The 70,534-nt window shown below is 40.4% G+C and overlaps 5 protein-coding genes and 1 non-coding gene across 8 annotated transcripts in view; 2 read left to right on the top strand and 4 right to left on the bottom strand.

Moving 5' to 3' along the window:
• Positions 1–3,029, top strand: part of foxk2 (forkhead box K2) — a 14,750-nt gene extending 11,721 nt beyond the window's left edge. For 2 of the 3 annotated variants that reach the window (XM_034707796.1, XM_034707798.1), the window contains one exon: positions 1,494–3,029. In XM_034707796.1, the coding sequence (XP_034563687.1) occupies positions 1,494–1,723 (230 nt within the window). In that variant the 3' untranslated portion in view covers positions 1,724–3,029. The remainder of the gene's footprint in view (positions 1–1,493) is intronic. The other variant, XM_034707797.1, reaches the window with a different exon arrangement.
• Positions 3,030–14,783: 11,754 nt separating this feature from the next.
• wdr45b (WD repeat domain 45B) lies at positions 14,784–29,534 on the bottom strand. The gene is made up of 10 exons (XM_034708259.1): positions 29,308–29,534; positions 26,949–27,023; positions 25,357–25,458; positions 24,017–24,104; positions 23,616–23,710; positions 22,986–23,176; positions 22,807–22,892; positions 21,805–21,906; positions 21,574–21,695; positions 14,784–18,284 (listed from the first exon to the last, which is right to left on the bottom strand). Exons 1-10 carry the CDS (start codon positions 29,372–29,374, stop codon positions 18,178–18,180), a joined length of 1,035 nt encoding a protein of 344 aa, XP_034564150.1. The 5' UTR covers positions 29,375–29,534; the 3' UTR covers positions 14,784–18,177.
• An 800-nt stretch (positions 29,535–30,334) lies between these two features.
• On the top strand, positions 30,335–30,407 carry trnar-ccu. The gene has a single exon. It is a non-coding gene; the product is annotated as a tRNA-Arg (tRNA).
• Positions 30,408–31,966: 1,559 nt separating this feature from the next.
• Positions 31,967–40,522, bottom strand: LOC117829869 (zinc finger protein 91-like). The gene is made up of 7 exons (XM_034707592.1): positions 40,322–40,522; positions 37,293–37,498; positions 36,381–36,482; positions 36,063–36,158; positions 34,795–34,905; positions 34,534–34,657; positions 31,967–34,391 (listed from the first exon to the last, which is right to left on the bottom strand). The coding sequence occupies exons 1-7, from the start codon at positions 40,347–40,349 to the stop codon at positions 32,344–32,346; spliced, it is 2,715 nt and encodes a 904-aa protein (XP_034563483.1). The 5' UTR covers positions 40,350–40,522; the 3' UTR covers positions 31,967–32,343.
• A 1,539-nt stretch (positions 40,523–42,061) lies between these two features.
• LOC117830078 (zinc finger protein 287-like) lies at positions 42,062–51,007 on the bottom strand. Its single transcript, XM_034708013.1, has 7 exons — positions 49,869–51,007; positions 48,507–48,709; positions 48,089–48,184; positions 47,888–47,983; positions 45,872–45,982; positions 44,311–44,434; positions 42,062–44,223 (listed from the first exon to the last, which is right to left on the bottom strand). Exons 1-7 carry the CDS (start codon positions 49,894–49,896, stop codon positions 42,278–42,280), a joined length of 2,604 nt encoding a protein of 867 aa, XP_034563904.1. The 5' UTR covers positions 49,897–51,007; the 3' UTR covers positions 42,062–42,277.
• Positions 51,008–56,525: 5,518 nt separating this feature from the next.
• Positions 56,526–66,791, bottom strand: LOC117830483. Its single transcript, XM_034708622.1, has 14 exons — positions 66,678–66,791; positions 65,079–65,233; positions 64,736–64,873; positions 63,921–64,059; positions 62,727–63,690; positions 62,516–62,683; positions 61,689–61,830; positions 61,463–61,606; positions 61,265–61,323; positions 60,004–60,194; positions 59,510–59,910; positions 59,067–59,166; positions 57,659–57,854; positions 56,526–57,560 (listed from the first exon to the last, which is right to left on the bottom strand). The coding sequence occupies exons 1-14, from the start codon at positions 66,789–66,791 to the stop codon at positions 57,424–57,426; spliced, it is 3,048 nt and encodes a 1,015-aa protein (XP_034564513.1). The 3' UTR covers positions 56,526–57,423.
• Positions 66,792–70,534: the final 3,743 nt, after the last annotated feature.

Here is a 70,534-nt window from a genome sequence, read left to right as displayed (position 1 = left end):
GTCTTAATTAGGGATGTTATGATACACTAAACCCACGATTCGATTCGAATCCCGATTTTTGGTTCACGATACGATTCACTCACGATTCTCTAACGATTTTCAAGAAAACTGGATTGAACTCAAAATTTAAATAACTATTATTCTATTTCAATTCTCAGATATGGACAGTTGCATTTTTTTTTTTCTCTTATTCCTTTGTTAACAAAGTCATCCTTTTTCATTTTTAAGGTGTAACTAAAGTACAACCACTGCACACTATTTTTCAGTACCTTACAAAAAACTAAAAATGACCGTGCAAAAATACCTTGTTAAAAATTTCAGAACAATTATCAAGAAATGGAAAGTGAACAATTCCCAAATGAAAGTATTGAATATTAAAACAAATAAGGTAAATCTCTTTGAATTAGGGATGTAAATTTCAAGTAATCTCCTTGATCGATCTTTGGAAATGTTAACGATCAATTATTGTTTAGTCATTTAAAAAATATATATAATTTTTTTTAGAATCAGTCTGGTGGCGGAGAAAAAAGCGCTCGTGGAGACCTGTCACTCAGCTGCAGCCCCTAGCTGATATATCCTTACATCCCTAGTTTTAATTGTTCCCAAGGATTCTTACCAAGAGCTGAATATTTGTGCAGATCTGCTCCTCTCCATAAAATCAGACCTGAAGTTACACCGCCTACAAGCGTTTAGGCGGAGTATTGCAGAGCTACAAGGACATGACGAGACACAAGCATGCAGTGCTCAGGACCTTATGGGCCACCACAACGTAGAGTCATCACTGAAGTATAAACCAGGCTTCAGCCTCAATATGGAGAGTTAATCTGGACCCTAAAATATCCTCTTCGGCATTTTCACAGATACAGTAAAAGTAACAAACGTAAAACAGGGTTCTTAAGACCGCTTAGCTTCTCAGATAGAACCTAGACCAGACAGAAGCGGTATTCATGGAGTAAAGAGAAACAGAAACACTGATTGGCTGTTTGTTATGAGTGGTTTCTATACGGCCTGTGCACTGGTAGAATTAACAACGTCCATTTCCGAGCACTTCTCAGTAGTGCTGTCTTGGGGCACTTTGACTTCATTCAGTAGTGACCTTTAAGTCTGTTTTAAATTTAAGATCTGATTTTATTCTAGTACATTTTACAAACACTGTGTCAAATCAAGGAAAGAATCTTGTCGAAACAATTATTTTCCCCTCTTCTACTGTTATTAACAAAGTTAATGTTAGAAGTCCCGCCTTCTTGATTTTGATTGGTCTGAGTATAAAGAGACATTGGCGTGCAGAGCAGTGCTTCGAGAGCTGAACTTCTTCAGCTGAGAGAAGGAGCTAAAACAGCTCATAACTCTGAACTGCGTTGGTTTTGTATTGGAAACAGGAGCTGCAAGAACAAACAAATGCTGTTAGTGGAAACAGGCCCTCATTGTGGCATTCTTCATCCTACATGTAGTATTTCTAACCTCCTGATTAACTCCCCTCTTCTCTCCCCCAGCAGTTGCAAACCCTCTTCACCTCCTGGCAGCCCACGCCTCGGCCTCGGCGTCGCTCCCCACCAAGAGGCAGAACGGCGAACTGCAGGAGCAGCCCGAGTTGAAGAGGATGAAAACAAACGAAGGAGAGGAGGGTGGAGCAGCCGCTACCCACAACAACACCACCAAGAAGAACGGAACAATGGAAACAGCCGGAGAAGGAGGGGTCAGTGAACACATCGAAGACAAGTAGCCTGACCCCTGCTCTCCTGTACTCAATGAGCCTCACCCTTTCCTCACTTTGTCACCCATCCTCCTCCTCTTCTTCCTCCTTCATCATCTCACCTGGTCATCATCAACTCCAAGGTGCCAAACAGAGAAGAGACACAGAAACACCTGCAGGACTCCAGAATGTTCAAACCCCTGAAATCCTCTTCCATTTATTTAAGACCACGAAACTCGATGCAAAAACTAGAGACCAAACTGAAACCGGAGGCGATCAAAAGATGACTGTGAAGTTTGAGACCCAGACGGCAAGAAGAAGCACAGGAAGAAAAAAACTAAAACCCAGATAAAAAGAGACTTATCAGACGAGTGAGTGGTCCTGTAATTCCCCAAAGACGAGAAGGAGCCTCATCCTGGTAGCATTAAAGCGCTTAAACTGTGTCGGGTAGAAGAAGTAAATCAGCAGTAGTGTGTTCTGCAAAGGGAAGTGTGTGTCTGTGGACATTCCCATCTTCGGCAGCTAGCCTCCGTGTCGACCTACCTAACCCCGTCGTGAGTAGAAATGCAGTATTCCGTTGTACAAGTGATCTTTTTTCAGTGTTTCCCGACACAGAAACTATCTAGTAATAATTAAAAAGCTATAAGTGGGGTCTTTGAGAACATTTAAACATCACAACGCGATCTTTTGGGAATCCTTTTTCCGTTGTTTTTGTATGTGGACTAAAGTGAAATGAATGTAGTCTCCTCTTTGTTCCTTTGAAAGAAAACACTATCTATGGAGTGGACGTTCTGTTTTCTGCTCAGTCATGCAAAATGAAATTTCTTTATCACTGTATCAACATGGACAGATTTTTCATATTTTACAAATATCCTATGAGATAAAGTATATTCCCATGCGTATTTGACCATATGCTTCATCCAGCTTGCATGTTACGGATCTAGAGACAATGTACTTGAGCAGATTATCTGAATATGGAACTGAAGAAACTTTAGACTGAATCTACGCTATATGATTCTGACCAGTGCTGCACTTAACCCTCTTAGTTGTTCTTCTGTTCTCCGTTTTGTACTCTGATTTCCATCATGGGCCGTGTTTGTTACTTTGTGTTGGAGTTGGCAGAAGTCTCTTTGCTTGATTCTTTTAAATATTCTGTTCAGGCTACTAAAACAGTCCAATCAGACTGTATTCTATGTTACGCGAGGAAAAAACAAGTGATAGGTGTTTGTTCTGCTTCAGTGGGTAAATGCTTTTTTTTATAAATTTATTTAAAACACATACACACATTGTATTTCTTTGAGTAAAAGCCTTCTCTGCTGGGCAAACACAAACTCTACACCTGTGTGAAGGTTTATTTCTTTCTGTTAGCACTAAAGATAATCCCAATTTTACATCATCAATCAATCAATCTTTATTCATATAGTGCCAAATCACAACTAATGTTATCTGAAGACAAACCAAGCAGGTCTAGACTGTACTCTAAGTTAAATTATGAATAAAGACCCAACATCAAGACAGGATAAGATCCAGTCCCATCTTACAGACAGGACTCAGTCTGATCTCATCTTAATCCACCATGAGCAGAGCACTTTGCAGCATTTAGGAGGTTACAGTGGCAAGGACAAACTTCCTTTAACAGGTAGAAACCTCCAGCAGGACCAGACTCATTAGACAAATATCTGCCTCATCACATCACTTGGGCTCCAAATAACTTAAAACACCATACATTCTTCTACAATCACTCCACTTTATTCCTTTAGTTGTCTACCATGGCTGCAGCATAATTCTCCAAGCACTAAGTGTGTTCTTGTTTTTGTCCCTGACAGGCTCAGATTGTTATTCTAAGTGCCTGAAAACATTACAGAGAGGATCTCTCTAGAGAGAGAGCTTTCAGTTCAAGAGGAAGGTTATTATGAATCAGAAGCTAGGGCTGCACAGTTATGGTTAAAAAGATAATCTCATATATTTAGATCTTGTTGATCATAGTTGTTTTGTCAGAGACTGTTTAACACCATTTATTGTTCATTTTAAACTTGTAGTGATATTTTCACAGTTTGGTATTGAAGGTCAAAATCTGAATTGACATTTTATCACAGTGTAGTTGTTACAGAAGAGGATAAGGGCCACTGAAAAAAACATTTATTGGACAGGGGGTGAGCAAAGATTTGTTTTTATTTCTTAAGGTGTCCTTTTTTTAATTCTGAGAGAAAGGCAGAAGTAGGACTTTAATCTCATAATTTAATGAGATGTCTTATGTCTTGGATCATAAATATCAAACATAATCTAACTTCCATACCGACAAACTCAAAACAGTGCTTTAGTGATTCTCTTTGAACAAGACAACAGAAAACTACATTTATTTCTGTACAGGGAGCCAAGTTTCTGTTTCTACTCTGTGTTATCACAATATTCAAACATAAACTCCTCATCAAGCCATATCCCAAGGTATTAAAACTGTAACTCTTTAAAGTAAATAGAGTGCACATTTTCATCATCAATATTTATTATAAGTACCATAAAGTATTATGAATATGACTTAATATTATCAGACAATGTAGAGTAATACTTGAGGGGAAGGACCAATTTAACGAAAGTGACGTTTGCAGGTAAGTTTATTACTCATGCTATTTATTGTGAAATATAGTATAGAATAAAATAATGTTGACAAAAGAGGCCTACTTTTTTTTACCCTGGCTTTTAACTGATTTTGCTTAAAACAGAGTTTTTTGAGAGTCATATCTCCAAGAACATTTAACATATGTGCATCATTTTGGTCTCAAAATGTCCTTGAGGAGTGGGTCTTGTGAAAGAGAGAGTGAAGAAGGAGAAAGAAAGGCAAAATATGGAGATGAAGGAGAAAGAGAGACAAGAGAAGGCTGAAAAAGAAAGAGTGAAAAAAGAGAAGGAGAAAACAAGAGAGGAGAAGGAAAACCTTAAGAGGGAGAAAAAGGAGAAAGAGAAACAAGAGAAGGATGACAAAGAAAGAGTGAAAAAAGAGAAGGAGAAAAAGAGAGAGGAGAAGGAAAACCTTCAGAGGGAGAAGAAGGAAATAGAGGAAAAAGAAAGGATGAAAAGAGGTCAAATAAATGCCAAAGAGAGAAAAGGAGGATAAAGTGAAACTAGTGATGGAGAAGGAGGAGGGAAAAAGACTAGAGAGGAAGCAAAGAGAAACTAGAATAAAGAAGGACATAGAAAGAGCGCTGAGGGAGATCCAGTTCATGGAAGAAGAGGAGGAGAGACACAGTCCATCCTTAGAGGAGGAGAGTGTGACTCCTTACCTGAGTGTGTGCAGCAGACTGAAGCTGCATATCCTTAACTGTGTCAAATACTACTATGTTAGAAAGATGAACAACAACCATAAGAGAGAGCAGACCCTCCAGAGAAACAGTACGTCCAACGTTTATACACCTGTTACACACCTGTTACACACCTGTTCATTGTCACACACCTCTTACACACCTGTTCATTATCACACACCTGTTCCTTGTCACACACATGTTCATTATCACACACCTGTTCATTATCACACACCTGTTACACACCTGTTACACACCTGTTACACACCTGTTACACACCTGTTCATTATCACACACCTGTTCATTATCACACACCTGTTACACACCTGTTCATTGTCACACACCTGTTACACACCTGTTCATTGTCACACACCTGTTACACACCTCTGACACACCTGTTCACTATCACACACTTGTTACACACCTGTTCATTGTCACACACATGTTCATTATCACACACCTGTTCCTTATCACACACCTGTTCCTTATCACACACCTGTTACACACCTGTTACTTAATTCACAACTGTTCATTATCACACCTCTGGACTCTGAACCTCTCCTCTCTGATTCAGGTATTAAGACTGGACCCCGCTATGCTGAACTCTTCTGGCTGCTGGAAGAAAGGAGAAGACTGATGTTCCTCATAAAACAGACAGAACTGACAAAAGAAGAGATACTGGAGAGGGATTGGCAGAGGATAGGACAGTGGGAGGTCAGGGTGACCGCAGAGGGAGAGATTGACAAGAGAAGAGGTCGGCGACTTTGTATCATCTGAAGACCGAGCCATATGCGCCAAAAAGTATTGAAGGTGTCAGAGATCGACAATCCCACAGAGATGATGGAGCAGTGGAGACGAGCAGACGTCCTGCAAGAGGAGATCCAGCAGCTGAAGCCAAAAGGAGCAGAGAGAGCTGAAGCTGCGCCTCCAACACCTCCTCTAACATCTCCACCTGGAGCTGGGAGAACATCCTCATGATCACAGCAGTGATCAAAGCAGAAGCAAAAGCATAAACAAAAATAAAAATAAAAATAGGCAGACTTCCAGTTTACTCTTGCTCTCTTCCCTGGCCTGCAGACTGCTTTCACCTTTTGTTAGTGTTTGAGTTATGTCAGTATTAGTCCTTTATGTAATAAAACACTGTTTCTTCCTTACAGACTATGCGTGGTTTCCCTTCTTTGTCACACTCTTTTGAGTCGGGTTGTGACACTGCCCATCTGACGATTATATTAACATTGAGCTCTAAACTACCAAACACGATATGCCCCGTTACCAGTATCATTGTTCTGAAAAGGATTTCATTAGACCCAATACTGATTTCTCTGGTCCAGATATCACCAATAATGTAATTTCCCTCCACACACCACTAGAGTACTTCAAGAAGTTTGTGTCCGATTATATAGAATAGATATACCAACACCCTCAACAGCAAGTGTGGTGTTCGACTTTGCTTTCAGAGGAAAATAACTGTTTCTGGGACTACTGCTGCAAATGAACAAAGCTGAACACTGGGACACTTGGACTTTGAATGATCAGAAGGGATTTTTTAAATGATGTAAATACAGTATTATCTTTGTTTTTTTATCATTAAATGACTTCATAAAAAATATGATTGTTTTATGATTATTATCCATGGCATAAGCTGTTATGAGGCAACATAAGCACTCAACACTGCAAAGGAAACCTAAGTTATTTAGTATATTTGTCCAAACAAGGTGAGCATAAATACAGAAATTCTGCTCCCAACTAGGCCCAACCTTGCAATATTACAACATGTCCCTAAAAACTTACTAAAACATAAACATTTTAAAAACCCTTTCATTTCTGCATCAGAGTCCTCCTACAAAAACATATGAGCAGTGAATTTTTTTTCCTCAGGTATTTCTAAATTTGGGTTTTACAGGGTTAAAGAATTGATCGTGTAGGGACAATCATTTTTATATATTCAATTTCCACCTCTATTGGTCAGACTGAGTACGCTACTGGATTGGTTGATTGATAGACTGCATATCAAACGGGTTGTTGTCATTTCAGATTGGGAGAAAGCCAAAAGATTTTCTGCCTTCAAAGTTGTGAAGTCGTGTGCATGAGTGGCTTGGTTGAATATTACTATTTTTTTCATGCGGAGCAACAAACAAACTTAACAATCCAGATTAACACTTGTCATGGCTCCTCTTTGTCCCATACGTGGCTAACGTTAAATAAATCACGTTGTACAAGCTGCGATTTCGCTAATATTAGCTCATTTTCCTCCTCTGACAACGGACCCTACCAGTTACATAAAAATTTCATGTTTTTGCACGAAACTGGAGTCCATGGGCTCCACCATTTCTGTGGACATCATCAGACACGTCAATACTTGTGGACTCGATGCTTTCAGAAAATTTCAACTTATGATGTTGTGAAAATGATAAGAGGGGGGCGGGGGGGTTCATAGGGGCATTTCTCGTGAACATAGTAAACATGACCTCATTTCATGGCATCAATCAACAGCACTCCCTACTGACAGTCTGATGTTTTGATGCTGGTTAGTTAGTTATATAGTTATTTAGTTAGTTAGTTAGTTAGTCAGTCAGTCAGTCAGTTAGTTAGTCAGTTAGTTAGTTAGTTAGTTAGTTAGTTAGTTAGTTAGTTAGTTAGTTAGTTAGTTAGTCAGTCAGTCAGTCAGTTAGTTAGTTAGTTAGTTAGTTAGTCAGTCAGTCAGTCAGTCAGTCAGTCCGTCAGTTAGTTAGTTAGTTAGTTAGTTAGTTAGTTTGTTAGTTATTTTTTTTGTTTGTTTGTTTGTTGACATTGTACCTGATCAATACCTGCTGTGTTGGCAGTGTTGTCTCTGTAACATGTGAATAAAGCGAGCATAGTTTTGTGTTGTCTGACAGTAAACAGGGAGCTGACATCATAATAAGACTCTTCAGAATCACTTTGTTCTCCTCTCACTGTGACGTCACAACGGCTCAACATATAACACAGCTCAACAACTTCCAACAGTTCATTGCGTTGCTGACCTTTGAGAGGTAAGTCGACTTTCACTTGCTCAGAGACACATTTTAATCCACCTATTCAAGTAAGTAGAGATGTTTTTATGGAGGAGGAGAACTTGTAATCACTTGAGATCCAGTAGTTTGTAGTTTGTTGTGTTGTTGTTGTTCCTGTGTGCGATTGGCTGATCAAGAAAACAAGGTTTCTTATCATGATTCAGAGAAACTGTGTTTCCATTGTGGCACAGTTAGACATGTTTTTATTATTTGCAACAAAGCAATGACGAAGATTAAATGACTGGTATTACTGTAATTATTACTGTATTATTACTGTTTGTCATAAAAAAAAAGTGACATCTTTACATTTTTAATTTGACTTCTAGTCCTCACTAGCAGCTGTTATCTCTTCTGTGTTTTGTGGTGAATGAAAGCTGTTTTGGGGTAAACAGCTTTCATTTAAGAAACTGTCTTGTATTTTTGGACTGAAAACCCTGAACTGCATTGCTTTGTGTAGAAAACAGTCTAGTGTAATAAACGCTGTCAGTGGACACAGGCCCTGAGAATGAACTTGCTGCCTTAAAAACAGTTTGACTCTATGACAAATGACCCGTGTGTATGTTTGTGTTTGCAGAATTACAGCCTCGGAAAGCCAACCAGAAAGCATGTTTAGATTACTGCGTAGAAGAAAGTCTTCAGTCCAAACTCTGTCTCCTGAAGATCTGGACTCTTCCAGGCCCTGGAAGAAGTCCAGAGGAAGGGGTGAGAGCCCTTCCTCTCATGGAGACATCAAGTCTCCCTCCATCTGTAAAGGGACTAAACCAAGAGATAGGAGTCCTTCAGACAACATCCATCCTTTCGGGATCGTTGCGGACTCATCCACCATGAAGGACACAGAGGGACAAAGAGGAGAGAGCTTTCTGTCCTGGAGAGCAATCCTCCCTTCCACGGAAGATGGGGCGGAAGGAGGTAAGAGACCTTTGGGCTCTGGAGACACCGACCCTTTCTTGAAGGACCAGGTGAAACAGGCTGAGAGACCCTCAGGCTCTGCATACATCGCCCCCTATAAGAAGAAGTGGGCACCAGGGGATGAGAGACCCCCAGGTAACGGAGAGGTTGAATATTTTATAACAGACCAGAAAGAAAAGGGAGAGAGTCCCGTGGACAAAGTCCCTTCAAAGGACAAGTCACGTTGGAGCTGGTTGCCCTGGCACCGTAAATCCAAACCAGTCTTTGTCATCAGGCTTCGGAGACCGAAGCGTGTGAGTCCGTTGTTTACCACAGACATCCAAAGTGCCTACGACGAGGAAGAACGGAGGAGGAGAAGTCCTTCTCCTGAACCTTGCAGGCCCCCCTATCTCTGGATGAAGTACGGACAGACGTATGGAGAGACAGCTCAGCCTTGTAAGGAGGAGAAGAAGGAGAGGGGGAGGCTGGACAGAGAGGAGAAAGAGAGAGTGAAGAAGGAGAAAGAAAGGCAAATTATGGAGAAGAAGGAGAAAGAGAGACAAGAGAAGGATGAAAAAGAAAGAGTGAAAAGAGAGAAGGAGGAGAAAACAAGAGAGGAGAAGGAAAACCTTCAGAGGGAGAAGAAGGAGAAAGAGAGACAAGAGAAGGATGAAAAAGAAAGAGTGAAAAAAGAGAAGGAGGAGAAAAAGAGAGAGGAGAAGGAAAACCTCAAGAGGGAGAAGAAAGAGAAAGAGAGACAAGAGAATGATGACAAAGATAGAGTGAAAAAAGAGAAGGAGGAGAAAAAGAGAGAGGAGAAGGAAAAACTTAAGAGGGAGAAGGAAGACAAAGAGAGACAAGAGAAGGATGAAAAAGAAAGAGTGAAAAGAGAGGAGGAGAAAAAGAGAAAGGAGAAGGAAAACCTTATGAGGGAGAAGAAGGAGAAAGAGAGACAAGAGAAGGATGAAAAAGAAAGAGTGAAAAGAGAGAAGGAGGAGAAAAAGAGAGAGGAGAAGGAAAACCTTCAGAGGGAGAAGAAGGAAAGAGAGAGAGAAGAAAAAGAAAGGATTAAAAGAGAGGTCAAAGAAAGGCAAAAGAGAGAAAAGGAGGATAAAGAGAAACTAGTGATGGAGAAGGAGGAGGGAAAAAGACTAGAGAAGAAGCAAAGAGAAACTAGAATGAAGAAGGACATAGAAAGAGTGCTGAGGGAGATCCAGTTCATGGAAGAAGAGGAGGAGAGACATAATCCATCTTTAGAGGAGGAGAGTGTGACTCCTTACCTGAGTGTGTGCGGCAGACTGAAGCTGCGTATCCTGAACTGTGTCAAATACAACTATGGAAGAAAGATGAACAACAACCATAAGAGAGAGCAGACCCTCCAGAGAAACAGTACGTCCAATGTTTACACACCTGTTACACACCTGTTACATACCTGTTACACACCTGTTACACACCTGTTACACACCTGTTCAATGTCACACACATGTTACACACCTGTTCATTGTCACACACATGTTACACACCTGTTCATTGTCACACACGTTACACACCTGTTCATTGTCACACACATGTTCATTGTCAAACACCTGTTCATTATCACCCACCTTTTACACACCTGTTACACACCTGTCCATTATCACACATATTTTACACAACTGTTACTTAATTCACAACTGTCCATTATCACACCTGTTGATTTTCACACCTCTGAACCTCTCCTCTCTGATTCAGGTATTAAGACTGGACCCCGCTATACTGAACTCTTCTGGCTGCTGGAAGAAAGGAGAAGACTGATGTTCCTCATAAAACAGACAGAACTAACAAAAGAAGAGATAATGGAGAGGGAGTGGCAGAGGATAGGACAGTGTGAGATCAGGGTAAACGCAGAGGGAGAGATTGACAAGAGAAGAGGCCGGCGACTCTGTATGTTCTGGAAACCGTGCCGGATACGCCAAAAAGTATCGAAGGTGTCAGAGATCGACAATCCCACAGAGATGATGGAGCAGTGGAGACGAGCAGAAGTCCTGCAGGAGGAGCTGCGCCTCCAACACCTCCTCTAACATCTCCATCTGGAGCTGGGAGAACATCCTCATGATCACAGCAGTGATCAAAGCAAAAGCAAAAGCATAAACAAAAATAAAAATAAAAATAAATAAAATCATCTGATGTTTGGTTTCTTAGGTTGCTGACTTAAGGACAAAAACAAGGTTTCTTCTGTAAGACTTTATCTTTTGTTCTTTAACATAAAACCAGAAACATGTTCCCTTCTCTGTCCTGTGAGGAGAACCAAAGAGAGCTCCAGTGGAAGTTTTTTATATCATGACCTGAAAGTATGAGCATGTGTATTAAAATCAGGCTGTGAGAGTGTTTAAAGCTTTTAGAAAGTTCAAGTGTCAGAGACACACGGGGGATAAATCTGTGACTGACTGAGAGTAAAAGTTTTCATAAACGATGTTGCCACACTTTAAACTCCATGAAACAGGAAGTAGTTATTTAAAGGGCTTAAAACTCTCGTAGGGTCACCAAACGCACTACGCAGAATCCCAGCAGGATCAGTTTAACCTAGAAAGATGTGCTCTCTTGGGCTTGTGTCATGTGACGAGAACTACAAAAAAGTAATTTGGACCAATATCGCAAAACAGGAAGTAAACAAGAAATGTTTTTTATGAAGGGCTTAGAATAATCGTAGAGTCACCAAACACACAACACAGGATTGAGGTCTATCAATAAGAAGTTTCATGCTGGTTTTATTGGTGGGTGTGGCTTATTGGCTGATTTAGCCCTGCCCGTAATCAGGCCAAATATCGTCTCAGCCCCTGAAACCTGTATAATCTAGAAATATGTACTCTCTTGGGCTTGTGGGTCATGCCTAAACCTACAAAAATCCCCTGAGACCCATGTCATAAAACCAACAGGAAGTCCAAATTTGACACTTATGGGTTTGTTTTCTGAGTTGGGAAGTGGATTTTCAACATACATAAATATCCCGAAAATTGGTGAGCATATCTGAATCATTTCCACTCAGGATATTGTTGAGATAAGGGTCTTGATGTGTGTCTCAAAAACTATGACTTTTTGTCAGAGGTCGTGGTCAGTTTGAGGCTGCAAATTTTGATTTTGACAGTTTGTCTCACCATAACATTTCAAACTGTTGTAGCTCAGCCATACCTCAACATATCTGCACAAAACTCTTGTGCTTGTTCGGGGTCTAAGCTTGAACACACACAAACACACACACACACTGTCAAATCCTACCTGGTTTGCCAGTTTATCCTCAAAATGTTTAGGGGGCATTCCAAGTCTTCCCTCCCCCTCCCCCTCCTGTGAAGCACGTAAGCCTACGCCAAATGCTGTCACCACAGCGATGTTCTGAATGCCATTAAACAGGAAATAGTTTTTTAAAGCCTAAAATACTTTTAGAGTCACTAAATGTTGTACACAGAACCCCAGCAGTGCAATAAGAACACATATTAGAAAATAATCCTTAGCCTGTGTACAATACTCAATGGGTATGGGTGCAGTAGCTTGTAGAAGTTTGACATCTGAAAGACAAAATATTTTCAGGTGTTCTCTGGTGTCATACTTGTAATAAGTTCTCTAACAGGGAGGGTCCAAATCACTCAAAAGTAGATAACATGACACTAAAATAATATCCAGTGCTTAATCAATCTTGTCCTGGAGCACAAAGAGTGACAAAAAAGTACAGAGCCTGAGGCATGCTGTATCATTCTGTCTAAGTGACAGCTGCTATGTTTCAGCACCATGGACAGGGCTGCATCTGCCACAACCTGCAAACTTTTCCTCAAACTCACCTCTTTATTTTATTGGACTGGGATTCCAAAGATTCAAGTGAGTAAAATGTCTCAAATATTTTTTTTGATGATGATTACAATGACTAAAACATGATTATATTTAGTTATTGTGGAATTCATTCATCAAATGTGATTTTGAGCGTGTTACGTCTATGTTGTAATTCTACAACCCTGGGTGAAGGTGTGGTAGTCAAAATAGCAGTTGCACCTGACACATTGCATGGGGACATTGCACTTCTCCCATGTTCACATATGGACAGATATGCTTTAGAAATATAATTTATTTGATGATTACTATTAATACAAACTATTAATGTGTTTTCTGTTAAAATTTTGAGTTTAGACAATAATTGATTAAATTATTTTTGGTTGCCGTACATGAAATTCTATATGTAGCAGTATTTGAAACTGCATCCGTGTCTCATCAGTTAAAAATAATTAATAGTTGAAGTATATAATTTAACTGATCCTGGGCTTTGTTTTTCTGCCAGAACAGCTTCTTGTTGCATTAGTGTAGGCAGAAACAGGTTCTGAATGTTTTGGGGTGTTGCTCGTTGCATTGTTCAGGGTGAGGTGAGAATGTTCTGGAATGTGGGGATGTGAAGTTTTCCCTTTTAGTATGATAAGCAGAGACCCTAATAGGCCATCCAGACACTATTGTGTGAATTTGGTGGAATGGGAAAATAAGCTCATCTATGTTACTCACTTACGTACATATTTATTATTAATTTGTTTGTTTTACTTTTTCCATTTCAGAATGCTACCAACAAAGAAAGATGTTCTCTACAGTGTGCAGGATGTGATTAATGCCATCACAAATGGAGACGGTGGTTTTGAGATGGATTCAGACACTGATAACAGTGACTGGCCTCTGTTTTTGTTGTGTTCCCTTTCAATTCAATTCAAATTTGCTTTATTGGCATGAACAACGAGATATTATTGCCAAAGCACATAAATTCATACAATACATTATATATATTCACTTTCTCTGTCTCTGTCTTTCAAGCAGTTGTGGGTGGAGCCATCAGTGGAATTGACTGATGTGACAATACAAATAAAGCTGCCTTGCCTTAAAACTAACATTTTTGTTAAATAGTGAATCACAAAAAAAAATCTGATACAAAATTGGAATTTATGCTCTGATATTGATTTTCTAAAAGTTACGCTCAAGATTTTGCTCCTAATAATCATGTCAAACTCTGTTTATATCTAAGCTCATCACATACCAGGGATCTAAAAACATACACATGATTATAATATGTTTTAGGACACCCCTAAGTGATTGTTTTTATATTTCTCTTTTCTATGTTATTAAACTCTGGCAATGTTAACTTTTAATGAATCAGGTTTACTGCAGCATCCATTGGTGAGTGATATTCAGAGTCTTGTCCATCAGTTAAGACTTCTTTGAAGGCTGCTCTCATGTATCCATGCATGTTGCTATTCCGATTATTCTGCTCTCTTCCCGACCCAGTTTCATTTGAGACACAAAAAGAACTTTGGGATGCTCAGTGCACAGCAATACCAAAGCTACTTCTGGTTGGACCAAGGTGACGGAGGTAATATTATTTGAGAACTTTGGAATGCAGGGTAAGTCTGAGATGAAGTTATGATATTTATAAGCTTATGAATGCAGTGAAAGTGTGCTCACACTTCATGTTTCATTCAAAACCCAAAGACTCCGAGTTGTTTTCAGTGTAATTCCTTTTATGAAGACACAACAGAAAAAACAAACTCTACAGCTGCTAGACTTTCATCACACCCTGGCGTGCACCATGCCCCGTCATGTGCCACGCCTCGACGAACTCGTAGGTGCGAAGGCCTGTCTTACTACTGACCTTTTTGTGTCTTCAATAGAAACAGAATAAATGATAAATACAGCAGAGGTCTCTGTCATAGCAGACATATCGTTTATTCTGTGATTTCAGAAGGACTTTAACAAGCCAAATTGTTAATTCAGCTCTGTAGTAGAAAAGTCAATCACTTCATTACTCCCACAATGTATCAACAGAGGTTAAGTTCAACAGAATGAGTCATGATGAACCAGCCTGTAGACTTGAACTGTAAAAGCAGATGTTAAATTTTATTCACAACTTTAAATGAAGGTTTTACAATCATTCCAAGTGTCAGAAACAGGTTGGCTTTTCAGTTTGTGCAGTGAGCACCGAGTGCAGTGACACCTGCAGCCGTACAATCTGATGCAGAAAGAAAGCAACACGAATGAAACGCAGCAAAGCAACAGATACAACAAAACCAAAGTACTATAACGCTGTTCTTCAGTTCATCTTCTACAATAACGCTCTGTGTGGGTGCATCGACACAGAACAGAACTTTAGAGTGCATTAACTGTGCTGATAGACGCTGTCCGGGTCATTTCATTTAAACAAAAGTGATACATCTTTGAATGAAGAATCACAACGAAAGCAATTAATCATCTTTCAGAAGAGCTCTGATTAAATTCTGTTAAACTCATCATGAATCAACGCTTCACTGCAAGTGCAGGTTGAACCATCTGATGTTTTCACAGCTGATTTTTGCTGCAGAGTTTCAAATAAAAAGAAAAATAAATCATTAAACTTTTGTTGTCGTTTGTGATTAAAGATGGAAACCACGTGTGAATTTGGCAGAGACTCAACTCTTAAAACTCTTACAGCAAGAGTTGAAAACTTGAAGAAATCAATCATTCCTCGTCTTGCCGTGAGGAATGTGAGAGGACTGATACCACTGAGATGTCTACAAAGTAAACTGAGGCTACAGCTAGAAGCTTGTTGACCTCACATGAAGATAGGAAGTAAAGGGGAGGAGTTAGTCTGTAACTGTTCAATAATGTGTTTTATCATGTTTGATAAATCTCCAACTTGTAATGTTGCACTAAGGTTTTAGTACAGATGTGAAAAGATGTTTATCGCTGAGTTTTGTTGAAGTGGATCAGCAGATTTCTGAGACTTCTGCAACCCAGACTATCATTTTCTGCTCTGTATGCTAAGCTTAGCTAAACGATCTCTGGTTTTAGCTTCATATTTGGCATACAGACAGCATGAAGACTGGTATCAGACATCTCATGTAACTCTGCAAGAAAATAACAACTCACTAAAGCTCGTGTTCACTTGTAGTGAAAAGGGTTCACATCAAGGCATAAACAAGCTCTCCTTTAGTTGTCCCGAGTCACAAAAGAGGATCCACCCCTCTCCCGTGTTTGGAGGGTGAAAAAGAAGCTCACTCCAGGAGCTGATTTAGCTGTATATGAAACCTGAACAGGAGTTCATGGTGAAGCATTGGGGCCATCTTAAAGAGAAACATCAGTGTCATCCACATAAAGTCGTTTTTTCACAAGACATGACAAGAAGAAGTCGTAATGAGGGAATAAAACTGCATTTTTATGATACATGTTTATAATTGAAGGATTGGTTAGCCTGGTTAGTGATGGTGAGTTCTTCTGAAGAGGGAGATCAGAAGAGCAGCCGACTGCCTGCAGGAACACCAGAACTGATGAGCATTTTATGGAGTCATATTTTAGTTTCCAGAAACCTGAACTCTGAAGATTATGATAAATACTGGGTTTAATATGATGGAGGACAGTCCAACAGGCAGCCTCCTGATATTATCTTCATAGTATTACAACTATTTCTCTTAAAACCAAACTTTTTCTTCTGTAATAGGTCTAATGTTGACTTTACTCTTTTATAAAGTTACTAAAGAAATACTGTATTTCTCAATATTACGACTTTTATCTCAGTCTTTTTTCTCAAGTGTGGACCTAATGCTCTGTCCTAAGAGTAACCTTTAAAATAAAATGATAAACGTTCACGCTGATGACTGAACTCGACTCCAAAAACAAAAGTCCAGCTCATCCTCCCTGAATCACTTGGATTTTGCTCGTCTTTGAACGGATTCATGAAGACATCATGCTTGAGAGGCTCCACTCAGCAGTTATTTTTTTTATCCATAAAGATCCAGACTGTTTCCAGTCTTTATGCTAAGCTATGCTAATCACAGTGGCTTCTGGTTGTAGCTTCATATTCAGCATGCAGACTCTTCAAAGAGGAGCATGGCTTCCTCCTCAGACTCTCAATTACAAAGTGACGGTAAATAAAACGACTCTTTGAGCTCACTTGGCTTGAGCTTAACGATAAAAAGAAACAGTTGAGCATTATCTGACGCACGCTTCTTGTCGTGAGTTAGACCAGAGGATGGAGTCAGACTGGTGTTTGCAGGGTGAAAATGAGACTACAGCTTGTTAGCTGAGCTTATTTTAACATTAATACTATAAATATAAACAGATAGGCTTGTCTGTTTGATTAAAGGGAGATGTTTAAACTCTGGGATTACAGTCTGGGACGAACCTGTCCCAAAAATAACACGTTGTGTTCAGAAATTAAATATTGAGCTGTGGAGGAACAGTGTGCAGATTTTTTAACATTCAAACTGCATTGTTTCTGCTCTTGATGCTATGCTATGCTGAGCTGCTCGTGTTGTAGCTTCAGATTCAGCAGAAAGTGTGAAGAGTTAACATCTCCTCATCTGACTCTGAACAAGAAAAGAAAACCATCACCTTTCCCAGTAAATGATGAACATGCTTCTGGGCTCTCTTTGTGAAATATCATCTTTCACATTCTTAAAAAAGTAATAAAGTCGGGGGAACATATTGCACGTATGAAAAAAGGACTTGTGAAAGAAAGAAAAAACATTTACATTTGTTTCCTGCTACTGTCTGTACAGTTTATGTAGTTAGAAGTTCAGTCTGTGTTGTGTCGTGTTTTTACAGCAAATATAAGAAAATCTAGTAATACTAAAGGTGACGCTTCATGAAGCAGGATCAGTCTGTTTAACATGTTACTGTAATCCTTAAAAAAACACTCACCTGGCCCTGATCCTGCTCGGCAAACACCTGCTGTGGTACAATGCTATATACACAAACACACATATGTATATATGACAGTAATATGTGCACACATACAGATTCTGTTCAGTCTCGAGGCACTCCCTATCGTTAGGTTAGGTGGTGTTAGTTGACAAAAATCTCCAGATTTCACTCTAACTATCAGAATCATCTATGTGATTAAAAATATCCATCCTCTGTAAAGTCCTCGGAAGACGTCTTAAAAAGCGGCGTGTCCGTTCAGAAAAATAACATCCCTCTTCTTTCTCTGGTGTTTGGTTAGAAGTCAAGTCGGCATCCACGTTGTCTCCGTCCAGAGACAAACTCTGAGGAGTCTGTGAGAGGCAAAAGTCTGCATCCCTGTTTGTTTGTTCGTCTGCGCTGTGAAGGTTTCCATGAGTCTGTGCTTCTCTGTCTGTGTCCTCCAATCATCTGCGGCTCTGTCACAGAGTCTGTCAGGATAATCAGGAGGAGTGCAGCGTGGGATCTCTCCTGTCTCCTCCCAAATCATAAAACAGAAAAAAAAAGAGAAGAAAAAACAGGCTGTGTGATAGTGAGTCTGCAGAGGGGTCAGAGGTCATATTTTCTCATCAGTCATCTCCAGGAACTGGGCGTACACATCTCTGGCACACTCCCCCTTCTGGTTGAAGAGGAACTTGTAGTAGCTGCCGTCAGCACAAATGGCTGCAGGGTGGAGAGAGGAGACACTCAGTCAGCAATGACACAGAAACATCCTGCTCTGTGGTTCCACTCTGATGTGTGCTGCATGCAGGAGGAAGTGTGTGAATGGCACGAGAGGGACTGTCACATCCGACATGCCTTCATACTGAAACAGAAACACTACTTCTATGATTCTGGGGTTTTTAGACCAAAACCAGAAACTTTACACGGCTTCACTGAACACAGAGCAGAAGCACAGATGACATAAAGGCTCAAATAGATTTGAACTTTAATCAGCTTCAATCCTAACTCTATTGCGATGTCAGCTTAGTTCAGATCGGATTGTTTTTATTTAAGCTTTTACTGTTTTTACTGTTTTTTAAGATACCTGAGGGGTATACTACGAAGCCGGATTTGTGATTATCGAGGTAACTTCAGGGTTAACTCCACCCACTGACCAATCAGCTCACTCGATCACGGAGCTCTGTGAGCTGACAACGAGGGGAGGGGGGAGAAGAGACGGGCAGGACACTTCGTCTACCTGTAGGATTTTATATATAAAGTACTGATGACAGTTATTGATTATCTTTCCTGACATCAAACTTAAACAGAGTCTGAAGTCAGATTATTCAGATGAAATCGTTTTAGGCTGCTGTTTTAATTATACAACTGCGAGTATTACTTTGAATCATGTTCTCATTTGTATTAGTCCTTTAACCACAGCGCTCAGTTTGATACCGTCAGGACTGCAGCTGAAATATTACGTCTAAAGCTGTTAAACACGACATAAGATTAAATCAGAGAGAGAGAGATCACTGTCAGGGAATAAACAGAGTTATTATAGTCAGATATATCTAATGATGAATAAACAGAGTTATTACAGTCAGATATATCTAATGATTAATAAACAGAGTTATTATAGTCAGATATACCTAATGATGAATAAACAGAGTTATTATAGTCAGATATACCTAATGATGAATAAACAGAGTTATTATAGTCAGATATACCTAATGATGAATAAACAGAGTTATTATAGTCAGATATACCTAATGATGAATAAACAGAGTTATTATAGTCAGATATATCTAATGATCAATAAACAGAGTTATTATAGTCAGATATATCTAATGATGAATACAGAGTTATTATAGTCAGATATATCTAATGATGAATAAACAGTTATTATAGTCAGATATATCTAATGATCAATAAACAGTTATTATAGTCAGATATATCTAATGATGAATAAACAGAGTTATTATAGTCAGATATATCTAATGATGAATAAACAGAGTTATTATAGTCAGATATATCTAATGATGAATAAACAGAGTTATTATAGTCAGATATATCTAATGATCAATAAACAGTTATTATAGTCAGATATATCTAATGATGAATAAACAGAGTTATTATAGTCAGATATATCTAATGATGAATAAACAGAGTAATTATAGTCAGATATATCTAATGATGAATAAACAGAGTAATTATAGTCAGATATATCTAATGATGAATAAACAGAGTAATTATAGTCAGATGTATCTGCACTAATGATGAGAAGTAAGACGTCATTTGCGCATTCAAACAGTTTTTGTCTGATCCCTCAGTTCTTCCTCCATGTTTCAAACACAGCTGTGTTGAAGTTAATCTGGATTATGTGTTTAACTTCTTCATATTTTTCTTATGTCAGTGCAGTGTTTACAATTCATTTCGATGTGCTGATGGCAGACTGTCTGTGTCTGTGATTGGTCACATGTAGCCTTCTCCGCCCCTTTCATGTGAACACACTCAGGATAATTCTGGATTGACTAAACATGTTGATAACCAGCTTCTTGTGACAGATTAGCGCGATCTCCTTTGTCAAGTTCAGTGAAGCCGGATCAGGAGAAGATATCTAGGATATGCTGAACTCCCTTCATTTGTTTTTCTACTCGTTATTGGCAGACGCTGTAGGACAGATGGCAGCTCGCACAAAGCAGGCACACTGTCTCACAGGAGCTGTTTTGTCTGTTCGTTGTGTTGCTGATACTTGTGTGTCCTCTGGATTCTCAGAAATGTAAAATCCTGTTGAGCTGTCTCGGGGATCGTAAACATACAAGGCTGCTGACACTGAGACCGGAAGACTGAGTGAAAAACAGGAACCAGACTAACTGGACTTGTATCCTTTGAGTGGGTACTTTATTTTTAAGTTCCTTTCACACTGAACTGTGATGTTGTTTTAAGTTAATAATGAACTGGATTAAAATGTGTAAACGTGAATGAAAAGGGGTTTTAGTGTCATTGTTGTGATGTGTTGGTGAGAAATCATGGGCCAGACTTTTTAAACTTCTGGAATGAACCTTTTCTTTCGTCTTTGCTTGACATTAAACAACTTTAATTGAGGTTTACTCTGTAGCTTTTTGTTGAGTCTACCTCAGCTTGGAGAAAGGTTTAATGACTTCTCAGGACCTTTGACACTAAACACTAAAACCAGTGAACCCTGATGTCAGCACTGATATAACCTAACTGGCTCCTCGTTCAAGCTTTGACATATTTTCACTACAACTGCATTGAATTTTAGTTTTGTAAACACACTCTACGACACAAAAGCCTCGTTGTTATTTTACTTCAGTCAGAGAAAATGTTTTTGAGCGTCTGGTATTTGTCATTTGGTTAACTTTATTAAGATCAAAACCTCAATACACCAAATTTGATTTGTTTGCTCTGATCTCATTTCTGACTCTAGGAAGAAATGTCTTTGATGTTGAGTCAGAATCATCACTGATCCTCCTCAAGTCTCAAAGTTTCATTAGTGATGGTTGATCAGAAGTCCTTTCAGAGAAACGGCATCTTTGTTTTTTACCACCTGGACATTTTTAAATGCAGCTGCTCTGCACCATGAGGGAGTTATTTAGACTTTCCTTAAACCATTTGTTGTAATTGGGTCAAAGCAGAAACTGTTTATATTGACACATGACCGAATGCTGAGGTCCATCAAAGGAATCCTGGTTCTGATCCCAGCCAACAGCTCAGACTGCTCAGCCTCAAGCAGCTGGAAGCAGCAAGAGAGCTTCAGATGAAGTCATGAACTCAGAAACTAAAGATTTGCTTCAGTTTCACGTCTCTGCCGATTATCCCATCAGTCAAAGAACATACTTTGAGGATGGCAAAACAAAGTCATCATGGGTATACATTTTGGTGTCGTGTATGAAGCTCTGTTTGATTTCTATGAGTCACAGGAGTCCAAGTTGTTGTGATTCCTTGACTCTAAACTGTAACCATGACCTGGTCTTCATCCTGAAGTCTACTCCCTCCACACCTTACTCACCTATGACCGCATTGGGCTCTGTCCCAAAGGCACACACGCAGGGAGATCCCGAGGGGACCTGGAACTTGGAGAAGCTCCACTTGGAGCTGAAGTATTTGGGAAGAAAGCTGGCTGATGCCAAACTAGACAGAGAGAAACAAACAACATATTTTTAACATCAGGACTATACATAATTATAAAGCAGACAACTTTGACTTCTCTGGTTTGGAAGAATCTCTAGTAGATACCGACCTTGACTGTTTGTTCCTTTTTGGGTCCTCAGCAGCGAAGATGTGCACGGTGCCGTGGTCACTGGACACACAGATGAGGGACGCGTCCTGGTTGAAATTAATGCTGAAAAGAGAAACAGGTGGAATAAATAAAAACAGTGCTGACTGTAGCTGTGCTGTAGTATTTATTCAGGTGAGGACCGAAAAAAAATGCATTCAAAGTTTTGACCTAAAACTAAAATAAAAAAAATCTTATTTTCCTAATGCGGTTTGGTGCTGATTGGCTCAAAACTCCCTTCTTAAACTGAATCTTGTCAGAGACTTTTTTGTTTCTGTTTGCCTTACATGGCAAGATGTGAAAATCTAATCAGTTGTAGCTGCTGTTTTTGAGGTTTAAGTTAATGTTCTCTCTTGACATGACTTATTGTCCGTCACTAAATGTAACCCCGGCTGTATGACTGACTTATTTTTAGATTGAGAATCAGAGATCGTGGTTTGAAATGTCGAAGGTCCAGGTCTGTGTCTTTTGACAGATGGAGCTGATGCAAAGTAATGAAACTGAGTGGGTGCTGATGTGATGTAACGACCATGACTAAATATGAATCAAGATTTATAAGTCCAGATGAAACAAGGACACATCTCTTTACCTAAACCCTGATACTGACTCTGCACAGACCAGATTTAAGACACGGCTCACTGGAGTGGGGACAGAGCAAAGCTACGATGACTTTGTGCTCAGACCAAGGGGAATGAACATTTTCAGGCTTCACTTCATCAAACAGAGCCGATACAAGGAAGCCAGGAAGACCACAAGTAAGAAGACTGACTGTAGAAAGCAGGGTGTGTTTTTTTGAGAGAAAACCTCACTTTTGCAAGTATGGGACAAAAGTACCAAGGAGGTTAGAGGTACCAGTTTGTCCACAGGGGGCGCCAAAATCCACACAAACTGAAAGTTCCTCACTGGAATGATTTTTTTATCTGTTGTGATGTAAAGATCTGAAGAGTGTGATTGTTTGTTCCTCACCAGTAAATGTTTGCAGTCTGAGAGCCTCGTCTTAGCTCCTGTATGAGCTGACCCGCTGACGTGTCAAAAATTCTAATAAGAGTCCCCTGTGGAAACACAACGCGGGTCAGAACAGAAACAAAAACAGAAGGTGTCAAACATGAAACGTGAATATGTCCATCTCTTTACTCATCGCTCACTTTCTCTGACGCAGTAGCTATTCTCGTGCCCTGCAGATTTAAAGCGATGCAGCACAGCGCCCCCTCGTGGGCGGGGATGTCCACCGGAGGCTTCTCCGTGTTAGCTAGGTCGACTATCTGAACGTGGCCTGAGTGAGTACCAGGGAACGCCAACAGAGAGTTGTTGCTGTTGGGACACAGCACACACAGACCTGAAGAAAAAGAAGGGAGGGAGGGAGGGAGGAGAGACAGAACAAATCAGCTTTTAAAAACATAAACAAAAAGCAGAGTTATTTACAACTTTTTTTGCTATATTAAATGAAGGTTTTTGGACTATGAATGAAATATATTTAAATTACTGCTCCTCTAATTTAAAGGTGCAGGGCTCATGTTCTGCAGGTGGTAAAATAAGCATGTGGAGCAGGACAGACTGTTTAAAAGATCATTCAAACATACTCCAGCCTCAGCTGATACTCAAATATTTAGAGTCTACATGCAAGTTTTGCAACAGCTCTAAAGGAGCGATCTACGTCAGCATTTTCAACCTTCCTGTATCCACTTGTCTTTACCCAACACATGTAACAAAAAACATCAGAGGTCAGTGTTTTAAAAAGCAGAGATTTCCATTTAGAGTCATCGAGCTGGACCGACCTTTGGGGTTGTAGCAGGTCTCAAACACATGGAGCTGATGGGGATTGTGGGTGAAGGTGAAGACTTTGATCATTGAGTCCAGGACCACCACAATCCTGACGACAAAGGAGAGGCAACACAAAGCAAACATTATTACTATAATATGACGACATACGCTGATCTGAGAGAGATAAAACCAGATGAAGAAGACGACGAGGAGGACGGGGGAGTCAGTGTGAGAGGTAACAGAGAGTGTAGCTGCATGGTGAGTGAATCATAAAGTGCCCCTGCATCATTGGCACTAAGACACTGATTTATCAAATGAGAATAATTTTAAAGAGAAGCATGTATCCATGACAAACTGAATATTTAAATATCACCACAAAGAGTCCACGTCTGGTGAGTGAGGATGTCTCTTTTACCTGTCACGTCGGAGCTTCACTGCTTTGACTTCTGTTGAGAACTCAATCTCAATGACTGTTTTCTTCTTCAGGTCGTCCCAGATCATTACTGGAGCACAGAAAACAAAAGTCACGTCAATAAAATATGTCATGGGAAGACGTAGGAATAGAAATGTATAACATACAGGGACCAGGATAAGAACAATGATGAGGTGGATTCATTTCAGCTGGATTTTTTAAAAATGTTTATACTTGTATTATTTGTTCAGTCAACTCTTGTCCATAATGAGACGATAAGCATCCTGTACTCTTCAGGTCTGCAGTTTAAAGGTGTGTCTTCTCTCAGCTCACAATAGAGTTAAAAAATCCTGTTGACAGATCCATACGCAGTGTTTCCAACACATAGACGATACATGGGTGGCCCGCCAACAGTTAGCAACTAATGAACCCTGGTGTCTAACCTGCAGCGCCTGACACACGCTCAGCTGATCAGAGAGACAGACAGGTCTTCAGTGCGTCCCTCCTGTTGTTGCGTTGGTTGAGCTGGGATGTCTCATGTTTAATAAGAACTTCCTCATACCGTTGTTTAAAGTTATGTGTAGCTGGTTTCTGCTGATGTCAAACTGCATCTTAGTTTAGGACTGAGAGGAAACACTGCGTCAATAAGTCTCGACCACTCACGGATCATCTGATGTGATAACAGAATATTAAGGGAAATATTTCCAGAAAGCAGACTGTGTTATTCTGGCGTCTTTATAAAAAATGCTGTTGATGAATTTCGTCAGATCAAAAAGAGAAACCGTAGGAGGCGGGGCGGGACACACCCCTGCAGGTAGAGCGTCTTTCTGAAACACTGGTTTCAGGAAGTTTGTTACTGAAAGCTAAATTGATTGAACTGGGGAAAATGTCAGTGATTACTGAACAATATGTCACATTTGTGAGCTGATTAATAACTTTATCAGACAGCATTTTAAATGTCTATATAGTGTCAAGTAATTGTAGTATAAGCAAGCATCTGCTCAGCTGTGTTAGTGCTGCAGACAGGGCTGGGAGGGCTGTGACTAATGAGTTTACAGTTTTCTAAAGTTCCCTCAAGAGCTGTTTCTGCATTAAATGTTTGTAAAATAGAAAATGGAAAATCAGCACAAAGTAGAAAACACACACTACTACAATATATGTGAGGTGCCAATATCAGCCTCATACTATCAGCTGATAAATGGTCTTGATCAAGTGAATATATCCTAAAACAATTAAAGAACAAGCTGACTCTTAACAGAACTGACAACGCCCTGGCATAAATCTACTGCAAACTATGCTGATTGTGAAATAAATCAACATTAACTTGAGTAGAACAAACACACCTTTGTTTGTTGGATACTTGGGCTTCTTTCCTCCTCCCACTAGTGCTAAATAGTTACATCTGAACAGCATCTCCACGTGGCCGACCCCGCCCTCCAAGAACTCTGAAAGTAAACAGCATTGGTCATGAATAACAACAAGTATCTGTGTTCATTATTCAGAGAGAGAAGCACAGCTCTTATCATCACAACTGAATGTAACATTTGCACTTTGCTGCTGACTCATCTCTAATGGCTCATCTCTGCACCTCAGACAGCGAACCACAATGACAAGCAATCCTCTGCATTACTCACAATGAAGCTCCAACCCCCACCCTGTGCAGAGCTGCAGTGTGCTGTAAAGACTTTCATCAAAGTGCTGCACATGGATTAACACAGAAAGAAAAGATGAAAGACCACACTTGGTCCGATGAAGGAGTGTTGTATCGGTCAGTTCCAGGAAGGAACTCTGGAGCAGGTCATGTGCTGAGTCACATTTTCTGCACTGTTTGGGGGAGACTTCCTCTTCTACCCCCCCCCCCCCGTATTGAAGGAGCAGCAGCTCTGTCACAATACTTTGTTCCTGTGTGCAGCAGAACTATGTTTCCCATTCAGTCTTAGGCCAGAAGGATTCCTTAAAGGACATCACACCAGCTGACTGACACTGAGTAGAACTCTCTTTTTCTCAAAAATAAGGATGAATCATTTTAAAGCAATTTTTTTTAAATGCAGAAAATAATGCTTTTTTTCATGTTTAATTGTAAGACAACAGACTGCACTGTTTGTCGTGCCAACTCAGGAAATTTGATTCACTGTTTTATCAAATTGCACAATAAACATTTAATACTAAACGGTGCTGTTACACTTTTCAGTAGGAAATAAGATGAGACTAAACATTTAAACCAGAAAAGAAATACTTCAACCCAATCTTTGATTAAAGTCCTGAAATGGAGGATTATTTATCTCACTTTGCAATTTAAGTCCAACTCTTGTTAAAATAAGTAAATCTTTCAGGAATAAAGCAAACGTTTAGGAAGTAATGTCAAATTTGACCTATTTCAAACTGGTACTAAATGAAATGAGAGCAGATGTATTTCATTTCATACCTTTAAATACGGTTCAATAGTGGAGGATACTTGTGAAATTCTAATGTTGGTTCTAAAAAAACAACAAAAGGTTTATGATAACTTCTGCATACTTTAGCTGTGTTCATTAATAATGTCCTTTAGGAAATAGTCCATGAATTAATTAGCAGCTTATTTAAGAATTGCATCATTTTGGTTAAATGTTCTCCATTCATGTAGATTTCTTCTGGTTGGGTGATTATGAAAAACTCTAGTTGTGTTGTAGAGCATGGGAGAAAGGGCAGAATACAGCATTTTAAGACTGTAAAAGGAACATGCAACTTTCAAATGACCCTAAGAGTATATTGGACCACTGTAACTGTGTTTCTGGTGTCTCATAAACCAATGAGGGTTGGGTACTTTGTGTGACATGTAAATAAACTACACTCATCTTCATCATCATGTATGTAGGTACAAACTGTACAGACAATATTTATGACCAGTGTGGAAATATACTTCATATGAATAATGAATGCGTATAATGCTTGTTACCTTGTTTCTCCTTCTCCTTAAGGGGATCTGTGTTGTACACACGGAATCCATTCTCCATCCCGCAGGCAAAGCATCCTGGAGAAACACAAAATCATTATCACAAGTTCAACACTACTAAAAATGAACATGATTAAACTCTTGTTTTCATAACAGAGCCTTCACACAGATGTCATTCAATGGACTGAGGGTGTTACGACGCCCTGACCCTTCACGTTAGTAACGACACCTGACATGAGGAGCACAGGAGCTCGTTTTATTTGGACCAACTGACCTAGAAAAGTGATAAAAAAAGAGCTGACACCGAGCATGGAGATAATTATTAACCATAGAAACAGTGGTGGACAGTAACATACAGTACATTTACTAAAGTACAGTACTTAAGTACATGTTTTGAGTATCTGTACTTTACTTGAGTATTATTTTTGGGGGAAACTTATTACTTTACTCCACTACATTCAGAAGACAATTATTGTACTTTTACTCCACTACATTTCTATCAGTGCTCTAGTTACTCAATACTTTTGCTTTGAAGTCAGCTCATGAATTTCCTTCTCTTTTCTGAAATCTGATCCCTAAGACAGTAAACTGTGTTTGTGTAGTTCTGTTTGTCTCAGTGGTTTAGCAGTACCCATATATCGTGCGTCTCCGCGGTTGAACATGGAGCAAACACAGAGCAAATTTCACTCAGATCAGGGAGTTTATTTAGAGGTGGTAATGATGGCTATAATTCTCCACCTGAGCACCCATGGTCATATCTTCAGCCCATGTTAGAGGTTTTTGAAATGAAGAATGATACGTGTCATTTGAAATGTTCTCCCTGTTTCCCACTCTGCCCAAACATACAAACATTCACTGTCCAACCTGAGAAAGTGTGTTGAGGTACGTAACGTCTGTTTCATTCCAGATGAACATTTCAAACTAAGCTGTCTGTGTAGTAACTTAGTTTCTGTTTTTTAGTAAAATAAAATAAGTAAAAGTAAATATAGATAATAAAGATAGAATACAATTTAGAATGTTACTGGATTAAAAGGCAGTAATTACAGGCAGTATTAAAAATGTTTCAGTAGTGCCAGGTTGACATGGTGAGATTATGGTTGGTAATGACAGATTAAGCAATATAGTAAATAAATATGGGGATATAATATGACCATAAATTGTAGTAAACAATAATAATGTATTGTAACATAATATAATATAGCAAGATAATTATATTATATAATATAATGACCTCAACTTAAGTAATAATTTGACAGAGCAACTTTCACTTGTATTGGAGTAATATTTGACCAGGAGGATCTATACTTTGACTTTAAGTAATGAAGCTGTTTACTTTGTTCACCACTGCATATAAACCTGGCACACTGTTTGTTGACATATGATGACTGTGATGCTGAGCGCCATACTTCTTTATAGGGTCACATGAGGTCTCCGGTCTCTGGAGTTTAATAATTAAGTTACACTACTGACTGTCCAGAAAGTGACATTTTATAAAGGAAGATTTGATGCATAAGCTTTTATTCTGCCACCAGATATTTAATGTTATTGTAAAGTTAGACGAAGATCAGTAAGAATTTAACTTCACGGCCCGTTTGAGTGTGTGGGTGGAAAGCTTCGAGTGTAATGTTGAGTAAATATTAATAAGACTGATCTAAAAAATGTCTGCTTTAGAAAATATCAAAGTAACACTACATTAAATGTCAAATCAGCCAACACTAGAGGTTTAAGTATTGAGCTAACTAAAGTAATGTGTGATAGTAGATGGGAGGTGCGGCTAACACTCAGCTAGCATAAATAAAGGTAGCTAGGGTTTGCTACCTTGAATAGTTAAAGAGCACATGTTTGGGCACAGTCATTAAAACATCTTTAAACATCCTTTCTGTTAAAAATGTATATATTATTCTTATAAATAACCCAGTAGTAGCTGACGCTAGCTGTTTAGCTAGTTAGCTAGCTGACATTCCCATTAGCATTCCCTTTAAGTTTAGTTCCGCTGATATTATTTGGTCCCTGATTCATTTTTTCTGAATAGAGAATAAGTGAAAATGTTGGCCTAACATTTGATCAGCTGTTTTTTTAATAACAACACTAAATTTACTGTCATAGCTAGTGAGCTACATCAGCTAATGTTAGCTGCAGTTTGCTAACCCTGAACATCGACTCATCGTTTGCTGCTTACATTAATACATTCATATTTATGTTGTGACATTGCAGTGAAGTGATTAAAGCAAATACACGCTTTTAGTTTTATCAATTAAAGTTAATATATGAAATACAACGCTTCACTAGTGTTAGCTTAGCATCCACGACGATGATCATTTCTATTAGAGCGACAAAAACATATGACAGCGACGCTCCTTACCATGATCCTGGTTAAATCCAGCATAAAGGAGCCCATTCCCGTGAGGATTAGACGGTAGTAAATTCATTATTTGGCAAACAAAATATATATATACAGTTTCTAACAGATAATCCAGAAGCTGCAGCCTGAAGAGCTAGCCGAGTATCATTCCTCAGGAGTCTGCTGGGAAACAACAGAGGCTGGTTCCTGCTCGGAGAGAGAGCTGTCAGCAGATCAAAGGGAGTTTCACTTAACTTCTTTAACCTCATGTACTTCTACAAGACAAAATAATTAAATCTATACCACCATTTATTGTTAAAAAATAAATCAAGACTTTGGCAATGTGTGAGTGAATACTAGGATGAAGTGTGGAAAGGAATGACAGCAATTTTAGGTTATGAACTTGCTAAGGCGTGTGAAGAAGTGCTGTATCTGAGAAATTTAACACAGGAAAATATACAAAGCAAAGACAGGTACATGGTTGGAATACTACTGCTGGCATCAAAGAAAGCTATAACAAGAATGTGGTGTAAGGAGGACCCCCCCTCTCAGAGAAACTGGTTGGACCTTGTGGAAAAACTACACGATGTGGAGAACTTTAGACACAATTTAAGACTTCAACAATCTGCCTGCCAAGGAAAATGGAAAAAGTGGATTGACTTTATAACCCATCAAAAAGTCTGAAGAGAATGAACTATTTTAAAGAAACCAATGTATGTATAATGTATTTATTTTGATGTAAGCTCATCGAGATAATAAAATAAAATACATGTTAAAAATAAATAAATAAATCAAGATATTTAATAATGCAACTTAGGGAGGAATTGACCAAGGAGGGATTTATTTTGATACTTCAGCGTGGTGCCGAAGATTTAGTGACTGATCTGAACCAGAGGGGTCAGTAGCGCGACAGATCACTCAGCTATTCCTCTATACACTAAACATCACAAATTAACTGTTTTATAGAGGTTTATATTCAAATAATAGATGTATTTTATGAAAATGACCATTTTATTTAATGAGTTGGCGTTCCACACACTAAAAGTTAGCCCCAGTGGCCTAATGGATAAGGCACTGGCCTCCTAAGCCAGGGATTGTGGGTTCGAGTCCCATCTGGGGTGAAAAGTTTTTGCGGTGTATATCATCGATGATGAGAGCACTGATGAAATCATCGTACACGGTGGGTGAAAATACTCAAATTAATTGAAATACCTTAATTCAGAAAGTGAAGAACAATACAATCAGATAGTCTCGATCATGGTTGAAGTGCGACCATTTAGTTGGAGCAGCAATGTTCTCACATGCACGTGATCATTGATGTGTTAGCATCTATTAGAATCAAGAATCAAGAAATCTTTATTGCCAAGTGAGCTTGAACACACAAGATATTTGACGTGGTGAATGGAACACTGGTACTTAACAACAATACAGAAAGGACACAACAAGACAGTAAGGGCAATAAATATATAAATCTAAAAATTCACCTTAAAAACTCTAAATAAAAATACTATCTGTACAAAGAAAGGTATATAAGTACTTTTAAGGCATAAATAAATGAATTAGACTAAGCCAGAGTGCAAATTTTAGTGGATGAATATAATAATAAAATATGTTATAGAATAAATTACAATATTGCACGTGGTTGTTGAGATATTGCACTGGAAATCAAGAATTGCACATGTATGTGATGTATCATGGGAGTCTTTAGACGTTTACTTTTATTATATAATGAGCATGTAATAAACTGTATCACTACAATCACTATTACTACTACTATATTCTAAAGTTTAAGTGGGATGCTGTCTTTTTAAAATACATATATTCTTTATTTTGACTCTCATATACACTTACAAAAAGGTTGGTTGAAATACATGCAATATGTGTCCTTATAACCATCAGTTTAATAATGCAAATGTTAAATGGGTACTGTGCAATCATTTGAATGTCTGAATGTTGAAAACTGTCTATTTTTTTATCTATTATTTATGTTTGTCTACTGTTTCATGATTTTTATCCTTCTACTAAATTTATTTGAATGCATCTTTTTGCACTGGTAAATGGGTTGCACTTCAATTTTATTGTACAATGTACAATAACAATAAAGATAAATTCTTCTTGTGACTCTGTCCAGCAGGACAGTAAGACTCTGCAAGTTATGGACTTCAGAGCTGTGAGGGGGGGTGATCCTTTGTAATAATCCCTCCTAATTTAAATAAATAATAAGACCCAACACTATTTACTATGTATGTTAAGTTACATAAGTACAGAGAGAGTCTTCTTTCTAAGGCCTGATGAATTTTCAGATTTTTTCTCAGGTAACTCAACATGATCATGACTTTATGTAGGTATGCAAAAAATAATAATTTCCAACCAACTGTTGCGTCCGCTCGATTAGACTTCTGACTAACATGTTTAATGAGTAACAACTTGTACAGCTCTTATCAGCGTCCAGCACAGACACACTGCAGTGTAGGTGTTAAAGCTTATTCTATTATTTACATATGTGCTTTTCCTACTTTGACATGCAAAAGTGTTCGACCAATATCTTATATTATGTACTGCCTGTTGAAACATTCAGTACGAACAACTTTCATAAGCTGCCTTCCTGCACTGAATTTATCCAAAATGAAAAAGTAGCAGTAATTCAAATGCTCAAAATCATGACTCAAAACACTCCCGAGTTAATCCAGACATTTGGAACCAAATGTTTAATTTATTCAAGAAAAAGAAATCAATTCCAAAAAGGAAACAAGGTGTATATCATTTATACATACAAATCTTATTTTGAACTACAGCAAACGATTCTGTAAAAAATACAAAGTTAGATTTTTAATATGCACTATACATTTACACAGTCCTGCCAGCCTGAGCTGAGGCAGCCACAGAGATGGCATTATGGCAAACTTTGAACTGGACCACTTGTTTTTAAGTCTTCTATTTCAGTCAGGGTCAACACTGCTGAAGTCCTCGAGCAAGCCTTCCAGAGTTCTTTAAATTAAGCTGATGCTGACCTCTGTTGAGTGGTCATCGTGTTAGGAGTTAGTTTCGTGTTAATAACTATGCGTGAACAAGTCTCCTGTGTCTTTTCAGGCCGTGCAGACTGGAGAAGCCTTTACTACAAACTGTACAAACATACGGCCTCTCTCCTGTGTGGGTCCGCATGTGTAAGGTGAGGAAGCAGGACTGGACAAATCCTTTTTCACAGATGTTGCATTTAAACGGTCTCTCCCCGGTGTGGTATCTCCTGTGGATCTTTAATTCTGCAGATGATCTGAAGGACTTGTCGCAGTCGTCGCACTTGAAAGGCCGCTCTCCTGTATGGATCAGAGTGTGCCTCACCAGAGCGTCCTTGCCAAAGAATCCTTTCCCACAGTGCTCACAGGGGAAGCGCAGCCCTTTGTGATGGAAGTTGTCGTGTTTCAGAAGACATCTCCGGGATGTAAAGGTCTTCCCACACTGCGAGCAGGTGAAGATGGATGATGGTTTCTCTAAGATGGGCTCTCCAGAGTGATGAACGCGCTGCACATGCCTCGTCAAAGTGACACCATGCCTGAATTTCTTCCCACATTCCCAGCAGAGGAACGGATACGCTTTAGTGTGTTTCTTCTGGTGCTCCACGAGGTCGGAGTACGATCTGAATCTTTTGGTGCAGTGGGTGCACTGAAACGGTTGGTATCCGGTGTGTTTCCACTCGTGTCTGATGAAACGCTTCAGACTGGAGAACGTGGTCTCACAGTGCGAGCAGACGAAAGGCTCGGTGGGATTGTGGGCGTCGATGTAGTGCTTGTGAAGCGCCTTGAACACGGGGAAGTTCTCCTCACACCTGTTGCACTGAAAAGGAGTGTGGGATTCTTTGTGCATGGCCAACGCCTCGGAGTCACGCACCAGCTTCATGCACACCTCGCAGTAGAGCGGGTTGTGAGTTTGTTTGTGGGAATCTAAGGTTGATTTGTATTTAAACGCCTTGTCACATTCGTCACACTGGAAACAGTGCTTCACATCATCGGGCTTCTCTGGGTCCACCTGCTGCTCGCTGTAGCAGATGTTCCTTAAATGGAACCGGAAAGTCTGTTTGCACTTGAACTCAGCGCTGCAGTGAGGACAGAAGAACGGACCCTCTAACAGGCTCTTATCATCTGGGCTCATCTGTCCTGCTTCTAAGGACGATCTCTCTCCAGAATTGTCCAGGTCCAGGTCTGCACTGTCTGACGGCTCTCCTTCATTGGTCGTGTCTAAAAGATCCTGGCTTGATGATTGTTCCCCGTCGTTTGCTTCGGCCTCTTGTGGCTTTGGTTTCCTGCCAGGCTTTCCTTTCGTCTTATTTGAACACCTGTGCTGCTGCAAGAAACGCAGGCTCTTATATATTTTTTTACATGCAGGACAAGAGAAGGGCAGCTCCTCAGAGTGACGATTCATGTGGCGCTCCAACAGGTTTGCGCGGGCCACCACCTTCCCACACACTTTGCAAGTTCTGTCGTCCAGATCGTTGCTTCTAGCGGAACCTCGGCCTCTGCCAAACTTTTTAGCACTGTTGTTGGCTGCGTTACCGGCCTGTGTCTTTCCTGTTTTCCTCCACTGCGACAGGTACCTTTTCATCTTGAGTCCGCGGTTTTTTCGCACTGGTCTGTCCCACAAGGCGTCATAGTCTGGGTCATCTTGTATGCTCCTCGCTTTGCTTGGCACTTCGAAGTCTTCATCCACAGGAAGTTTCTTTTTACGCCCTCGTTTTTTGGGCTTCTTTTCTTCACTTTCAAGCATGGTCACCTGACCGTCTTCCCCGATCATCAGAGTCCCTGATTGTTCATCTGCCATTTCACTCTCACTGGCCTCGGCGCCCTCGATGGGGTCTGCCGCAACCTCACCGTCTAAGTCTGCTTTGACCTCACTGCTGAGACCAAACCACGGGGTCTGCACACACTCATCAGAAGTCCTGCTTCCTTCTACGTACACCTCCTTGTTCTCAGATTCTACCTCCATCTCTGTGCAGACTGTGTACACCAGTCCACTCTCTGCATCCGTTTCAGTTTGTTCATTGACAATCACAACTCTTTCCACAGGGGGGAGACAGAGTGCTGACAAAATGCCACTGTCCACAATGTAAGAATCTGAAAAGAGAAATCACAAGAACAGATTGTAAAATAGATCAAATGTTAAGTTGTACAAATTGGCCGATCAATTCAGAAGACCACCTTCACCAAAAGAAAAATAACAAGCTTCAAGAGGTCATTGCAATCCTGAGACGCTCACCTATGTCCCCTAACTGGCTGAGGTCTTTGTGAGTGTCCAGCAGGGTTTTTAGCTCCTGTGGCTGAGTGAAAGTCTCCATGCACTCATTCAGAACAGATGATGTGTCGCTGAGCAGAGATGCAATCTGACAAACACAGAGGGAAAACTTTGAGACAACAGGAGGACATCATACTAATGGCAGGTGATGTCAACAGCTTCTGCATGGGTGAGTGGTAGTTAAAAAGGAGTGTGCAGCACGTTCTTAAACTGATAGAAGCTAACCTGTTGGAGAGTCTGAGTGGGAAGAAGCTTTTCCAGTCTGGACAGAAACAGCCACATCAGAGTCTGGATTGCTTTGTCATACGTGGGGCCAAAGTCTCCTGGAAACACATCCTGGAACACAGTGGAAATTAATCGGTTATGTGAGATGAACATACATTCTACAAATTCTCAAGCAATTAGCATTATGAACGAAGAATACTCCCTGTAAAATACATTTCTCATATCACCTCTTCAACATTAAACTAAGCCGACGAAAAGGTTAAAATATCTGAGAACTATTTGAGCCTGAAGTAAGGTCTTAATTTGCTCTCTTCTCCCATAAATGACTCCAATGACTTCCGAGATTCAAAAGGGACCCCACATAATACGACAGGTTGACCTTGTTTGCTTAACAGGTTCATATTATGGGATGCTGTATGAAAAACAAAGCATTTTGAGTAATTGTAACGGCTGTGCGTGCTTCGCTGTAGCAGCTCCGTCCATCTCACCTGATGTCAGCGTAAACAACGTCTACCTACAAGTGAAGCTTTTTTTTAAAAAAACTTCTCAAAATGCAGAAATCTTTTTTTTTTACAGTACACTTTTAAAGTAAAAAAATGTTATTACAAGAAGGCAAAGTTGTCCTGTTATGCGGGGTTCCTTTTAAGAAGAAATTCTGGGACTCCAATGGACTGCAAAGTTTTAGACAGCCTTGTAACTCTTTTTACTTTTTATTGTAGGTCATTAGTGTCATGCATTTCACATCACTCAAGATGATCCTGTCTGTCTCCTATTGTTTTGATTGTTAAGTGCGTGATACAAAACAGAAACATTAGTATATATATGAGAGGGGCTGCTACGGGCCAGGTGCTAGAGTAGCAGTATCAGTGTTGTCACTACCTGGAGCTTGCATGTACGGAGCCTGGGTATTTTTAACGTGGTGATGCTGTATGGGTTGGGTTATTAAATTGGGGGGTTCTGCTGGTGGATATGATGGACAGTGGGAGCTGGCATTGAGGGGAGTTGCTCTGGGACGCCAGAGTTAACCGTCTCTCCGAGGTCTCGTGGGCCTAACAAAACTAAACATCAGTGAAGGGAGGAGCCAACTTGATAACCCCAGTGATGTGCAGGCTCTCGCTCCCCATCTGTCCTTTCTATCTCAGGCTTTGGGGGACATCAGGAGCCATGGGGTAGGCTACTAAATGTATCAGCAAAAGGCATAGTGGGGTGGGTTTCTTCACTGAAGTACCTTGTGTTTATCTTAATTATGAACACTACCAAAACCTTACCTGGAAAAAGCCTCTTCTTTCTTCAGGATCTCTCAGCAGATTTCGGACAAGACCCATGAAATGTGAGTCTGATTCATCCTGTTCTGGGTTTTCTGCCTGCAAGAGAAAATTGTTAAAGAAGGTTGATTAATTTCATAGCACATCAAAGCTCACATTTGCAACCAGGAACTTGTAAGTTCTCTTTGGTTCAAGTGATAAACCAAAGTGTTCCATCAAAAGGTTTACTGAGAGCAAACACTCATATCAGGACTTCCTGATCAATGATGATGTAAGCTAATATAAAACCCTGACCAGATAAAAACTTGGGTAAAGACTCACCTCCACGTTCCACAAAGACCTGAGGTTCTGCATCCGGTCCAGGTGTGGCTGAATTATCTGGAGGTCTGCGGTCTCCTCAGAGCGACACAGCTCCAGAATGAGCTACAACCAGAGAACAGCGACAATGAGGACTTGATTCAGAAACTGATCCATCTGCTGCTCTGTGTCCATTCATACCGTCTGTAAAGTTTAAACCTTCACTGAAGTCAGACATGTTTCTGATTCAGACCCTATTGGTCCAAATATGAGACAACCATCCCCCTCCTCTTTTCAGGATCAAGACTTTGTGAAGACCAAAACTTGTTTTTATAAAGTGAACAATGTTAATTGAAAATTACAGAAACACACTAATTAAAACATAGTTTGTTGTTTTTCATGGATTTCAAGAAAAAAAAACAAGTTTCTATCCACAGTGTAATATTCCAATAATCCACAGCATTTCAGAGGCAAAATTGCCCTAAAGCATGAACAGAAAGGTGCAGTGATGTCTGCAGGCTGGACTCAGAGTTTTGTACAGGTTGCCTTTCATAATAAAATTTTTTTATTTGAACAGCTATTTCTGCCCTGTCATCGTGCTGTCATTCACCCAACTGCTGCATCATGCTGCATTTAGTTCTGAGAACAGTGACAAAAACACTTTATAAAAAAGTCTACGACTATCAGTATATAAATGTCTCTTGGTCTATGAGTCTGTACATGCTGTCAGGTTTGATGGGTCTTTGGTTTGAAAATATCTCAAACAAATACTAGTCAATTTGATTTTCTTCAGACTAACAGATTCATATTCAATGAACAGACCGCCTAAACACTGATCTCCTTCCATCCCGAATTATCCCCACAGGATCCACCTCATCTTCATTTGTTAAACATTTCAGCTATCTTGAAAATGGACACATTTGTATTCTCACTCACCCTCGCTCTGAGACCCAGGATGAGCTCAGCCCGCTGTCTCACGGAGAGAAGCTGGGGAACGATCTCTGTGATCATGAACACGAACTCCTCGAGTAGCCCATAGTCTGACACGATTTTCTGCTCCACCGTCTGCCAGATCGCTGCAGAGACCAGCCGGATAGGTGGGACCAGGAGGCGCAGGGCAGAGAGGGGGAGACCTGAGGGACCTGCAGATAAGGAAAATAAAAAATGTTTAAAACTACTTTGAACAGAATCAGTCAGATCATGTTACCCTCATATAGATACAAATCTACACTTTTCCCCACAGCGGTATATTGTTTACATATTTTTAAAGATGCAGAGTGTAAACACTTCCTTGAATCAAAGTTTGTGATGTCTCAAGGTGACTTATATTCTTGATTTACTCGAGAACAAGGCCCTGACTCTGTAGTTCACAATCCAATCAGCTGCACTTTTTAGCACACTTAGCTGAGCAGACTTTGTACAATGTGTAACTAAAGTTAAATACTCAAGTGATCTGTTAAGAAAGAAGCCTTCCATGCAACTTCCACATACAATGATCCACAATAATTACAGTCCAAACATAACTACCCTCTACCAGGTCCAGAATTAATATGTATCCTCTCTGAAATCCAAAGTCACAAAACTCTATACTGGCAGGTTAGGCCAGTTTGATGCAGATTTCTCCTGACTGAGTATAACTCCACTTAAAGATAGAAGAATGTGGTCTCATGTAATACTAAGGTAAGACTTGTATCTTGAAACTCTGTAGAACCACTAGGTGCAAAGTTGTAATTGAAAGTACGTTGAATATACCAGTACATTCACAAAAACATGGAAAAAGTGATATTATTGAAAATCACTCAATATTGAAATATTCAAACATTTTGAGATCGACTGCCTTTAGTTTTAATTACGGCAAGCATTTGTAATTTATCGCCATGCTCTTGTATTTATGAAGGAAGAAACGGGAGAGTTAGACCGCTGCATTACGTCCTCTCAGGCCCACCCAAATATCCTCAGTGGGTTTAAGGTCTAGACTCTGTGATGGCCAATCCATCTAGAAAAGGGTGTCTCATGCACCCTGAACCACTCTTCCTCAATTTGACCTCAATAAACCCCAGCAGCAGATTTTGGAAGAAAATATCCATTGATGTAAACCCTGGTCATTCAAAATATTAATGTGGTCGCCTGACCTTTCTTTTTACAGGCATATTGCCTTGCTGAACCTAGACTGTATAAAACATGGACATATAGTCTCAGTGAAGCCACTCGTTGGTTTCTAAAGCAGAGTTTCAAGCTTTTAGACTTGAGCAAACTGAAGCTATTTTCCATCACTGGTACGTGGTTTTCTTAGTCCAGGGGTTCCCAAACTTTTCAGCCCGTGGCCCCCAAAATATAGGTGCCAAAGACTAGCAACCCCCATTGTTGCTCAAAGTGATTTAATGTGGCTTTATTTAGCCGGTCTGCAGAAAATTACCTTTATGTGCATGTGGCTTTTTAATGTCATTACATTTTCTATTTTCAAGGTTTTATTTCAAATTTAGCTACACTTTTGTCCATATTTTTTACTATAATTGGTAAAATGTACTATCTTAACTTAAAAAAAAAACATTCTGGAAGACATCTCGCGACCCCCCAGGGGGTCCCGACCCACACTTTGGGAACCCCTGTCTAAGACTACACAGCTGTGCTTGTGTTGTCTCACTCTCCCTGTTACATATAGCCATGAGTTCTACAGTAGTTTCTCATATGATGTGATTTCACAGAATATTAAACTGATCTCTGATCACAATCTCATACTAGATTCTTCCCTGATCACATTTGGCCTTGAGATGTTGATTCACCATGATTCTTCCAGGTTTTAATGATGTGTTTGACAGTTCTTGACCCAATTTTAGTACAGTGGTTGTAGGGCATCCGAAAGCTGCTCCCTTTTTGTCATTAACAAAAAAGAAACCTTCCATGATAACATAATAATATTCCAAATAATATGATAAAGCATTCAAATGGGTGCGGCTCTGTGAGATTCAGAACTGGGGAAAACTTACTGCAACACCAAAGATTTTGGGAGGAACTTCTACAATAAAATACATGAATAATTAGGCTAAAATGCAAACTTCATCGGTAAAAGTAGACCAGCATATAAATAGGTTGATCATATCTAACTAGGATAGCTACAGCAACATTGCAAAGGTCATCAAATGGGTCAAATTAAATCTCTCTCCTTATGTCTGTCTGCAGAGAGGCAGGGAAGTATTAGAATAATCTGCAAATAGTTGGTTGTCTATTGAATAGTATTTTCCCTTGAAATGCACAAAATTATTGATCACAGCAGTCCTTTTCCAATAGAAGGCTCTATCCTGTGTCCTTAGTAAGATCTGGGTGGTGACTTATTCTGTCTCAACAGTGTATTCTTTATTTATTTTAGCTGTAGGCAAAATAATATTACATTTAAATAATTGAACATAATGTACATTAATAATATATTTTATTAAAAATATATATGAGTAAAATATTGTAATAATTGAATTTACGTATAGTGAGTCTGCAATATCTTAAATGTTCATTTTCACGATTTTCTCATTTTCGTCCAGACTTTGAGTGCCGGATTAAGTTTTTATTTTACTGCATATCATAAAAAAGTGACACATTTATGCACAATCCCCCATACATTCAAGAACATCTGTAAAGAGCCTCGATAAGGAGACATTGAACTCTGTATCAGCCTGAGTTTCAGCCTCTACCCGTGCTAGCGTTAGCAAAGCTAGCACAACCTCTCTCCTAGCGTTAGCAAGCATCCCGACTGTGTTCACCGGGAGTGTTTAATCATTTACATCGCTGTACTGGTTTGTGCCAAGGGATAAACTAATTAATTTCAACGCTAGAGTTGAGGTATTTTAATTAGTATAAACATGAACTCTATTTTTTCAAAGTGCTATTTCCTGGCAGTTAGCATTAGCATTCCCGCGCGCGGGCTGTGTTTGAGGCCTAGCTAAACAAATCAGTCTGTAACTCTTAAAACTCACCGTGTGACGCTGAAATACCTCCGTCCATCCTGCGTGTTCACCGCACTTACATTACCATTCAAGAGAATACTACTCTACGCACGCTCCAGGTCAGAGTTATTTTAAAGATGAGTATTTACAGAGACCAGAGTCACTCAGCCGATCTTTGTGCGTCAACCCTAAACGGTTGATGCGAGTTCCGTCCGGAATAACAATCCGGCAGAAAATAGACGGGTTTGATAAGTTCCGCATTTTGGTTCCGACCTTCTTCAAGCACTGTCAGAGATGTATGTTGTTTGTATTACAAACTCGTTTGAGGATATTTAGCCTGGCTATGAAAGAGACTGAAAGTAATGTAAATGCATTTTTCTCAGCCACTAAAGCGAATAAAAAACAAAGCCACCAGTATAAAACTTGATTATTTCTGTCTACTGCTGCCATTATCTATTTTTTCAATGGGAACTTTTTAAAGAAGCGATATATTTGACATTTTCAAGGAACACACAATAGGATTATTTTAAAGCACCACTTACACCTGAACAAGTTTGAAAATATTGGAGATCAGCTAAAATTAATTTCCAATATAAAGCAAAGGCGAAGGAAATAATAGTAGATTTCTGAAGATCCAGGCTCTGCCATGAGCTAGTTAACATTCAAGGGGTGGACATCAGTGTGGTGCCAACCTACAAATATCTAGGTGTACACCTGGACAACAAGTTGGACTGGTCCCTTAACACAGATGCACTCTACAGGAAGGGGCAGAGCAACCTCTTTTTCTTAAGGAGGCTCAGATCCTTGGACATCTGCAGTAATATGCTGCAGGTGTTTTATCAGTCTGTGGTGCCAAGAGTGCTATTCTATGCTGCAGTCTGCTGGGGAAGCAGTATAAAACACAAGGATGCGAGGCGACTGGACAAACTAGTGAAAAGAGCTGGCACTGTGATTGGAACCAGGTTGGACTCACTGGGTGGGTTGTGGTGGAGAGATGCACACAGAAGAAGCTCGAGGCCATTCTAAATTACACAGTTCATCCACTTCACAAATTCTTTGTGGACCAGAGAAAGCATCAGTGGACGACTCATCTCTCTGTGCTGCAGGACTGAGAGATACAGAAAATCATTCATCACTGCAGCCATTAGTCTTCATAACTCTCTAGCCATTGGGAGATGATCTGACAGACACCTGAACTACTTGTTTTATGTGATTTTTATAATTTTATCTGCCAGACACCTGAATTTCCCCCTTCGGAGATGAATAAAATACATTCTATTCTATTCTATATGTATAAACATTTTTTAAATTTGCAGCGTAGTTAGTGAAATCTGGTTACTCAAATTCTGCAGGCTTTGAACAACTTCTTACTCTCTGATCGCAGCACGTACTGCTGCTGTTCCAAAATAACTTATATCAAATGAAAGCCAAAGTAATGAAAAAAGAAGAGAGAAACCAGTAGACTTTTGGGGGGGGGTGTACAGAATATGGTATCAGATCATGTACTGACAGGAGTACTTCTCTAAAATCCTAAAACAAAATTAAGGCATTGGAGCTTTTCCCTACTGGTGCGGTATCACAACAACAGGGATTTTTGTGAGTGAAATTGGACTTTAAATAAAATGCATTCTGGTTTCTTTTAAAAACAAAAAAAATGAACAGCCTACTCTTAAAAGTGTCTTTTGAAATACTCTGTACATGTCATTTTTCAGATCTACATGATGCCGAAAAGCTTGTTAAAGACTGGACACTAGAGATGGACACCATAAACTCATTAGGAACATGTTTACTGAAGGAAAAGTCATGTTACAAGTAAGCACATTTTTCAGTAAAATTCTATACAATTGTTAATCTTTAGAGGAGTCACCCCCTGCTGGACATTATGAAGAGTGCGGGTTACAACTTCTAACCACTTCCATCCACTAATGTCTATAGATGAAAAATGTAACACACTGCTGATTTTCAGAGTGTCATTGCCGTACAGGGTTATTTTGTTTCAGCTGTATGTAAAAGTCTTTTGTGTCTCTGTAAACTGTAGAGCTTAGGGAAAGCTTTGCCGCAGCAGATGCAAACAAACGGCTTCTCTCCTGAGTGTATTTTCACATGTGCATTGAGGTAACACTTTTTAATGAAACCCTTCCCACAGTCATCACACTTATATGGCCTCTCTGTGGTGTGGTGTAGGAGGACATGTCTATTCACCTCGGAGGTCGACCTGAAGTGATTCTCACATTCAGGCACGGTGCATTTGAAAGGTCTCTCTCCCGTGTGGATTAATTTATGTCGGGCGATCGTTGAAGCAGAGACCATCTTCCCACAGTACTGGCACTGATGTCGGAACAACTGCAGCAGTGTTTCAAAGTGTTTGCTCTTCTGGTGTTTCTTCAGAGCTCCTTTCTCTTTAAAGGTTTTGTCACACTCGGAGCAGGAATGCATCTTCTCATTTCGAGACTCGCTGTGGATGAGGTTCAAGTGTCGCAGAAGGTTGGACCTCTGTGAGAAAGTCTTGCCGCACTCTGCACACAGGTACGGCTTCTCTCTGGTGTGGACTCTTTGGTGTGAAATGAGATCTGCATCTGTTTTCACTCTCAAGCCACACTGGGCGCACTGAAAGGGTAGATGACCGGTGTGTTTCCACTCGTGTGCGATCAAACCGCTCAGCTTGGATAAAGTCTTTGGACAGTGGTTGCACCTGAATGGCTTGCTGATTTTATGGGTGTTTTGGTAATGCCTGAGCAAAGGTTTATACAGAGTGAAGGTCTCCTCGCAGCGGTTACACTGAAACGGCGTGTGAGAAGCTTTGTGTCTCGCCAACGCTGCTGCGTCTCGTAACACCTTCCTGCACACGCTGCAGTACAGCTCATCGTGGGTCAGTTTGTGTTTCTGCAGTGACACTTTATACCTGAACGCTTCCTCACATTTGTCACATTTGTAAAGGTTGCTGGCTTCCTCTGGCTTCTCTGGATCCACTTGCTGCTTCCCATACTCGAAGCAGGTTCTTTTCATGTGCTGCACAAGGGACGAGAAGAGTTTGAACCGGCTGTCACATCGAGGGCAGGCGTAGTTACCTGTGGGAAAGTGGGTTTTCATGTGAGTCCTCAGGCTCGTGTTTACATGCTCCTTGCAGATAAAACACTCTACTTTCTTTTTCGTGGTGCTGCCTTTAACACCTGAGACATCATTAGAGCTCATGAAGGAAGGATCCTCATTTGAGCAGCTTGACAGCGAATCATCATCAGAAAAACCTTTGACTGGAGGCTCAAAGGAAGACCCGTCATCAGAGTAGTGAGACCATGAATCAGCCACACTGGGACTGCTGGAGTAGTAAGACCAGGAGTCGTTTTCACTGCAGTTATCGACGGGACTTATACACACGTCTTTGAGGAGGCTGCTTGAACTCTCATTGTCGGAGTCGTCTGAAAGAGCCCTGTTGTAGGTTTTTCTAGACGCTGATTTCGAGGCAGGGAGAGCTGCTTCACGTAGATCCCTTTTCTCCTCCATCAGAATCTTCTTCATCCTCAGCCCTCTGTTTCGTCTTACAGGTCGAGTCTGCAAAGAGAGCGGCACGTCCACTCTTTTCAGCTGAACGTGGCATTGTTTTAAAATTACAAACGAATCCTCTTCTTGACTTTGAAAAGCATTTTCCTCAGGTTGTGTCATTTCTCTACAAAGCTCAGCTGATCCATTTTCTCCAACAGTTCCCAAAGAATCAGTTTTACAAACCTCAGTCTCACACATCTGACTGTCTGTGTGTGAGCCTGTCTTTGCCTGTGCTTTATGAGGCAGTGTTAAAGATTCAATCTCCAGATCTGAGGAACACGACAGCATCGTCTCCTGGACGTTAGCATGCAGTGGTCTTTCGTGAGTCTCAGTTTTCTCTACAGGGGGAAGTTTGAGAGCTGAAATGATGCAGGCTCCATCCAAGGATCCATCTGAAAGAGAAAAACAAAAGAGCACAATAAATAAAATGATCTTAACTCACAAGTTATTGTAAGAAATGAGTAACTGTGAAGGCTGACCATTGTGCTGCAGCTGCCTGACGTCTTTCTGATAGTGCAGCAGAGTTCTTAGTTCCTCACATCCTGAGACCGAGTTCATACAGTCCTCCAGAACTGAGGACACGTCAGCCAACATGGAGGAGACCTGGAGACAAAAGAAAGAGCAAAATGATATTTATATTTTGGAATATATCCATAAGAAAATCATGTCTGCTCAATATTTACACTTTATGGCATTTATGATAGAAATTACAACTACATGAAAATAAAATACTAAACAATATTAAATTGAAAAAGAAAAGAAGAAAGAAAAAAAAAACTGCTACTCTATTTAAAAGATGTGATTAAAAATAAAAATAGATATAAAAAACAAATGTAACCCCCCCCCCCCAACTCGTGTCTGTGTTTGGTGCTTAGTGCTTCATTTTATGTCAAACAATCATAGCTAAAAATAAGGGAACAATTTAGTGAGTAAGTAAGGGAACAGGTTTAACAGATAAACCTCACTCCCAAGTTCACTCCAGCAAAGTGTGTCCACTATAAGTTCTTGTTTTAGTCTCTGACAGGCTCATACTGTTGTTTTATAAAGGATCCCCACAGAGTTATCCCCTTTTGATATAAAAATAATCTCAAGTTTAACCTGAAACAGCCTTTACATCGCTCTCTTCAAAGGTAGCAGACCTCACCGACAAACAGTCATGTACCTCACATCAGTACCTCCGTCAGTAAGCTTGCTTGTGTTTTTTAAAGTCCAAACTCACCATTAACAGACCCCCTGAAGTCCAACAAAGTGGTAGAAATGATAATGTTTGGAGGACTTTAGGGGCTCGGTACCATTTAAAACATTTAATTCTGGAGGCTGGTGGCTTTTAACATAGATATATATTTATCGACTTTCAGTCATTGTCTTCCTCACATTATTGTCTTTTAGTTTCTTTCTTATTTATAAAGCACTTGGTAACCCTGTTTAAGTGCTATATAAATAAAGAGTATTATTATTATATGTCACTGCTGCTTGCTGAATCAATCTACTGTAGCAAAACTCTTTAGTCATTTAGACCCAAGCGTGCCGGATACGGCCCTGGTGGCGAAGCTTTCAGCAGTGTGTCTGCCCCCTGGTGGCTGGCTGCTGTATAGGTCGAAAATTCCGCAGTCAAAACTTTAAAAAAGAAATACACGACATACGAATGTTTCTCACAGCAGTATGCTGTGGTGAGATGTAGTTAGTATTTGACTGTTTTGTGTCCAAGGCCTCTTTTTCCTGAAAAGTTTATTTTTCGTTAGTTATTAGAGTTTAAAAAACGGGGTTTTACTTCCTGGTTTCCTTTGATTCACAGCCGCCATAGAGAGAAACTTCAAAGGACACACAGCGTCTTGTGACGCTACGCTGTAGGGCGGAGCTTGTTACAGTGGCTTCACAGGCTCTGGATGCACAATGGGGGCACCCAGGAGAGGGATTTTTTGGCTTCAGAACTGTACAACGGGAAGAGGCGGAGCAACGCTGTCCATTTTTATTTACAGTCTATGTTTAGACCCCAAAATAAGTCAAAAAAGTAGGACAGAGGTTTAGAAAGCCTGTTACCTGTTGGAAAGTTTGAAAAGAAAGAAAATCCTCAAGTCTGGACAGAAACATCCACATCAGTGTGTGAAGAGCTTCGTCATATCGGGGTCCAAACTCGTCAGGAAAGACTTTCTGTAAAATATGAAGAATATGATTCGTAGTGTTTAAATACTACAATGACATGGAAACTTCAAAATCAGAAATGCAACCTCTTAGACCTCAACAAAAGAAGCAAAGAGAGAAGTTTGATTTCAGCATGGAGAGACAATAACTATTAAACCATTAAATCCTTACACATAAACAACAACAAGACCATAAAAGTTGGGACATTCTGAAACTGAAAAGTGTTACTGTTTTAAAAAAATATATTTGCTCATTTTAAATTTAATGTCAGCGACAGGTTTCAAAAAGTTGTGACAGGGACATGTTCACAATTGTGTATCATTGTGACAAGTCAAGACTGCAGGCCACTTTATCACCAGGACTCTTCTACTACAGAGCAATGTTGTTGTAAAACTTGCAGAATGTGGTTTGGCATTGTCTTGATGAAATATGTAAGGTCTTCCTAAAAAAATCATTGTCTGGATGGCAGCATGTGTGCTGATAACAAGCCAACAAACTGGTCCCTCTCCTCTTCAGTGTGGAGGACACAGCGTCCATGATTTCCAAAAAGAATATCAGATTTTGATACAGACCACAGGACAGTTTTCCACTTCAGTTTCCCAGTCCATCTTAAACAGGCTCAGGTCCAGAGGAGTCTCCGGTGTTTCTGGATCATGTTTATATGTGGTTTCTTCTTTGCATGGTTCAGTTTTAACCTGCATTTGTGGATGCAGTGATGAACTGTATTCACAGACAATGTTTTTTTTGGAAGTGATTTCTACTACAGAATCATGTCTGTTTTTAATGCAGTGCTGCCTGAAGGCCTGAAGTTCAGGTCCATCCAGTAATGGTTTTGGCCCTTGTCCCTTTTGTACAGAGATGTCTCCAGACTATCTGAATCTTTTAATGACATTATGTACTGTAGATGATGAAATCCACTCGTTCTTTATCATTTCACTCTGAGGGACATTATTCTGAAACTGTTCAACTAGTTGCTCACACAGAGACTCTGGCTGTTTCCAAAACCGCCTACTATACTAGCAGTACGTACTGATTTGGCCAAAATTCAGTATGTAGTAAGTAGTATGTGAACAAGAGCAAAATCTGCAGTATGCCAAAACTCCCCGGATGTCTACTGATTCGGGAAAATTTCACAGTATGCATCGGACCAGTCTGCCTCCCGTACTGTTTCTCACAATGCACAGCGCTCGTTCCGCTTTTTCTTTTTCCTTCTTTCTTGACGAGAGGAAATCCGTTTTTGGGTGCTGTGGAAGTTATCAAATTACATATAAACCACTTCCTAACTTTTTAAATCATAAGTGAATGCTAAAGAAGCAGTTTCTCTATCGGCTTTGCCGTTGTTTACTTCCGCTTTCTGAAACCGGAAATCCAGTGACGTCTGACCCAGCATACTGCAACACAGATCCAACAGAATAGTCATACTACATACTGAATTCAAACGCAGTATGTAGTAGGCAATACCTACTGCCTACTAAATTAGTAGGTAGTATGTAGTAGGCCGTTTCGGAAACAGCCTCTGCCTCTCTGGAGTGTCCTCTTTGTACCCAGTCATGTGACTAACCTGTTGATCATTAACCTCATTAGTTGGGAGATGTTCCACCAGGTGTTTTTTAATCATTAATAACTTTTTCAGTGTTTAGTTGTCCCCGTACCATCTTTTTCTAAAGCATGTTGCTGGCATCAAATTTAAAATTAGCATCTTTTTTACATAAAATAGTAATATTTTTCAGTTTCAACGTCTGACATGTTTTTCTTTGCACTTCTCAAAGAAATATAGTCTTTATAGATTTGTAAACTATCAAATCCTATTTTTATCAGCATTTTACAAAGCATCCAAACTCTTGGAATTGTGTTTGTAGTACAGAGTAACATGTAGTATATACAGAAAAATTAAGCAAATAAATTTAGACTGACCTGAAAGAAATGTTCCCTCTCCACAGGATTCTTCTGCAAGTTTCTAACTAAATCCACAAACTCAGAGTTTGGGACTTCGATGTTCTCAGTCCTGGCCTGCACAACATACATATGAGGTTTATAAGTTAACAAGCAGAAAGCCCATTTTCAAGAGTATGGTTACAGAAGATTACTTTTTATTAACTGAAATAACGGCCTCACCTCTTTGTCCCATTCCTGGATCAGGTTTTGCAAACTGTCCAGGTGAGGCTGAATGAGCTCAGAGTCAGCTTCAAACCGACACAGCTCCAGAATCAGCTGAAAGCACAAAGACACGGAGTTGTGATCCAAGTGGAAGAAAAAAACACTCAGTCAGCAGAAACACTTCATGTTTGATAAGTTAGACCTTATCAGAAGCCTTCTCAATATTTCTACATCTGCACATTTACTTCAATACTTTTCAGTACCTCATGTTTAAAATGGATATCATCTCTGTTTAAAGAAAAAAAGAAAATACAGATGCTTGTGATAAGACTAGACAAGACCCCTCTGTGAAGTGGAGGCGTCAGACACTCAAAATAACAATCTGAGCCTGGCAGTGACAAAAAATCAAATAATAATAATTGTTTATCCTCCTCACCCGTGCTCGGAGTCCCAGAACAAGTTGGGCCCTCTGGCGATTGGTGAGTAGCTCAGGAACAATGTCTGCTACCATGGAAACAAACTCCTGAAGCATCCCATAATCAGCAACATTTTTCTGCTGGACTGTCTGCCAGATGGCTGCAGAGACCAGCCGGACTGGCGGGACCAGAAGGCGCAGAGCAGAGAGGGGAAGAGGGGGGCCTGAGTGAAGAGAGAAGAGGATTATCTTTACACCAGAGGTTGTTTTGAGGTGTTTCCACTTGATCAAATTTATGATCTTTCTTGTTCTGTTAAAAAGTGTACGCCTGACAGTAAAGAATAAATTACCGATAAAACTACATAAATGATATAAAAGCACTAGAAATTAAGCTTCCCACTGCCACTATGATGGAAAACGAAGAAGACACAACTGTGCTTTCCAGCTGACAAGTCAAAATGTATCTGTACTTTGAGTCAATCCGAGTGAAGATATCATGACGTACTTTGAGTTTGAGCTACCACCCAAGAGCTAAGCATACAGGTGCAGCTGATCAGACCAATGTGAGCTGACAACCACATCACAAAAACTGACAGAGCTCTATTAGGAGATGAGAATCAGCACAGACCTGAGGATGAAACTCAATCCAACAAGATAACTACAGCTCTGATAAATGAGTGGAGATACTGGGGGAGGCTGAAGTCTAGGTTGACATGTCGTTACCAGTTGTATGCCTTACTGTCAAAATAAAAACGTAATGCTGGATTTTAAGGAACAAAGTCCCTGAAGCTGTCTCCTTCCTAGGTTCAGGCAACACTGGTACATCTATAAGTCAAGATCATAAAGTACATTTCGTTGCACTAATTTGATTCACAAATCAACCATTGGCTACAATTGGTCAGAACTGACTTTAAGCTGATTTGAAATGCAAAATAATGGAATTTAAAATACGATCATGCAAGTCTATTTATTAATTGCTATTGAAATTAAGCAATTAATTAAAAGTAAGATGGTTTGACAGCCCTAACAAGCACCTAAATGTTAAACAAAACAAGACTTGGTCATGTCCAACTCCAAACGCATCATGATTTCTGATTAGATCTCAGACTGTTTTCTTTTTCTGATTATTTAATTAAAACATTTTGTTTATGTTGTCTTGTCGTGTTTGTTTTTAACAGATGTGTTATAGTATATATAGTATATAGGATTACTTTGATTATAAATGAATATATGAGCAGGAAAAACAAAGAGTACTTTCAATAACAAGTGTGCTTCTCTTCTGATAACATGGACGTTACTGACCGACGTGAACTATAAGCTATCAAAGCTAGCATGCTATTTAAATGTTTCACACCGAATTACTTGATTTATATATCAACTTACGTTTTCCCTTTGATATATTATCCTCCATCCTGTTATACCGCTTCAATCAGTCACTATTCGTTCATGCAAACCCGAAGAAAGTATGAAATCTTCCTCTTTCCCTCTGAAATGGAAGTTGTAGCTGTTAGTTTCAAGGGTCTGGTCCGTGATGATTGGTCCGCCGCTGTTTTTGTTCCGGGTTCCAGGTGTCAAAGGTTCCACCCTCATGTTTTACTCACTTCTTTGTGTTTGTCATGCAAACATTTTACTGGATCCGAACTACAGTAATAGTCAAAAACACTTAAATCACAATTTATTTTTAGTCTGTAATTCCTAATTATGATAAATATGTATTCTAATGATTACAGGTGTGCTTTACGCCGTGATATTAAAAGAAAAATTAAAAGTCTCTTGCTGGAAGATCATGATTATTAAGCTTTTAGAACTAATGTATTCATCAATGCACAAAGGACAGATATAATGTTGGGAGGGATTCAGTCGTATCGTGTATGAAAATTCCAGACACTGATGCTCATTGCTCCTCTCCTCCAGGTGGAGGCGCTGTGGGTCAAAGAAACACAGCTGCTCTGTGCAGGTGTGGATGGAAACAAGAAGCTTCAACAGAAGAGCTGAAGTTGTTTTAACCTGTACAACAAACTGTAGTCCACCTGTGTGTGTTTGTCTATCAGTGTTCAGAGTGTAAAAAGACTGGGTCCCGCTGTGTTACTCAGGCTGCACAACAGCGTCTATTCTCGGGCGCGATCCCACTACTGAGCGGCACGAGGGCTTTGACCTGCTCCGTTTCCGACCTGGGCCTGTGCACCCCTCCTTAGACGACCTGGTGGTCCCGGGCTCCCCAAGGAACACCATATCGATACCGAACTTAGTGCAGACACCCAATCGACACAGTCCGCTGCAGCTCAGAGCTCCTGAGCTCAAGCGGTTCTCCAGCCTCAGCCTCCCGGGAGCTTGGATTACAGGCGCGCGCCACCGCACCCGGCAAGAGAGCTCGGCATTCAGACAGGGTTCGAGGGTTTGAACCTGATGTCATCAGAGCGCAAGACCTGACTGCGGGGTTGGAGTTTGTGTTTTGAAAGTCTTAGATGAAATTTGCTGAATTTATATTTCAACCTTTTAAAACAACAAGAGCTTCAGAGTTTGATAACGTCTCTGTAAACTACTGAGTTTAAGTGACTCAAATAGTGGTCAATTTCCAAATACCTTTTATTACCTCACACATTGTTTTCTGCACTGTTTGTTCTGTTTTCAAATGTGACACTGATTTATTACCTGCATAATAATCAGCAAAGTGGATCTCATGTAGTGATCAAGGCTAACTCCATGAAGTGAAAGTGAATGAAGAAGGCAAAAGTCAGAACAGATCAACCAGAGAAAAGCATCAGTCTGTTACTCCACAGAGACCTCACATCCACTTTGACTGTTGACCCCCCTCTCTGTAAACCTGTTCAAGAAGACACTTTTAATCACATCTTGATGATGAATTCAGATATTTGACTTCTCTGAACTACACCATAAAATCAACAAATATTCCCCAGTAACCTAGAACTCTTTTCAGACTTCAGAAGTGTATCGTTTTGAAATAGGAGCTTCTTCTTCTTTTTAAAGTATACTTCAGTGTTGAAAAAAAAATACAATTTAGATCCTTTGATTTCAACTCACAAATGCTTAAGGCTTGTTCTTTTATTTCAAAACATTTTAGTCTGCTTGAAAATATTTGTTATGATTGAGACTGAAGAACAAAACCATGACTCCCTGATTTGTTTGATCATTAATATTATATCTGGAAAGTTTTCAGATATAATATTAATCATCTTTAGGGTTATGATTAGGGTTAGGGTTACTGTTAGGGTTAAGGTTATGATTAGGGTTAAGTTTGGGGTTAGGGTTCCGGTTAGGCTAGGGTTAGGGTTAAGGTTATGATTAGGGCAAAGGTTACCTTTAGGGTCAGGGTTACTGTTATAGTTACTGTTAGGGTTGAGGTTAAGGTTATGGTCAGGTTTAGGGTTATTATTAGTATAGAAGCTTAGTCCAGTACAAAAGCTGCTGATGGGTTTTTAGTTTTACTCCCGGTAGTGACTTGGCTGGCGCGCTGTACTGTCATATGTAAGTCAATACGTTACCGTTTGCTGTAGGTTTTTCAATAACAATTCTGTAGGCGTAATTTTGGGTTGCAGCACAAAGAAATCCATTTATTTCAGCACCATGCGAAGTGATAACAGCATCCACAAGTTTCCATTCATTGAACAAAGAAACAATTCAGCCGCAATTCCTCCATGCTGCCTGCCGACACAGCGGTCAAAAACCATATGCCCTTCGGGGTCAAAACACACACATCTGATACCTTGGCAGTGACGTACCAATATACCTGTGCCCTAAGCAAAAAGACAGCGACACCCAGTGGCACAATAACCAATGTGGTTCACAGCTTGACCCAAAATATGAATATGGCTCTTACACTGCGGCCCCTAATTTTTAGTGACAGGTGGAGCTAATAATTCACACAAACAAACAAAGAGCCACAAATACAAACGATGTTATCAATGCAACGTCATTAAACATCTTCAGTTGCATTAAATAAACAAAGTTTGGTGACTGGTCTTTCCAACACATTAGAATTTGTGCCTTCTGCCTTTCTTGAAGCAGAGGGAGGTACTCCTGAACCTAACGCTTCCAGAACAGATCCAAGATGTATTGAGCCTGTCTCCACCTTCTTCTTGCATACAGATCCTGTTTCACAAACAGCCCGGAGGTAATGCAGGTTTGCCTTTCAGGAGGAGAATATGATTTGGTGTAAGGGGTTCAAGATCGTTGGGATCCTCAGACAGCTGGGTGATGGAGCGATCATTTAATATGGCCTCCACTTCACAGAGAATTGTGTGAAGGCTGTCATCATCCGATTGCTGCTGGTGTAACACAGATTTGAGAACACGCCTTATTGTTCGAATTATTCGCTCCCAAGCTCCCCCGAAATGAGATGCTCCTGGAGGATTGAACTTCCAGTCCACTCCAGCTCGACTGAGCACTCTTTGGATCTGGTCGTGTTTAAGTGCAGCGAGAGCCCATCTTCAGTTCTCTATTTGTGCCAACATTTGTGCCATTGTCGGACAGCATATGAGAAACATGGCCTCTTCTACTTATGAATGGCTGCAAAGCATTTGTACATGCATCAGTATCCAGCGAGTTAGCAACTTCAAGGTGAACAGCTCTGTTTGCTAAACAGGTAAAGATCACTCCATAGCATTTACACAGGCTTCTTCCTCGCTTGACCTCAATTGGTCCGAAATAATCGACACCAACACTTGTAAAAGGAGGGAGATAAGGCAAAATCCTTTACAATGGAAGGTCTGCCATCTTTTGCTCGCCTGCTTTCGCTGCATGGAGTCTGCACGACGTGTCCGACAGTCGTTTATGACTTTCCTTACTGCTGAAGGGCCTTGTTATCCAATACTTTCTCCTAAGCTTGGAAAGTGTGTGGTTTCTACCACTGTGACCCAGTTGCTGGTGGATATGCCTCAGAATAAGCATTGAGATGTGCTGGTCTTTTGTGAGGATAAGCGGATGCTTGACTTCTTCTGGCAAGGCTGCCCTACTAAGTCTTCCTCCAACTCTGAGCAGGCCATCCTCCAGGCATGGATCCAGTTTTGTTTGTTTCCTTCCTGACTGTCGACTTCCCAGATGAGAGAGCATCAATTTACACCTTAAACTGCTGCTGAGCGAAGCATACAATTGCAATTTCTGTCTCACATAGATCATCCAACTGATCTTTTTACCCTCTTCATCTCCAGCTGTACATGTGTGGGTTCATTTTTTGCACCAGAAGCTTACAGCTCATTTCTTCTTTGACTTAAATTCAAGAGAACTCCTTTGATTTTGAGGAACCAAGCAATAGCAACCTTGAGCCTGCAATTAGTTGATCTGTCGCATTAGACACATCCTCTGTAATAACAGCATTCACAATGAACTAATTTTTACTTACAGATCATCAGATGGAATGCTGATTTCCATGATATTTTCTGGCCAATACTTTTCTGGCTTCCAAAGAAGCTGGGTCCTTCAATCCACCTGCTACCAGTCAGTAGGTCATTGACTGTACCGCAGACACATCACCTGCAGGATTATCTTTGGTATTTACATACCTCCATTGGGACACCTTTGTAGCATTTCTTATGGTTGTCACCCTGTTAGCCACGAAAGTATGAAAGCGCCTGTCTTCATTCATTATGTACTTCAGCACCAAAGTGCTATCTGTCCAGGACACAATGAATCTTCCAACTGCAGCTGCAGCTCTGCTCTCAACATTCTGTCCAGTAATGCAAGAACTGTGGCAGTAAGCTCCAGACGTGGAATGGTGACAGGCTTTAGTGGTGTAACTCTTGATTTACCGAGCAAAAATGCAACATGAACATTGTTGTTGTTCTCCAACCATATGTAGCTAACAGTGCCATACCCTCCTTCCCGCTTGCATCTGAAAAGTGATGCAGCTGGGTTACTGTGGGTTGTTCAAACTCCTTTGGCTTAATGCACCTGCTGATGGTAAATTCTGGCAACATGCTAAGCTCCTCCAACCACTTTCTCCACTGCTGCAGAATGTCATAAGGCAAGCTTTCATCCCATCCAGAGTTTCTCCTGCAAAGCTCCGGTAGCAAGACTTTGCCAGGTAAAGTGACTGGTGCAATAAACCCCAAAGGGTCATACACTGAACTGAGCATAGACAGCATGCCACGCCTTGTGTAGGGACTTTGGTTCACCAGCATCTTGAACTGAAAGGCATCACTCTCTATGCACCACTGGAGACCAGGGCTATCTCCAAGGGAAGATTGTCCCTATCCAAATCAAATTCTTTTAAGTCCTTAGCTCTGTGTCCTTCAGGGACTGTCTTCAGCAACCTTCGACTGTTACTGACCCACTTGCTTAAACAGAATCCTCCTCTTTGACGGAGAGCTGTAAGATGTTTAACCAGCTGAATGGCTTCATCTTCTGATGATGTGCTCTTCTAACAGTCGTTGATGGAGAAGTTTTGGTTCACTGTTTGAATCACCTCAGCAGGGAAGAATGCCTGCCCGTTCTCTGCTGTCTTCCTGAGTCCATAGGAAGCACAGCTAGGGGATGAAACTAGAAGAAAAAAAAAGCATGAATAATGATTTGTGTGTCATTAAAAGTCACTATTGATCTTATCCGGGCAATATTCCTTAGGTGATAAAAGCAAGACTGGATGATGTTATTAATATGTTTTTCAAATGATAGGTTGCTGTCAAATGTCTGATTTTTCAGAGATAAGTTTCAAGAAGTTTGCTGACATTCATAGTTTGATATCTTTCAGACAGTCGTTGAGGAGTGAGAGGTTTGTGGCTGTGTTAGGTGTTACAGGTAGATATAGTTGTGTGTCGTCAGCGTAACAGTGAATGAAATTTTGTGTCTTCTTTTGATTTGGCCAAGGGGTAACATATATAGGGAGAATAAAATTAGTCCTAATATTGACCCCTGAGGGACTCCATAATTTATCTCTGAATAAGTGGAAACATGATCAGAAATGGACACAAAAAACATTGTCAGATAAATAGGAATAAAACCAATTCAGAGCTGTCCCCAATATACCAACCCAGTGCTGCAGCCTCTCAAGCATAATTTTGTGGTTCAGTGTATCAAATACTGCTCTTAGTTCCAGCAGCACAAGGACAGAGCATACACCAGTATCAGCCATTTTTTAAATATAATTTGTCACCTTAATAAGCACAGTCTCAGTACTGTGTTTCTGGCTGAAACCAAACTGAAACTTTAAAAAATGTCATTATGTTTTAGTGCTTCGAGGAGTTGTAGCGAGGCAGTCTTTTTGATTAAGGGACTGTGAGGTTGTCGCTTTGAGGTTGTCGCTCTCAGACTTCAACTTGAACTCTGTGGACATTTCTGAAAAGTTAATTTGTTCATATTTGTTCAGACTTTACGATCTGTGTTTGCTTTTATGTAATTGTTTGATATGAATGTCTGGTATAATCTTGTTAATTCACCTTTTAATCTTTCAGTGTGCAGCACTTTGTGACGTCTGTTACAGAATGTATTTGACTTACCTCATGCTAATTAATTAGCCATTATCCAGCAAAGGAGAACTGGCTTGAAGGGGTTCAGTGTTGATCATGCAGGTTATATTGAGTGTGTTAGCCGTATATCTGCTCTGCAGTGGATTAGGAGCTGCTCTTGGTTGGTTTGACGATCACTGAGCTGGCACAGAACAGCGTTTGGTGGAACCTGGATGAAAACCCACTCCCGTACCTTATCAATAGAGGGTGCTGGAAGCGGACATATCTCAACCCGGATCCATAGCCGGAGAACACATGAGACACCTGCAGGCCATCAGAGAGACGCAGTCAAAAACCAAAATGAAGCTGGACTCTGCTCATCTCAGCACAACTCTAATCTACTCTATTTCTTATGCACTTTTGTGTGTGTTTGTGTGTATGCAGCGAGGGCTGCTTATATTTTATTTTGCAACTGGTGTGGTATGAGGTGATGTTCTATGTATGTTCTTATTGAAAATCAACACAAAATATTGTTAATATTTTGGCTTGAAATTACCATCCCTACATTTAAGTATTATAAATAATATCTCGGATCGAGTTTGTGTCTCTGAGTGTGTAAGAAAGGACGAAACAAAAACATTCATAAATGTGAAATATATCTTTTATTGTTCCATAAAGTGATTGTAACAATGTTTTTGTTTCTAAAGCAAAGTCATTTATAGTTCTCAACATAGTACAGGTAAATACAACACACAGGTAATACTTCCGCTCAGTACAGACGATCCAATCAGGTGAAGCAAAAGAGAAACTCTTCGTCTCGTCTGAGCATGTTTCAATATTGTTATTGAAGTGTATTAAAATGAAAAGCCAGAAGAGTGAAAATTGTAATGTAAATGTGTTCACAGAGTACCTTCACAGACTGAGCCGAGAGGTATATCATGTTGGATTTTACTGCATAGTTTTTTTATCATATTGTACCCTTAAATGTTAACGATTTGATTGCATCGCGTTTTAATGTATTTTCTTATTTTATTTATTACTTGTAACATGGGAACATCATTGAATCATTTTAAACAGTGCCATGATATTTACATTAAGTCATAAGATTCAACATCGACTGAAACACGCGTGAAAACAGTAAAACAAACAAACAAAAAAAAAAACAAGCAGCTGAATGATCGCCCAGCAGCTGCAGTGCTGGAGGATCATTTCAGTGTTGAGTTATATTAAACGTTTCTCTTTTACAGCTTACTCTCAGGTGTACACAACTGCGATTTGGGGTCTTTAACTCATATGTGTAGCTCGACAAACAATCGTTCTCAGTTAAACTTCTGTTGCAAAAATGCATACGCATCCCTAAACAGTTACAAACAGTAAAGGGGTCCATTTGCACATCTCTCAGAACCCTCCATCTTTTTGTTTCTATACCTGTAAAGAAATCCATAAGTCAATACTAATTCCTTCATTTAATTGTGGACTTCATAGATTACACAACACCCAACATCCCTTAACAGACATAAACCCAAAGTGTGATGCTCATCTTATCCTTCGAACGTGAGCAGAGGCTGGTATTTGACCTTGGTTATCTTGGCTTTATAAAGGTTCACTCCACTGATCATACCAACCACTGCAAGAAGACATCCAGCGATGAAAATCAGGTTCAGATTCAGGTTCATTACTGCAGAGAAGAGAAACACAGATCGAGTTTGATCAGAGTCCATCTCCGTCTCAATCAAGGCAGGTGTGCTGTTGAGGAAGGAGTTGATGTTTTCTTACCTGGGCTGTCTGCACGCTCTGCTGATCTTCTCAAGCGCAGAGGACCCTGGGAAATCAGGTGTGCCGAGCTCTGGGTGACGATTTCTCTTCGATTTCGTATTCCTGAGGAGAAAGTTTTGACCTTGCGGCATCCCTGTGCACACCTAGTGTTGGGGTCTCCTGCCTTGCACATCAGGACTGAGCAGCTGATGTAAACCTGAATACAACAGGACATGCTTTCATTATATGAGCAGATAAACAGATTTGACCTAGAACTAGAAACAGAGAGCACATCTCTCCCGGGTTAGCTTCTCCACACTGGCTCCCCATAAAATCTAGAATATAATTTAAAATCCTTCTTCTGACCTACAAAGCTCTTAATGGTCAGGCACCTTCGCTCCCAGCATGCAGGCCTGTTCGTGTTACCTAAAGTCTCTAAAAATAGTATGGGAGGTAGAGCCTTCAGTTATCATGCACCTCTCCTTTGGAATTATCGACAAGTCAGAGTCCAGACACCCTTCCTAATTTTTTTGATAAAGCTTATCTTTAAAGCTGGCTCAGACTTGGACCAGCTCTTAGTTTTTTGCTGCTTTAGGCTTAGATTACTGTAGGCCTAGATTGCCGGGGGGAACTGACACACTGGGATCCTGTCCTTCCCTCTCTCTCCTCTGTCTGCCTGTCTCTTACTTTAGCTCTCCCTGTCCCATTAAAGTTACTAACCATAGACCTTTCTGGAGTCTCGTAGGTTCCTCTGGATCTCTGCTGCTGTGGACGTGCCAGACTCCAGCTGCTACAACTACTACTATCCGTCTCACCACTATCATCTCCCTCTCTCTTCATCTCTCTCTATCCCTCTCTGCAACACGTTCTCAGCAGATGTGTGTCTAACATGAGTCTGTTCCTGCTGAAGGTTTCTGCCTGTTAAAGGAAGTTTGTCCTTGCCACTGTAACTTGCTAAATGATGCAAAGTGCTCTGCTCATGGTGGATTAAGATGAGATCAGACTGAGTCCTGTTTGTAAGAGGGGACTGGATCTGATCATGTCTTGATGTTAGGTCTTTGTTAATAATAGAACATAGAGTACGGTCTAGACCTGCTTTGTTTGGAAAGAGTCTGAGGATAACGTTTATTGGAATTTAGCGCTTTATAAAAAAAGATTGATTTTTGTTTTTTAATGCGTTTTTAAAAAAATTGGTACTGTTGTAGAGGCAGTTGTGCACGTGCAGCGCTTGAGTCCAAGATATGTTTCTCCAATGGTATAATGAAGTGTATCGTATCGCTTAGAGCACTAAGCAAAAATACATACTGCTTTTATCCACAGGGGGCGCCAAAATCAACACAAACTGAAAGTTCCTAACAGGCTTTTAAAACCCCCCCAGAAACGATGACATTTGCAGTGATTCACGCAATTTTAAGCACATTTAATTCACCTGGTCGTGAAAACCGATGAACTTGAAGGCCTCAAAGCTCATCCTGAACTCCCAGGGATGGCTGGGGTTGTGGATCTGAACAGACCGGTCCACTGGGCACCTAGAAACAGAAAATAAAACGATATTGATGATATTGAATGTTGCAGTTGTAATTTTGTAGCTCAAAACAGACACTATTATACCGGCGAAAGTATTTGAAATAATGGCAGAGATAATGACAAAAGGAAAGATTTTTTAAAAAACAAAACATTTCTTAGAGATAACCTGAAGAGTTTGGGAGCCTAGGCATTTAAACAATGATAAAGTTAAATACTGGGAAAAGATGTTTTAAAGCTGTGACTAGAAACAGAATTTTAATTAGTCATAAAACTCAGAAATCATAACGGTTCTAGAATATTTTATTGTGTCTTCTGTTTCCAGTAGAGAGCTTCAATCTCACATACCCGTCCTCAATGATGGAGTAGACTGGCTTGTAGTTTGAGTTGTCGTACGGTGTAGCTCTGCAAGACTCCACAAACAGGACAGTGTTGTTGACTGAAGACTTGGCCTCAATCTGCATGAAGATGCGATTCCCTAGGGTGTACTCCAGAGGGTAGGAGTTGGGATCGATCATGGTCCTGAACTGAGTATCGGGATAAAACTCAAACTTGTATTCGAACTGGCCCATGCCTTTCTCCCAGACTGTGACGCTCTTCCTGTGTGCCAGGAAGTTCTCAGACACCCTCCCTCGTTTGGGGTACTGACAGAAGAACTGAATCTCCAGCAGGTTTTTCCTGGTGATTGAGTCTCTGGGGTTATCAATCGTAGTGATTTCGTTCTTGAATTTCAGGTACTCATCGTCTTCCTGCAGAGTTTAAAGGTGATGCATTCAGTTCTCAAACTGTGATAAGAAAGCAAAATCAGTAATCAACAAAAGAAACAAACGACTCAGTGTTACCTCGATCTGGGTGCCGCAGGCGTTCAGGGGGAAGACAGCGATGATATGAGTCTTGTTGGAGTGAGTCTTCAGGTTGCAGACAACGTTGGAAGGGTCACTGAGCCGCAAATGATCCTCACTGATATGAAAACACATAGCTCTGTCCACTTCCACTGTCATTGTGGACTCTGTGCAGATCACGTGGGCGTCGACTAGAATACAAGATGAAAAATTTTGTTTTTTGTAGTCAGTGCATCACCAGTGTCTGATGAACTGAACAACCTTGTAATGGAGAACCACATAAGGTGGTGGTGAGATTCAAGGCCAGGTTTGCTATAACGCTTGGGTTGTATTCCCTTTTTCATTTGTTATTAGTTGCATTGCTGCAGAATCCGTCATTTGATCTTCTAGTCATAAATTATTAAAGCTGCTTTCAACTGAGCCCACATCAAAAACATAACTGTAAAGATTACCATGTTGTCTTCACAGTTAAAACTTTATAGCAATGAATGAACAGAATGATTTATAGCAAATGGAATATTTTTTTAATGACTAAACTAACTTATAGTTTGTATTTACAATGATTATGAAATAACTGTTAAAGAAAGTATGTCTAATATTTATAATATTTATATAATTCAGTTTTAGATAAAACGCAAATACCCCGTTTCAGGATTTGTATTAATCTATATAATGTTTTTTGGCACATTTAAGCTCCTGTGAGGAGTTGTTATGAAAAAGACAGAAATTTACTGAGATGCCTTTTTATGACCTACAAGGTCAAAAACAATCAGCAACAAAGCTTGCAATATTCATATAGAAATGTTTAGTGCTGGAAACCCCTGCAAGGGGGTAGGCGTTACACCAGACGGCTAACAGCATGCTAAAGAAACAGCCCCTTTTTTGCAGTAAGTGATACATTTTTCTGTTAAAAAAAAGAAACAGGATGAGATTTCTTCTCTGGAAATACCACTTTTGCATGTACAAGACAAGATCAGAAAAGATAAGAGGCGTCACTTTGTCCACTGGGGGCACCAAAATACACAAGTTCCTGAAGGGAGCTTTAACACCTCTACCTCTCTGAACATCATCTTCATACTTTCAAATTATTTATTCTCTTTTTTTGTATGAATTAGTTTTTTTAGTGTATTTTTTTATTAGTTGTGTATTTATGTTTTCAAGGCTGTTTTTTTTGCTCTTTTGTAAAAGAGGCTTGTAGCCAATGCTTAAAAAAGCACTCTCGACCCGGTCGTACACAGGCTTTATATCACGACAGACTCACCTAGCTTATTCCCAACGTCCAAAATGACACACCTCATGTCTGACTGGTAGACGTTTGACCTGAAAAACATTCAATAGCATTAATGTAACACTTCAAGCCTTTTCATTATCATTGCCTTTTTCCAATGATTGATATTGCAAACCTTTATAAATATTGATAACCCTCAAACAGTATCGCTGTCATAAACCAAAGACTCACCCGATCTTTGCTTCCACAACAAAGCAGAGCACGTAGTGGTTTCCCAGGTCATCTTGAGTCGGTGTCCATGTAATGCTAAACTCATCATGAGTGTTCTTGTGCTTTTTGGTATTCTGTGGCCCGCTGATGATGATGTTATCAATTCTGCATGAAAACAAACGTGTTAGTACTAGATGGAATGAAGAGAGTGTTTGCTGTCACATTGATCAGATTGTTTCTCACTTACTTTGAATATTTTGACACTGCTTTGACTCTGATCTCCACTTCTTTGCCGACCTCTGTGTGAATGTGCACTCCATTATCAGGTGTTGGGCTGAGATACTTTGGCAGGTAGTCCCCTGGGAGACATGAGTGAACAGCTCGGTCCACTATAGTAAAAGGAAAGAACTCTTTAATTCTACTTACATTTACAAGCAGAGAAAGTGATCAGTACCTATAGGAAAGTTGATAGTTTGCAGCTGATTGATTAGTACTCAATGACTGCTTTAAGTTTTATTCGCTAGAAAGTAAAATGTTTGCTGTTACATCAGGGTGTAGTCACTAAGGTAAACAAGGTCTTGTTTCTTGTGTTTTCACGAAACAAACTCAACCCACAACACACTTATTTTCTGCTTCTGTTAAGAATGCCAACGGCATAAAATTAATGTTTAGCCTTTACTGTGAATTAAAACGTTCAGTTTAATTTATAACAGGACAATGTTAAGACTGCAACATGAATTTAGAAGTTTAATGTTGATTCTACCCGCAAGAGGACTAATAAGAAAACTGTTACCATGGAAGCTATACCATGAGTGATGCATGTCATATGAATAAATCCCTTTTCGATCAATAATATCCTCTTTAATCAATACTTAGCGTCATATTGTTGGTATTTTTAGTTGTAGCTGGGTTAACAAGTGGGATAATGTACAGAAAGAAGGCAGTTCAGCAGCAAAGAAGAATTCCCTCAGGGAGGACAAGTCACCTTGCCTTGAAAAGAAGAAGCAGCAGCAAGGTTTCATGTAACCAATGTGATAATGTAAAAAAATCAGGTAAGAAGTAAGCCTGACTTACCAAGAAAGGAGAACTGCAAGGGCTGTTTACTGAGAGGGGTTGCTGCTCCAACTTTGGCTGCGTTTGGAGTAGTTGTTGGTGCAGCAGCTGTGGCTGTGGCTTGATGAAAAGTCCTCACTTGCCGCTTATTTCTGTTTAATGTGGGGAGTGATAATGGTGTTGTTTGTGCTTGAGTTGTGGTTGTTGGTGCTGCAGTTGTGGTTGTTGGTGCTGCAGTTGTGGTTGTTGGTGCTGCAGTTGTATGCCACCACCACCAAGGATGTGTTGTTGTTTGTGGTGCAGGTGTGGTTGTATGCCACCACCACCAAGGATGTGTTGTTGTTGGTGCTGCAGTTGTTGTTGTTGGTGCTGTAGTTGTGGTTGTATACCACCACCAATGATGTGTTGTTGTTGTTGGTGCTGCAGGTGTGGTTGTTGGTAGTGTAGGTGTGGTTGGTGGTGCTGCAGTTGTCGTTGTATACCACCACCACCAATAATGTGTTGTTGTTGGTGCTGCAGGTGTGGTTGTATGCCACCACCACCAAGGATGTGTTGTTGTTTGTGCTGGAGTTGTGGTTGTATGCCACCACAACCAAGGATGTGTTGTTGTTGGTGCTGCAGGTGTTGTTGTTTGTGCTGGAGTTGTGGTTGTATGCCACCACCACCAAGGATGTGTTGTTGTTTGTGCTGGAGTTGTGGTTGTATGCCACCACAACCAAGGATGTGTTGTTGTTTGTGCTGCAGGTGTTGTTGTTGTTTGTGCTGGAGTTGTGGTTGTATGCCACCACCACCAAGGATGTGTTGTTGTTTGTGCTGGAGTTGTGGTTGTATGCCACCACCACCAAGGATGTGTTGTTGTTTGTGCTGCAGGTGTGGTTGTTGGTGCTGCAGTTGTGGCTGCTGGTACTGCAGGTGTGGTTGTATGCCACCACCACCAAGGAGGTGTTGTTGTTTGTGCTGCAGGTGTGGCTGTATGCCACCACCACCAAGGATGTGTTGTTGTTTGTGCTGCAGTTGTGGTTGTATGCCACCACCACCAAGGATGTGTTGTTGTTTGTGCTGCAGTTGTGGTTGTATGCCACCACCACCAAGGATGTGTCGTTGTTTGTGCTGCAGGTGTGGTTGTATGCCACCACCACCAAGGATGTGTTGTTGTTTGTGCTGCAGGTGTGGTTGTAGGAGCTTGGACTCTTGTACTCATTGAGATTGGATTTTTGGTGGTCTGAGATCCGTCTGAGTAGCTCAGAGTGATGGGCACTCGTGGGAAGTCCTCCACCATCATCTCAAACCCATAAACCCTTGAGTTATAGCGGGCGCTGGTGTATTGTAATGTGCAGGTATCCTAACAACATGAACATTCAGGTTTAAAGTGATGCACTGTGTGCAGTATTGTACGATGCATTCTGACATTGTGTGTTGAACTAACCTGGTTTAGGTAGAAGCCTGAAGGTTTGTTGCATGTGCCGCACTCTAAATTCGGGATATTTCCGTATCGGCATCGAACCTTGTCACCGTCTGGATCAAAGTGTACCAGCTCGTAGGTCCGGGGACAGTTCTCAGGAGTTCTTGAGTAGACACATTAACAAAAGTCAGTAATGAGAGAGTGACAGTTTGTTGTTGAGAACCCCTAGCATAAAAGAACACCAACCAACAAACAGCGACAAACATCACATAAAGATTGCTAAATGTGACAAAAAATGGCAATATTATCATCTACCAAAGGGGAGCCCGACAGAAAAGGTTTGGGAAAAGAGATTGGCTCAAGTAGCAATCTTCAATGTTGAAAATATAAGCCAATGTGGAAGTGTGAATAAAAAAACTGCACTCCCTGGAGTGTCTCCTTGAGGCTGTCTGCAAAGCCAAGGAAACCCCAAAAGGTCCAATGTGAAATTGAACAGCTTTACAGAATGAAGCATGTCTACAGCCTGATTCAAAAATGGTTTGGTGTGCATAGCTTATTGCCTCATTCATGCACACTGTACGGGGGTGGGGTTGCAATGAGTCCCTTAAGTATACAGACGGGTGGGCATGTTGTATCTGTTTGCCAGGAGGATTTAAGCATGCCTCAGATCCACCTCTTCATCAGTTTCTAGGTTAACTCAAAGGTAGCTGGAGTCAGCTTTTCCTATGTAGCGAACGCCATCATCAGGCTTCCAAACCCGTCTTCAGAAACCAATGGGTGATGTCACTGACAGACTATTGTTTAATCCTTACCCCTTTACCCTAACAATGGGGACTTACCGTAGTAAAGGTACAATGCCAAAGTCTGGGGATTTGTTTGGTTCTTTGGTGTCAGATCTTGTTCCCAAATCAACATTAAGCATAAGCCTCCAGTTGTTGACATTGTTAACTGTCTGGATCCAACAACAGCCTCTTACACTGGTTTGTGAGAGAAAAAGACACGGCAACAAAGACATTCAAATTCTTCTTCTTACATTTTCATATAAATTGGCGGGCAAATAAAATGACATGAGAGGAGATAAAATCAGCAGCAGAACATACGTACAACAATCAAAAAGCTCACCTCATAGTAAAAGGTTTGTCACCAGAAACATGTCTTGTTTGGACAGATTCAGTTTCACACCAAAGATTTTCATACACGGGAGCGTTGGTGCTGCTGTCGATTATCGCTTTGTTTTGATAGGAGTTTTGTTGTACAGTGCCACAGTCGCCCGACAAACAAGACCAGTAGTGTGTGTTCTGGCAGTTGTCATAGACGTCCCTGTTGTAAAAGTGCACCTGTGAAAAAAAGCAATTTTGAGGTTAGAGGTGGTCGAGAAACAGGTGTGAAATAAAAATTGCAAAACAATTAGATTATAACTTTTCAAAGCAATTAATTTAAAGAAAGGTCAATCAAAAACAGAGGCTCATTCTGGGCCCCCTGAAAGGATATCACTTTGAGCCCCACCACCACCAGCTTCTATTACAACACCTCCAATACACGTCTACGTGTAATATACATTTTCCCAAGAGACAAAGGATGATATTCCAACATCTGCTATAGGCCTATGCATTTTAACAAACACCTATTTTACACAGGAGAAGGGAAGTGTAGAGTACAAAAGAGGATTAGGGACACTAAAAATAAATTTGGGAGGACGAATGAGCAAAAAAATTATATGTTCTTTTTCCAATTCTGAGATTACAGTCAGAATTATGACTTTTTCTGTCAGAGTTATGACTTAATGTCTGAAATAAAAAAAGTAAAAATACATCTTTAATGTTCCAGGGGCCCTAATCCTCCTCCGCAGTAGAGAGGTACATACACTATATCAGTAAAAACAAAGTAAACAGGCTGCTTTATGCTTCGAGTAGCAAGGGTTACTTCATTCAAAGTCGACCCAATACCTTCAAAATGTGACAAAAATAAACAGTTTAGAGGAGATGTTTTTGGTGGTGGATAAATATTGCATCTCTCTGAATGACGTAACAAAGAAGAATATTTTGGACCTGCTCTTTATGCAAAGTATCCTGAGAGAACTTTTGTTCTGTGAAGTTGTTGCTGCTGTGAGGCCCTTCTCCCCATATCACCAGAGACTTGTGGTTAATGTAAGGTCTCTGTGCCCCCTCCCTCCTCCCCTGAGACAAAAACATGCATGCATGCAGGACGGTTGTCTGGATGTCTGCAGTGAGAGCGAGACTAAACAGAGTTGCAAGCTAACTCTTAAAACTTTACAGTCCTCAGGTCAAATATCACAATATATTGAGTATATTTGATAAATCACACACGTCTACTTTGAGGTTGTTCAGGACGATGTCACTGTTTTGGATTGTTGCAGATAATAAAAGACACAAGTTGGCCTTAAGCCAGCTTATTTGTTCACTCCCATGTTGATAAGAGTAAGAAAAACTTGATAAATATCCCTTTGAAGAACGTTAAGCAAGAAGGAACAGTTACAGAAACAAAAATGGATACCAAATCATTTATAAGCTCCTCTCTGCTCTTGTATCCTCGTTAGAAAAACATGTTTTTTATTCGGAAAAAAAAACCCACTATCAAAACAACAAAATCTGCAACTGACGTGACTGAAAAGTTTTGTATATTTCATCAGTATAATCAAACTCCTAACTGAGACGATAAAATGAGAAGTGATTCCCAGAGTGCGACAGAAACCTTAGCACACAATGATGAACAGCATATCTGCACATTTTGACGAGTTTCAGTTACAGTTTATGGACTCACTTTGTATGTCCCATCACGGTTTCTTCCTTTGTAGGCGTAGCTCGTTCTTCCTCCCATGTGATGCGAGGCAGACGCCAGTGAGACCAGGAGTAGGAGCACCAGTGTGGAGGCCATGATGCTCAGACTCTGCTTCAGATTCTCTGTAGCTCAAATCCAACCTGCAGCATCTTTTATAGTGCTGCAGGCCGGCCCCAGGCCCTGTTGCAGGCTGACAGGAATGAATGCTATGTGTCAGAACAACAGGCCAGCTGCAGAACTGGTTTCAAGGAATAAAAAGATGGGATTAATTACTGAAGGTGTGTTTTTGTAAATGCCTTGTTTTATAGAGCTTCTAGTGAACGCTTGGCACGGTGAAAGAACATAACATGTCCAACAAAGATATTGTTTGTCATACAGTTCTCACTGCAAATGTCAAGAAAATGAACAAAGTCATTGAAATGTTTAATAATAATAATAATAATAATAATGCCTAAGTTTTATATAGCGCTTTTCAATAACTCAAAGACGCTTTACAAGAGAGACAATAAATAAATAAATACAATAAATACATATAAGACAAGCAGACGACAAGGGAAGAGGTGGAATAATTAATGTGTGGGGAATGCCTGTTTGAAAAGGTAAGTTTTTAACTGTTTCTTAAATGAATGAAGTGAGTCAGAAGCACGGATGTGTGGGAGGAGAGAGTTCCAGAGGGTGGGGGCGGCTATGGCAAACGCCCGGTCCCCCAAGGTACGGTGCTTGGATTTAGTAATGGGAGTGAGGAGGTTGGAGTCAGAGGATAGGAGGCGGCGGGAGGGGTGGTAGTACTGGAGAAGGTCAGTGAGGTATGGGGGGGGGGGGGGGGGGGGGGGGCAGGTTTTTGAGGGATTTGTACGTGGTGAGCAGGATCTTGAAATGGATGCGCTGTTTTACGGGGAGCCAGTGGAGCTGTTGAAGGACAGGGGTGATGTGGTCTCTGGAGTGGGAGTGGGTGAGTAGCCGGGCAGCAGAGTTCTGTACGTATTGTAGTTTTTGTAGATGGGAGGAGGGAAGACCATACAGGAGGCTATTACAGTAGTCGAGTCGTGAGGATATAAAAGCATGAATTAGGGTTTCAGCAGCGGATTTGGAGAGAGTGGGACGGAGGCGGGCGATGTTGCGGAGGTGAAAGAAGGCAGTTTTGGTGATGTGACGGATGTGGGGTTGGAAGGAGAGAGTCTGATCGAAGATGACGCCAAGGTTTTTGATCTGAGGGGAGGGGGTGACTGAGTGACCGTCTATGGAGAGCTTGAAGTCCTGGGCGGAGGGGAGGAGGGATTTGGGGCCGATGATGATGATGATTTCAGATTTGTTACTATTGAGTTTCAGAAAGTTGGTGGTCATCCATGATTTTATTGCAGATAGGCAGGTGGTGAGTTTATACTATATTGAATCAAATGTGCAGTATGTGGTACGCATTTTCAATATGATTCATCTGAGGTTCAAGAGGAACTAATCAGAAGAAGGACAGCAGAGTCAGATTTCTTTAAAGTACAGGATGTGTTGCTCTGAAAGGAAGCAGCGGGGGTCGTCTCAGGTTGAGGAGTGAGTCATTGCCCAGAGTGTAGGAGTTCAAGTATCTTGGGGTCTTGTTCACAGTGAGGGTGCCGGCTGGGCCCCTCCCTTCCGAAGTTTTCCTGGCACGTCCAACTGGGAGGAGACCCTGGGATAGACCAAGAGCCTGCTGGAGGGATTATGGATCCCGTCTGACATGGGAGAACCTTGGGATCCCCCAGGAGGAGCTGGGGATCATTGCTGGGTAGGGATGTCTGGGCCTGCTTCCCCCAGATGGATGGATGGATGAAGGACAGGACAGGAGATCATATTTGTCCAGATGTAAAATATGAATTTGAAAGGATGAATGGTTGTAACGATTTTTAATCAGGTATTATTGATAAATCTTAATTTGGCAACGTTTAATTGGTAGAGCTCAAGTTGGTTTGTGAACAACAAACAAGAAACAGTCTAAGAGTGTTGTGCGTTTCACACATCAACATTTCAGTTTTTTTTATAACAGCAGTCTTTGTTTTTCTCCTTTGTGTCTTTAAAAGTGGATCAATTTTAAGGATGTTTGTTTAGCTAAATCTTCTTACCTCTCCCATTTCCTTCATACCTACACGTCTACCCATACTCTCTGGTCTTCCTCCTCTCTGTACATCGTGTACTATCCAAATTATCCATGACTCTGACTCTCTTCCAACTTCCAAACCTACCATTTCAGGATTGCATATTCATTATAACCACGCCATGTACAGAACAAGACCAGCTGAGCTAAAAGATTTACATCTTTGTTCATAGGAGGGTAAAATCAACACAAATGGAAAGTTCCTTACAGCAGCTTTAATGAGAGGTTTCAGGTAACTCACCTGTTCTCAACAGTTACTGTAAGTCTGAGGCAAAACAAGCCAAATCTACAAGGAAGTAATACACCTGAACAAAGACTGAGAACGGTAAACATATCTGTGTTACTTCTTCTAAGAAAGACGACACTACGGTGCAGCTCACTGTGTTGTGTGTAAGCTCTGTGAGACCGTATTAAAACACGGCAACAATACAGTGAGCCTACGCCAACATTGGAGCCGACACCACGCCAAGGTTATACAACTTGTGGAAAAACCAAAGCCAAGAATGCAACTTCTCAACTTGTTTTTCTGCAAAGTCAGACTCTGCATGCACAGAAGATATCAGAGTCTGTGGCGATCATCAGCTGTACGGACCTACGTCCTCACAGTGTCATTGAGAACGAGAGCTTAAGAAGGTGGTACACACTGGAACCATGAAAATATTTGACAGAAGTTGCTGTTAAAGAGCTAAACATGGAGGCTAAGGAAGCAGTCAGCGAGTCGTTAGAGTCAGCAGAGAGAGAGAGATGGCGTGTGATGGTTGGACTTGGCCCCCTGCCCTGACAGTCCTACCTTCTGACACAGTAAAATATAAAGAGCTCAGGTAGTTGACAGGAATGCTGATGACTACATTGGTTTAATAATCAATTATCAAAGTAATTTAATAGATGCAACAGGCTCATAAGCTGTTATTATGATGCTTGTTTTGGTACACCGGGGACTAATTTCCTAGTGATGCTGGGAAGAAGAAAACGCCCACTTTGTCCTCTCGGAGGCTGCTGTCCAAATATCTGAAGCTGATGTAACTTCATTGTTGAAGTACATTGCTCTCAATGAGCCTCGTTCACCAAACGTACTGAAGAAGAATTTGTTCTTAAAACACATCAAGTTTTTAAGATTCTGACATTCACCAAAGTTTTCTTTTCGGGGATTCAAGGGCTGATATGTCTGTGCAAAATGATCAAATACTGTAAATATTGTAAATGCCTTGTTTTATAGAGCTTCTAGTGAACGCTTGGCACGGTGAAAGAACATAACATGTCCAACAAAGATATTGTTTGTCATACAGTTCTCACTGCAAATGTCAAGAAAATGAACAAAGTCATTGAAATGTTTAATAATAATAATAATAATAATAATAATGCCTAAGTTTTATATAGCGCTTTTCAATAACTCAAAGACGCTTTACAAGAGAGACAATAAATAAATAAATACAATAAATACATATAAGACAAGCAGACGACAAGGGAAGAGGTGGAATAATTAATGTGTGGGGAATGCCTGTTTGAAAAGGTAAGTTTTTAACTGTTTCTTAAATGAATGAAGTGAGTCAGAAGCACGGATGTGTGGGAGGAGAGAGTTCCAGAGGGTGGGGGCGGCTATGGCAAACGCCCGGTCCCCCAAGGTACGGTGCTTGGATTTAGTAATGGGAGTGAGGAGGTTGGAGTCAGAGGATAGGAGGCGGCGGGAGGGGTGGTAGTACTGGAGAAGGTCAGT

This window comes from Notolabrus celidotus, chromosome 18 (assembly GCF_009762535.1).
Source record: "Notolabrus celidotus isolate fNotCel1 chromosome 18, fNotCel1.pri, whole genome shotgun sequence".
In the NCBI taxonomy this organism is placed as follows: domain Eukaryota; kingdom Metazoa; phylum Chordata; class Actinopteri; order Labriformes; family Labridae; genus Notolabrus; species Notolabrus celidotus.
The sequence above is the reverse complement of the archived record's forward strand: the minus strand, read 5'-3'. Positions and strand labels throughout refer to the sequence as shown.

What these genes read in the sequence shown, in the direction of transcription:
- wdr45b (XM_034708259.1), bottom strand. Translation starts at nt 29,374, where the DNA reads ATGAATTTACTACCGTCTAATCCTCACGGGAATGGGCTCCTTTATGCT. An exon ending in CAAGTATCCAACAAACAAAG is followed by an intron (nt 24,105 to 25,356) that starts GTGTGTTTGTTC and finishes TCTGTGCTCCAG; the next exon opens with TAATGATCTGGGACGACCTG. An exon ending in GACCTGCTACAACCCCAAAG is followed by an intron (nt 23,177 to 23,615) that starts GTCGGTCCAGCT and finishes CTTTTTCTTCAG; the next exon opens with GTCTGTGTGTGCTGTGTCCC.
- LOC117830078 (XM_034708013.1), bottom strand. Translation starts at nt 49,896, where the DNA reads ATGGAGGATAATATATCAAAGGGAAAAC. An exon ending in TAATATATCAAAGGGAAAAC is followed by an intron (nt 48,710 to 49,868) that starts GTAAGTTGATAT and finishes CTCTTCACTCAG; the next exon opens with GCCCCCCTCTTCCCCTCTCT. An exon ending in AGAGGGAACATTTCTTTCAG is followed by an intron (nt 45,983 to 47,887) that starts GTCAGTCTAAAT and finishes CATATTTTACAG; the next exon opens with AAAGTCTTTCCTGACGAGTT.
- LOC117829869 (XM_034707592.1), bottom strand. Translation starts at nt 40,349, where the DNA reads ATGGACGGAGGTATTTCAGCGTCACACG. An exon ending in AGGTATTTCAGCGTCACACG is followed by an intron (nt 37,499 to 40,321) that starts GTGAGTTTTAAG and finishes CCTTATCTGCAG; the next exon opens with GTCCCTCAGGTCTCCCCCTC. An exon ending in AAAGAAGAGGCTTTTTCCAG is followed by an intron (nt 34,906 to 36,062) that starts GTAAGGTTTTGG and finishes ACTGTGTTCCAG; the next exon opens with GATGTGTTTCCAGGAGACTT.
- LOC117830483 (XM_034708622.1), bottom strand. Translation starts at nt 66,791, where the DNA reads ATGGCCTCCACACTGGTGCTCCTACTCCTGGTCTCACTGGCGTCTGCC. An exon ending in GTTGTGGAAGCAAAGATCGG is followed by an intron (nt 61,324 to 61,462) that starts GTGAGTCTTTGG and finishes AATGTTTTTCAG; the next exon opens with GTCAAACGTCTACCAGTCAG. An exon ending in AGAGCGTGCAGACAGCCCAG is followed by an intron (nt 57,561 to 57,658) that starts GTAAGAAAACAT and finishes TCTTCTCTGCAG; the next exon opens with TAATGAACCTGAATCTGAAC.